General features: G+C 32.7%; 3 non-coding genes across 3 annotated transcripts; all 3 read left to right on the top strand.

Annotated features, from left to right (window-relative positions):
• The first annotated feature begins 49,176 nt into the window (after nucleotides 1-49,176).
• Nucleotides 49,177-49,248, top strand: TRNAD-GUC (transfer RNA aspartic acid (anticodon GUC)). The gene has a single exon. It is a non-coding gene; the product is annotated as a tRNA-Asp (tRNA).
• A 10,563-nt stretch (nucleotides 49,249-59,811) lies between these two features.
• On the top strand, nucleotides 59,812-59,885 carry TRNAN-GUU (transfer RNA asparagine (anticodon GUU)). Its single transcript has one exon. It is a non-coding gene; the product is annotated as a tRNA-Asn (tRNA).
• Nucleotides 59,886-60,178: 293 nt separating this feature from the next.
• TRNAY-GUA (transfer RNA tyrosine (anticodon GUA)) lies at nucleotides 60,179-60,268 on the top strand. The gene is given in 2 exon segments: nucleotides 60,179-60,215; nucleotides 60,233-60,268. It is a non-coding gene; the product is annotated as a tRNA-Tyr (tRNA).
• Nucleotides 60,269-65,434: the final 5,166 nt, after the last annotated feature.

Genomic DNA, 65,434 nt, shown 5'->3' with positions numbered 1-65,434 from the left:
TACTACAATCAAAAATGTCTGTGTATGAATCTGTAACTTGTACAATCTAAGAAAATTACTAGAAAAACCTTAACCAAATTATAGAAGCACTTCTATATTGGCATACTAAAAAATATATCTACGAGAGCTCTTAGCGTGTTTAAAATATCTCTTATTTTAAATAATTAATCATGTAGTAAGTCTATTCATTTCAGATAATATTAGTGCATCTTGTATATGAAATAAAGAACAGTGTAGCTTCTCAATTTGAATTGCTATTGAACCGTCTTATAGAAACACGTATTTATTTTATTGACAATTTTATTTTTGTCATGGTCAAGCTGTATTTGTCCGTTTACATTAACATGATTATTGACTTTAAGGTCCTTAGAGATCTCGACTTCCAAACATTGTGTTGAGTTCAATATGCCTATCATGCTTTAGTATTTTAAAAATCGTCGAGTATAGCGAACAGTATTTTTAGCATTTAAATTCTCAGACTGAATACGCAAAAAAATATTTTGTGGTACTGTGGCACAATTTTAGAGTATATAGATATCACAATATCGATTTCTAATATAATTTTCGCAGTTCCCGTTCTTCTTTATCTGTATAAAATTGTATGTATTATTACATTTAAGTAAAAAATGTAATAGCAGATATATATTTTATATCACAATAGACACAAACATAAGTATTATTACTTACATAATCTAACGAACGACAAACTTAAATTCATGTATTTACATTCCTGGTGTCTGCAAACAAAGACTTGATCATTTTTATTCATTGCAATAGTTTATGGTTAAGTTTGATTGTTTTATTTTGGTTATTATAATCACTTTCAACTTTATAAGCACAAAGATGTGTCTTTCTTGCTGTCTTTCTTCAAAAATACGTGTTATTTTTAATTTATAAAAAAAGGAAAAAATTTAAAGTGATACGTAAAGTTTATTATTTTTATACATGCTTTAAAACTTCATATTGCGACAATTTCATTTTATTGTCTATAGTAATATAAATAAAAAACATTATTCCATCGGAAATAATATTTAAGTATTTATAAAAAACTGAGTCTGAAATTCAATTTCAATAAAAAATCTTATATTCGACGTCGCTGCCCATTTTCGGGCGCAGGTGCGTTTGCAAATTTCATTTGACACAAAAAAGTAAACGTAAATTTCGCCTGTTAAAACTGCGATGTTTTCATAAACTGTGCGGTGCGGTGGAAACGGGACAAAAGGGCATTATGCGAGCACGTGGTCCCGCGACCTGCTGACCCGGCTCGATCCCGCGTCCCGGGCTGCCCCGCTTTAGTATCGGGGTTGCCACATAATCGTTTATGCAGAATCCGGTAGTTTTACCAATAACATTGTGTTATACTTTTGAAAGTTAAATATTTATATTTTTCATCTCTATGATTTCTTCCTTTTAACGTTATTTGAATATGTGTGGGGACATTGGCGACAATCGACGTCTACGGGGGCTGAAAGATTCTCGTCGCAACCACGAGCCGGTAAACACGGAGTGGGGAATCCCATCACTAGGTGCACCGATGCTATATAGTCAAGCTCGCGGTAAGTCACCCCAGGTGCACAGCGCGAGACCGGTCGTAGTGGCGAATTTTTGGAGAGGCCTTCGTCTTGCAATGCGCGTCTATCAGCTGACATGATGATAATGATGGGACAATAGCATCCGGTTTGGTGAATGTCTTTGTGAATGTTAAGATCTTTTGTAATTAAATTATATAATTTAAAGTGCACACGACAGCAAGATTTCGCAAGTCATAAACCATAAAAAAACAATATCCTTGCTTTAAATATGTGGTCATAAAACACATTTTTTTTGTTTATTTTACCACTAATTAGAATATTTTTAATGTAGCAGCCGCACTAGAACCTTTGTATTTTACGCGAGCAGACCGAATTCAGACTTCAAGCAAAGAAAAAGTAATGTCTTGTTGACAGACGACTGACATCGAGTAACGACTTCAGTGTAGAAATATAACTTAAACCTATACGATATTATTCCTGCTGGTAACTTTGACAGTAAAATAATTACGTAATAGCGTTCAACAGTCTTTTATTTCATTTAGGATAGATAGCCTGCATCTACTCCTTTAGGTTTTCTATTCCTAAAATAACAATGAATATTTCTGTGAACACAGTAAGCAGTAAATAAATAGCAATCCTATTTGCTTTCAGCACCTAAAGGCATAAATTCTGCGTTGCGCAAACGTGACTACACGTCTTCCCGGCTGTTAAAATTACGCCCGCCACTTTGCCCCGTAATGTGGATCTGCATTGAAATTCTCCGAAGGTTTCCGAACGCTTACCCTGCAATTGTAATCGATTTTATTGCTGTTTTGGAGTTATTACTTTTCTTTCCTTGTTTTTCTATTGTAATGTTTTTTTCGGAACAGTGATAGGTGGGCCGTTCCTAGAGGTTGGGGATAGAGACTTGCGATCGTAGGTCGCGCATTCGATTCCCGGTATACAAACAAATATAACTCATACATTGTGCATTAATTATGAAGGATCTCTGATCTCTCAGTACACTGCGATGGCCAACCCGCCTGCAAAGCGTGGCGATTACGGTAGGGGTATATAACATAATCGCCACGCATAGTTATTTTCAGGGAAGGCCTACGCCTTGCATTGGGCGTCTTTGAAATGGAACTACGACAGCAATGTTTTTTAGTTTATACATACATTGAATAATAATGAAAATATACGATGCTCGTTAAAAATTACGTCTACTGGCATTACCACAGTCCTTTAAAAGCTGTGGCCAGATATCAAAAGACTCACGCACGTCGTTACCATAAAAATTCCAAATTTAAATGCATTATATTGTTTTTTATTGTCAAAGTATTTATGGCCAGATTAAATATACTTATGACGTTATGAATAAAAAGAAACATTAGCTCAGTATAAATGTTTAAGAAAACTCTATTTTATTAAAAAGGTTTTAAGTGATATTTATTACTAGCAAAAATAAAATTGAAATTAGAATATCTTTGTTAATATGTAGTTAGTTATATTGATCACAAAAAGACTACGATTATCCGTTTGGAAGCATGCGGAAGTTAGTGGTAATAGTTATTTCAGAAAATATTTACTTCACAATTTTCGACTAGTAACTATCTAAGATCGATTAATGTCCTACGCAGTTATTTCGTTCTTTATTGTCATGTTCGTAATAAAACAAGGCTATCTATCCTTCGGCGAGGAAAATCATTGTACCCAACGTAAAAATCGTATAAAGAGCAAGGCGTGTGGGTTGACGCTGCGTGGGCACAAACATTTTATTAACAAAGTTCGGCTGAATCTGAACATACGAAATGTATTGTAAATTGTACTATTTCTTGCGGCCATTGACATAGAACTTAACAAGAAATTATTAAGGATTAATTACAGGTGTAAAATCTTTGAAAGAGATGAATATGTGACGCATTTGCTATCAACAAATGTAGAAAGAAAGAAATAATTAATTATCTAAAAATAATAAAGCTAGAAAATAAGTTTTCAAATGAGAATTAATACATGTTAAAATCAATAATTAATTCTATCTGTCTCAAGTTAAACAGTCAAATGCACAGATCTAATAGTCGCAGTGTTTTATGAATTTTTACAAATTTCTACGCATCTTTTTACAACGTATTAGGAAAGTTATAAAAAAGATGAATGAAAACGACGAAGTCGTTTTCGAGTTATACCGCGACTAATGGATAGAATAGAGATTATTATTATAGTGTTGGACGCTTAAAAAATTTTTAGAATTGATAATTCATGGCTTTAGTGCATAAAAATCGAATGAAATATTATATATTACATTGGCTGGTTATAACCGTCTGGTGTTCTTTTTATTTTGCGACAGATTATCCTGAGTTCCCCTCTTGCAACCCATAACTCTATGGAACATCAGTCTAAGAGATTAATATGAGTCTTATTTTAAATAAAAACATCGCCAATGAGCTCGGAATCTTCCAAATTCGGCCAAATAAACAATGAAATGCCAGTGGCAAGCTTCTGGAGCTTTGTTACTGTGAATGGCCAGCCTAAGCATCTAAAATACTTCACCAACTCAAACTGCAACTGCTATCATTGTTTGATAATCTAAAAAAATCAGTTCTCGACCTTTTTTTGTGAAAAAACTTTTTATAGTTTTTGGAATGAAGCGATTTAAATAGCTGTGATGTTATTACTTTAGTACAAATTGACGACGCAATAAATTCGTTCAATATGTGTTATATGAGTAAAGCGAACGAGTCACCTAGCCCTCAAAGGACTAATTGCCCTACCGTAATACGGTTACATAGTAATCGGACGGTATGGTAGGTCGTCGAGGGGGGAGGATTTGGGGGGCGCACGCGTACCGTTGCCTCGGCAACGCATCTAGGACGAAACCAGGTCATCGGGAAACCTTCACCCCTTTTCCCTGGGGCTTGCTGGATGTCACTTTATACTGATAGAAGTTGCTCGCTGTAAATTTATAATTGTTCCGTAGTTTATCGGTTGAGTTAAAGTTAATTTAAACTGTAAGCTTATTTTCACTTGTTTTATCGTATAAATGTTTCATAAATTATATTTTATATGTTATTATTACATCGAAAGATAATTAAGCTGATGGGATAATATTCCTTACATGTTATTTTTCAAACAATAATACAATTAATAAATAACTCAAAAAAGAAACAAAACAATTCACGATTCTCTTGATTCGTGTGTCAAATTATGTCACTTCAAGGAGTTATTATTGAAATAAAATATCTACGAAAGGTATTTATATACTAAATATAAAAATAAACGGACAAAATTATCAAAGAATCGATTTATTTAAACTTACAAATTAAAGAAATTTAGATATTTAGTAAAATATTTCGGAAATAAGGCATCAGAGAGTCCATATATCAAACGTCTTTTCACGAAAACGTCTATCTAGTAAAGCAAAAAGCTTCCGATGCACTTTATTGAATGTCGCATTTACGGAGCGAATATTGCCTCTTTTGCCCCGCAGCGACGATTTGTTGCTTCCACGACTAGCTGCAGACGTAGACATTATATTGGATATTAAGTCTAAATTAACTTCACTCTACTTGTTGTAAAAAAAGAAATATGAGATTGCATAAATAAATGTCTGTCTATCTCTTACTATATTATAATATGAACTGATTACATATGAAATGAATGAGTCACTTACTTAGTACTTGATTTGCTTAATAAATTATTACTTAATTATAGCAAGTGACGATATCATTGAAATTAATATTGCTTACTTATACGAAAGTATTAGATCAGTGTTTCTTCTGCGGAACCCTGGGGTTCCGTGAAAATAGCTTAGAGGTTCCGAGAAAGATACGTGCTTTTTTATAACATTTAAAGAAATAACATAAAAAAGGAATAAAAATTTAACAGCACAACTAAATTCCACTTAGTGATCTGGATAGTCGGTGCAAAGTCCAACATCGCAAAATGTAACGGCGCCGTCGAAATAATTTTAGGCATTTAAATTCAGCAGCCCTGATATAATCACGAAAAATTACCACCCGTAATTCCTTGGCTAAATTCCTGACTATAACACTGCGAATATCGGGAAATAATCGTCACTTGTCGATGTAACTTGAAGCCGAACTTGACATAATAATTAAATTTTCAGCAATTAAGCCTAATATTAAATATTATCTGTAATAATAAAAAAGTATCGATATCACTCATCCAATTCTATATATAATGTATTATTTTGAAATTGATCTTTTTTGTTGCATTTACAGATTGTTACATTGAAAAAGGATTCCAATTATTAAACAGATTGAGAAAAACGAAACGCTGTATTCGGTGATATAATAATATTTGTAGAAATATAAATCATATATGCCCAAATTAAAAATAAACATTATGGCCAGTGATGATATTATTAAAATCAATAATAATATTGTTTATGAATATAACAGAAATGGATGATGTTATAATATTTACATAAGTAAAAATCTAAGGCGTCAAATTATCGTTCATAATGGGTACATATTACTTGAGGTGTGTAGCTTATTCACTTAAGAGGTTTAAGTTAAGCGCCTTTCGTGCTTATTTACCTCAAATCCGTTTAAATTGTTAATGCCCATGGACATCGAGTAACTATTACTTTATCTACATTGTTTTATTTTGTTCTGTTATAATATAATTTATAAACTTAAAATTAAAACTATCTTTACTCAAGAAGGTATTTCCGGGAATTTTTAATCGTCTATTATTTTATCATTAGAAATAGTATCATCGACTTGATATGCTGATCTGTTCAGAAGAGCCTGCAAGAAACTCAAAAGTTTCTCTTTTTAAAATAAATAAATTTTAAAAATGTTTTATGTAAACTCTATAATATCAATCTTGCAAATAAGTCAATAAACAAGTTCCACACATATGACCAAATAAAAAAAAAATTAATGCTATAAGATTTATTTCATAACACACTAAATTTTAGATTCTAAAAAATGGAAAGTGTACGATTTTTTGGAATTTATTTTTACGCGTACACTCAGACCAATAAAAGATTTATTAACCTTTTGAGGAGGAAATTTAGGCGTAACCATCTTATTTTCCTTATTGTGTTTATCATTTATCAGTAAGTAGAATAAAAGAAAAACAAATATAATCAAGAAGTATTTCCTCAGTTTGTCATAAATATTGTCCCATGTATTCAACAGGCGTCGTGTGTAAGACTGCGATATTTCCTTTCTGACTTAGATGAAGATTGCGCATGCCGTGCAAGGCTAGACAATAAGACGACTGCAGTCAGGTGAAAACTGGCGACAAACCGTCTACTTATGCACGTATTATCTACTCTCTCTCGTGAAACATAAAGGTACTTTCACACTAAGTTACTATAAATGCTTCCTTTTAAAATTACATATATGGATATCGTAAAAAAATTATTGGAAAATTCTCTAGAACTTAAAACGCATGTTTTGTATGAAAAGAGGATTTGTTTTTAAATTCGACTTTACGATTTTTATAACTTCAAGGAACACGTGGCCAAGGTCCGTAGACTAAAGATTACGGTTGTGATGATTTTTCATGTTGATCACTTTGACGTAAACCACAAAAAATCAGTATTGCACGGGATTTTGTATTTCATTATCTTTGTTTATTATGTGAATATTATAAGTTTTTATTCAAATCACTGACTGATTTGTATGGCACCGGATATTCTGTTCATTTGATATAATTAACATTTGTCTATCTCTATAAATATTTTTTTTATTAACTGATCCTATGCTTACATAATAAAATATTTTAAACTGCTAATCGTTTCTATAGACTACATGTAAACAAACAATGAGTGGGGTAAGTTATCTTACAGATAACGCTATCATTTCATACAGGAAAAAAGTGCTATTTCATGTTCTGATAACGATGTAAACACAATTATTTGGACGGATGTATTCGACTATTCTATGAAATAAAATATGTTGGTGTAAGAACTATTTTGATTATTTGTGGTCAAGCAAATAATTATATTGAGAATGAATATGTCTATAAGTCTGCGGGGCCGCATTGTAAAATAGCATAATTCTTGAAAATTGTCTGTTATGTAAACATGTGTCATATTTTGTCAACATAGGTAGGCGAATAAGTTGTAAGATTTGTTAGAGACTATAAATAAAGACGCGATATTGCAATAAAAGATCTTCCGAAACTGTATATATTTTATTTAGAATTTATAAATAATACGATATGTTATCAAACAAATGAAATAACATACTGATACATTCAAATTGATTTTTAATTGTCTCCGCGATAGTAATTAAGTACCTCAGAAACATCACCGTAGCGTATATTTAAACTTTATTTTGGAAACAGCGTACCTCGTTTTGTCTTCAACGCCTCTTAATTTTAACTTGTTATGATTTTAAATAAAATAATACCATCGTCTATTACCAAGCAAGTACGAGGGTGGATTGAAAAGTACTCGGCCTAACCAAGAAAATAAACACATACTAAATCAGATAAATTTTTATTTTTCTACATAATCACCATCAAGTTCAATACACTTTTGCCACCTTCCCTTCCAAGCATTTAGACCGTTGAAAACAATGATTCTTCCTTAGAGTCAAAATACGCGTCTACAGCTGCTTTGACCTCGTCGTTTGTCGAAAATCTTTGACCTCTCAAGTGCTTTTTTAGGTTAGGGAACAGAAAGAAGTCTGATGGTGCCAGATCAGGTGAATACGGCGGATGCGGTAACAGTTCAAAGCCACAGTTGTGAATTTCAGCCATTGACTGTACTGACCGTGAACACGGGCGTTATCTTGATGAAACAGGACTTTTCTTCTGAGCATTCCTCGACGTTTTTCTTTTATTTCCTCTCGTAAACGACGTAGTAAGGTACAGTAGTAATCAGAGTTTATAGTCTGACCCCTTTCAAGATAATCAATTATAATCACACCTTTCCAGTCCCAGAATACTGAAGCCATCACCTTATTTGCCGACAAAATCGACTTAGCCTTTTTAGGAGGTGGTGAACCAGGTCTTCTCCATTGTTTTGATTGTTGTTTTGTTTCCGGTGTACAGAAATGAACCCATGTTTCGTCCATAGTAACAAAACTATTCAAAAAATCATCTGCATCGGCTTCAAATAACTCCAAACAGTCGCGTGAAATAGTCAATCGCGTCCTTTTTTTTTCAACTGAAAGCAGTCGCGGAACCCACCTCGCAGACACCTTGTGGAAACCCAACTCGTTGACAATGATGTTTTGAGTTCGTTCATAAGAGATGCCTATAGTCTCGGCTATCTCTCTAATTTTTAATCTGCGGTCTCCCATTATTAAATCAAGTACTTTTTTAATATTTTCGTCAGTAGTTGAGGTCGAAGGCCTTCCAGAACGGGGTTCATCTTTCACACTCTCTCTACCACACTTAAATTCTGCTATCCATTTTTTGACGGATGAATATGACAGAGCACAATCGCCTAATGTACTGACCATGTCATCATGGATGGCTTTTGATGATAGCCCCTTCTTATGGAGGTACTTAATGACGGCACGCTGCTTGATTTGCTCCATTCGCGGAAATTATGTCCGATTACTTTGTTAATAAATTTATAAAATCACAACTAATTATCGCACAGGTTTCGAACTTCACACAATGAACTAGTCTGAACTGAACTAAATAATGGGGGAAGATTTGATTTTTAGAATTGAATGGATCTGTGTTAGGCCGAGTACTTTTCAATCCACCCTCGTAGATAGTGTCGGTCAGCAGTTACACTTGACCGTAGGAGCCTTAACGTTCTAGAGTGGTGACGGACTAGCCAGCGCGGTGTAGGACGCTCGTCTAAAAAATGGTTAGTCTTTATCGCCAGAAGACGCATGAATGCAGGCCGTTTTCAACTCGTTGGATTAAAAATCTGTAGGAAAGGCCTATGTTCGACAGCTAACGTTCTAGAGTAATGATGATGACGAAGTAGGCAGGCTTCGGTGTTACCAAAATATTGTCCCTGAAGGTTTTTGTAATTGGAAATAATTAACCACAAGGTAACGGAGACATTTCAGGGACAGTAAAGAGGATGACTAAGACAAAGAAAAATTTAATCATCGGACAGTACACACACGGACAAACATTGGTAAATGCTTCATCTTGAACATCATTAAGATCGAAACGGATTTGCGTGTTCTAAGGGCCTCTTTTTCAGATCCTTTTGGACCGTCGATAACCAAGTGGTGGAAAGTTTTGTACGGTATCGAGGTGTCGTCGGCGTCTTGAACCATATTGTTAGCGGCGTCATAACGTGACTAAACCAACGCATGTTATAATTACCTCGAATGATGGTGTTACCATATATATCCCGTAGTATAATGCTCTATATCTAAATGCAGTCACGGTAAGTGTTATTAGATAGACATCCAACATTATCTGCCCTAAAAATTTCAAGCTTTTACAGAAGTTTGTAACATACCATTAAGTTAGATGGGCATCTTTTGGTTGTAATTTGTCTCCACTTCATTCATCCCGCTGTTGTTCTATGAGTTACATTTTGATCTATATAAATATTTGAAATAGTCAACAGCCGCTCGCAGTTTGTATTTATTGGGCAATCGAATATATGATAAATGCTGCCTTTTCATCATCATTATCATCATATTAGCCGGTAGACGTCACTGCAAGCAACTTGACACGACCGTGACTATGTCGTCAGTCCATCTTCTCAAGAAACTTTCGGCTCCAACGGCCATCGTTTGTACGTGCGGGCTGACGTTTGTTGACTACCAAACATGTTTTCAAAGATTTGAAATTTTTTGTGTTATAAAAGTAGACTGAGACGATGTTAACGCTGTTGAATAATGAGACGTTCCTAATGAAGCAATGAATGGAAACTAATATAAGACATAATGCCGCTATTTCCACAAAGTAAACATGCCCGTGAAGGGGCGAAATGTGATCTTTTATGTATGGGAGGTGTCTCGGCAATACGCTTCACATACAAAAGGCTCGTAAAAGCTCTCATCGTGCGGGTAAATAGTGACAGCGCAAGCCGCCTGCTGTATTCAAACAGCTAGAGAAACTTTTGTCATTTTGAATGGCACATAATTTTTTAAAATGATTTTTATACGTATTATTATATCATACTAGGCGCACGGACTTTTTACAAACTTACATCTGTCACAGTCGAATAAAAAAATATTAAAAATACTATATTTCAAATTTATCATGTTACTATTGGTTATATATTGGCTCAATATTTCGTATATTATTGCATTTCTCTGTTGTTAAAATGAGATAAGAAAAATATGCTCTGACACTGATTATCAGACAGATTCTTATATATACTTATCATTCTGGCTAAAAAGGCTGTTATAATTTTTAACAGAAATTTTCATTTATATGTGAACATTTTCTCTGTTTTTACATTTTCGCGTCAATCGGTGTGTAAATATTTTTCTAATATTAAATGGAATGGGGTTATTAGCTGTTACATTATATAAAGTAGGTATGGAGTTAAATACAAATTGAATTTTTGAATGAGTTAGTTTTTGAGTTGGTCATTATCTACTTCGGATATTAAACAGCTGGTTTATCATTTACATGCCTATAAGTTTTAGGGAGCAAAGCATGCTTTAAGTATCAAGATAATTTAAGTACTTGAAACGATTCATAATATTGGCAGTGAAGAATTTTTCATGAAGAAAATGCGAGAATCTATTGATAACTGAATTCAACGTTTAAAGGACTGTATTAAACCCAATGAAAATTATTTAAAATGGGTCCGATGTATTTTTTAATGTTATTAAATTATTTAACTACTATATTACTATATCCTATACTACGAGTATATTATTATTACATACTTAACTACTATATTACTATATCCTACATATAACAGTAATATATATTGTAAGCAATAGAAAAAAGGAGGATTTTCCTTTGTAATAATGTTAATGGCCAGATAAAGTGCATATTCGCAAAGAATGTCACTTTCTGATAAAGGGCCTAACTTAAATACATATGCAAATTAATTTAAGATTCTTTTATAGAAGCATTAACCAACGTTGAGCAGTCCACTCACCTCCTAATGTAACAGCATTAAGACGAGACGTCGTGCATCGCGCGACAGATGAAATTATCTTACTCGAGTGCTCCCTAAGAGTAGGCCCTTTTACTTTGCGGTTAACATATTCTACATCTTGCTAACATAACTCTAAATCTTTGCAACATACCCGTATATATATGCTCAATTTTCTTATTCATTATCACCGGAGCGTATTTATACGCGGCTATATTCGAAATTCAAATATATTTTTTTTAATTACAATATATCTAAGATCGATTCAGAAATGAAAAAATCCGCAGAAGAGCCAAAATCATCGTAGCTTGAATAAATGCTTGTGTAAATTAGGGGGCGGGGTACATTGCTCATGCAACTGATGGTCGTTGGAGTCGAAAGGTTCTCGAATGGCGATCGACCACGAGCCTGTAGTCGCAGTGTGTAGGCCCCCCCTTTTGGTAGACCTACAACATTGTTAAGTTCGTGGGAAGTAGTTACTTCCATCCAGTTGGATACAGGCAGCGCGAGATCGGTCATCGTGGCGATGTTTGGAGGATTCCTTCGCCTTGCAAGAAAACCACTTTCCATTTCGGTATAAGATCACACATACAAGTATTAATACTAATAACTATTACATTGCTTCAATTTGGTGATTTGCTATTTAGCCTCTGTAAACTATCCGTGTAAGCTGAATTTATTAGTAGTCTAAGGCATAGGGGAGGCATTGCAAGGCCTCCCCTATGATCTACCATATCGCCACGCTATCCGGTCTTGACTATGACTTTGACTATGTCGTCGGAACAGACCTTTCTCATATAACAATAAATTAAGCTATTAAAATATTTAGTGACTTTTTCTTACATTTACTTGAACATTTCTTCAGAAATAAAATAATTGTACACATCGCAGGTTGTTTTTATTTTTTTTGTTTCTTTGTTTTAAGAGCTTTGTAACAATAAAGGACTAGGCGTGGGCAGAGATGTTGAACATCATCATCATTTCATCAAAAAAACGTCCACTGCTGTACATAAGCTTCCGGCAAAGATTTCCAATGAGACTGATTAAAGCGGTTTGCATCCAGCGGTTTCTTACGACTTTTACTGGGTCATCTTTCTACCTTCAGGGGGAGGTCCCCCACTGCACTTAACCATCCGTGATACCCAAACCAGAACCTTAAGTCTTCAATGATGTAACTGGATTTAATGGTTACTTTGATTCGTCTATGATTACCTTATTACAGATTTGATCTCGTAGAAAAATCCCGAACATGCTTTGTTCGCCCTACATGGCTCGTTGACCGACTATGACTTGCCAATAAGGCCCGGAGTCAAAGGCCATGACCTCAAAATGTCAGTTATTCCGAGGTACACCGCCATAAAATCCATTAAAACTTTGTTTTATTTCACGAAGGAAAAGATGACGTGCAAGTGTAAAGATAACTTACGTTTAGAAGTGACATGTATAACATGCACTAGTGATTCACGTAGCGTACATGTCTGAATAGGTGCTTCAAAGGGCCTGGTAACTAGCCGGCGGACGTACGGAACACTTACGACCGTAGTGGAAGCGTCTGGACTGTTGTAAGACGAGATTTTTAGAGTCTTTGTTTGTGACACCTCTATCTTACCTTATATAACAGCCTATTGACGTTCTAAGATTATTTACTTGTTCAGAATTTATATGCACGTACCTCACCACAATATCTCTGAATCTATAAAGTTTGGAGACTTGAAATTTGGAAAGAATATTTAGTTTTCTGAGAAGAGATCACCTATGAAAGCATTTTATAAAATTCTACTCTCGCGGTTGCTCAACGAGCCATGAAGATCCGTACACGGACAAAATTAACAGACAAAGCCATGCGGATTGTCAAGTTGAAATGGCTGTGGATAAACCACATATTGCTCAGAAGAAAAATCTGCTGACCAGCAAGCACAGCCTCGGTCACCCACAAGGTGGACAGACTTCCCTATTAAGGTTGTTAGGAGACGTTGGATACAGACCGCTGATGGCCGATGATGAAACTGTGATTTAGGAGTAAGATAGTTGAAAATTATTTAGTAATGAAAAATGTTCTTAGATTCACGAAAAATGGAATAGTGTGGCGGTGAAAATAATTTAAAAACCTCATACCAGTAGCTATAAAAGTCTAAAACGATATTGGCTCTATTCAGTACTCCGTCTTAATCATATAATTCAATAGATTACAGCATAAGAAGCTTGCAGGCTCAAGAGAGCCGAGAGCAAACGAAATTAGATCGAAGATTAAAAATCATTGAGAAGAATACGGGCGGGTCGACGTCCGGGCGGCCTACTAGCGTTCTGCGGGCAACGGCAGATGTGCACGGTCGTCCATCGATTTTACACCAGGCCTGCTTCTGTTTAAATTATGTAAATACCGCTGTGGTTTATGCAAACAATTCTCTTGTACTTCGCAGGCCTCAAATGCTCACTACGGAGATGCTAACTTAACTTGTTTATAGTTTTATTACATGTAATAACGAATGGAATAAATGAAATTTATAACGTATATAACTATAATTGCATTTATTTTATTTTAACAAGTGTTTTATATGTAGTTTTGTTTTAAATATTAATCTAATGGAAGTTAGATGTACAAATTAATTATCATCAAAATTTCAGCTGTAATATATTCACTTATGGACATAGGTTACGGACTTTTCGGAAATGGTCTTCACCCAGAGTTTATTGACTACCCCAACAAGATCATCTGTGGGTAGATATTTCACGCAGCGCTTACCAGTCCGCGTTCACTACTCTTTTTTTATTCGTTTCCTCTATATGGTGTGGGACAGGGTTTTTTATTACATAAATAATTTTTTTACATTTTTTATATATGTTCTTTCTCTTCTCGCATTCTTCACAATATCTTTCAACCGTCAACTATTTTCCGTCACATTATCTATCATTCCCGTTCGTACTTGTCTCCTTGCTTACTTCGATTTCGCTCCCAAAATCCAACAGTAGGTTCTCCCTATTTATTTTACAGATTTTGTTTTTTCTTTGGTATATCTCATACATTACTGTTATTTTTGTTTATTATTCAAATTTTATTATTTTCTTCTAGTTTTAGGTTCTTGAACACTGTTAACATTTATTTAAACATATTTTATTTTTCGGTATTACCCGACCTCATCTTCATTTATTTTTATTTACAACCTTTTTTTATTATCCTACTGGCGAATTTTAGGAATGGAAGCGGTCACTACTTCAGGATCTTATGGCCCCAGTGGCCAATAGTTCTGTGTGTTATGTGGTCTGCTACTTTAACCTGCCAATCTGCTGTGTTTAGACGGTTACTTTCGGTCATCTACGGATCTCTTCATCCCAGATTCGATCTCGTAAAAAAATCCCGTGCACAACCCTCTCCATCGCTCTTAGAAGTTGCCAATGTGACCCGCAGAGACTATGTTTCTGTGACGTATTATGCCACGCACATTACGCTTCCTACAGTAATTTGATTGATTAGGTTATTATTAAGTCCAGAATATTGGTACAAGCGCTTCTAATTTGAATTAAAAATAAAGGCAATATTACATGTTGGCACAGATAAAATCTATTAGTGTAATTGTAATTATTTACAAGTAAATAAAAAGCATTGTATACCTATATTTATATGCAGAGTAAATTGCTTTTATGTTCTACGTTATGAAGATGTTATAGACAGGCATATGCTTTTTTTTTCGTTCCTTATAATTTTAAGCCTATTGAAATGTAATGAATTGATTTTTTATAAACATATCTTTGTATGTAAATATTAAGTATTTTAATATACGTTACTATATAAATAGAATACTATTGAAATGTTAATATAAAACAAGCAGTTCAAGATTAACCTTGATGATTTTATAGTGCGTACAATACGAAGAGGACGCTGCTGCTTATCTTTTGAAAACTTGATTGTAAGCATTGGCAATCCTGTATTATTAATGCACAAAGTGTATGTATATAGGGTATTATCCCGGGCATCAAATCCGCGACTTTAGCTGATTTGACAGGATTAGCAATGCTAATTTATACGTATACTATTTTTAAAGACAGTAATTGTGTGCACAAAATTATATCTCTATAATGTTATTTATTTAGAAATGTACTATTTGTATCTCCTTTTAATTTGCTTTCATATGAATAAAATAGGCTGGCATAGATATAGTACGCGCTGCTATGTTTAATAAAAAAATTTTAATCTTATTTTTTTAAATATTTTAATAGAGAACCTTTTAAAGAACATTGTGTGTGAAAATATTTTTAATAACAGTATCAAACGTAAAATGAAAAAGTTGTTGTGCAATAACGCGGACAAAAAATGTTTTAGTGAGGCCTTTCGGCGGAGTTATACAAAAACAAAACAAAGCAAAACATGTCATTTCTTTGACAGAGGATTACGGCGCAAACTGCACCAAAGCTTTCTGTTAAAACAGGCATTATAACAGTTTTTTGCTATGTTTTAGATGAAATGACATATTGCTTTGTATTCCAACTGAAGATTATTTTTTAATCTGTGGACCGACTGAACAATTTATTCACAGACAATGTTTATAAGTCCTTAATGTAACTATTTATTATTCTCTTTGTATAAGATTTAAATTAATTTATAAAACAGGAAACGACTTTCTTTGACCTGGCTTACACTGTGGTCCAAATGGCATTGTTTTTTTTTCTACTTAATCTTTTAAGTTGACGCTCCATTGAGTGACTAGATTCTGGGACCCTCGAGTGGACCTCAGCTCAAGCAGTCCTTTATCGATTTTTTTTAACTTTTTTCAATTGCCCTTTGGGAAACCGTTAACGTTGAAGTGACAGATGAAGCTCCAGTAACCCTTTAGAATGGCCGGGAAGTGGCTGAGATAAGAAGTGGCAGAAGAGACTCCAGCAACCTTCTATCTAGAATGGTCGGGGTTGAGTGACCTCTGTGACACACGAGCGTACGTCGATTCCGAGTAGACCTTTTCATTTTAGAATGGGTGTGAACGGGAACGATATTAACAAACATATTGTCAAACAAGTCTGTTTATATCTATGATAGCCTCTATATGTTTTTATGTTTCATTTATCGGTTTTATTTACCTACAATATATTATGATGACCAATGATTCTGTCATTATAAATGTTTGTTTTGTCTTTACATTATGACACACAGTAAATACTTGTGATCATTTCTCAAAAATCAATAAATCTTACTAATTTAATTTAACTCAAGGTGGTTATTAATTTTCAAGTCTAGTTTTTTATATCAATTATTCTATTAAGGAATAAATAATAGAAAGAACAATTAAACCTACAATATAAGACCTTTGGCATCAGTGGAAATATACTAATAATTTAAGAACGCGGTAAAAAATATAAACCACGACATTTCCAGTCTTAGCGAAGTCAGGAATATTGGGTGCAACATCAAGAAATATGATAGGAATACATGGACCCGGAAGAGGAAGCAGAACGTCGTTAAATTCGTCAAACAAAGCTGGATGCGGGCTGCTTTCAACCGGTCGTATTGTAAATCTATAGAGGCCCATATCCAGCTTACGTAAAAGGTTTTTAAACCATTGAAGAAGATTATTATTATAATCCGACCGGAAGTACGGCGCATTTGGTGATTTGGAAATACTTAATAATACTACTACATGTAAATTATTAAGAGTTGTAAGTAATTGGGTTATAAATACCGAGAAAATCACCAACAGTAATCGTCGATTAAAATCTGAATGGAACTTGATAGGCCAAGTGCTATGAAGAGATCCCTTAACTAAAATCCCCAAAGAAAGCGCCAGCGTGGCTATCCTTAGCAGTCCTGGCGGCAATAATTCCATAGGCGTAACAAATAGGAAAGACTTGGTTAAAACGTAACGTTCAAAATCGACTGGGGTGACGATGCATTGTGGTTACCTTGTGCCCCATACGAGAGATATACGAACCTATATTAACAACTAAATGTAAGTCAATCTAAGGATAACAAGTTATATGAAAGGTGGATGAAGTTACAAGTGGTATCTATGGTATAAAATTAAGTCATGTTCTTATATACTAACAGATTCGCCAGAATATGTTGGAATCTACACTAGTGTTTCGAGAAAATCTGCAATACAATATTAATCATACTGATTTAAATTTTGACAAAATGTAGTATACTGGGTGATTAGTTATAGGCGCAATAGCTTTTAAGAGGTTAATATACAGCTTATTTGTCTTGTGTTAAATCTCTGAAAGACATTAATTTAAAAAAAAAACTTTAATTTATTTTTTATTAGAATGCGACAGGCCAATAAATTTTATCAGTACAAAGTCCATAGGAACAGACAGTCAATGGTAATTAATTTTAATATGTAGTATTCGAATTTTCTTATTATGTTGTTATTGCGTAATTTATTATTACTGGAAGTATTGATTTTTTGTATAGGGTGAGCCATACATTAATAACAGCAAATGAGGCAAATGAGTAGACATTTACCCCTGTAAAGCCTTGATACCTACAACTAATGTTTCTGTAAATCGCCCAATTATAATCTAATTAAACTAGTTTTAAAACATCTTTGACACGGATAAGAACTGGTTTTAAAAAAATATTTGGTATTAAGCAAACCATGGACAATTATGGTCTTTAATTTAAACTAAATTAATATTTAAAAAAAATGAATGTGATGCTATATAAAGAATACTTGAGTTTAAAGTAAGATTTCATAGAATATGTAAGTATTTCAGCCGAAAACTGGCCACAAATATAAATTTTATGCAATCGCAAAAAGAGAATATGACTGCCGGGCTAAGAAGTTTTCATATCTATGATATGTATTACACGCTTGGCCTAGAAACTATATCTTGGCCGAGTATGGCTGCCAAGTAGATAATTTAAAAGTTGCAAGCGAGCGTACCGCAAAAGGTTGAACGAACTCGGCCGCTTCCGACCAGCACGCGCAATGCGACGGCCCCGTTGCGATCCGGTGCAATGGTGGATGCAGACTTGCTTTAGTATAATCACAAGCCTTAATACTCTGCTCGCTTTGAGAGGAAACTTTAATGAATAGCTTGTTTTTAGTTAGGAACGCATGATTTTCTTCTATCTCTTTCTAGACTTTATGAACTAATGTACTTATAAATGCTGTGCACATTAATGCATATAGCTTGTATACGCTATCAGTCTTTCCATCCAAAGATACTTTAAACATTTTTAGCAAGGTTTGAGCAAAAAATTTGCTTTTTTGTTATTTTATTCGTACAACGGTTGGCTGCGAAGGCCGAAATGTTTTCGGCAAGCATGAGCCAGTAGCCGTGCGTGAATAGGCTTCGCAGCAGGTGAACCAATGGTATAGTTAAGGTTGCGAGAAGTCGCGTTGGATGCCGGCAGCGCGAGACCGACCACCGAAGCGACCTTTGGGGCAAGCCTAAGCCTTGCAGTGGGCGTTTATCGGTTGAAGAAGAAAGCTTTGTAAAAAACTTATAACATATCTGTTTACAGACACTAAAAACATTATTATATGAGTACTTTTAGGGTATTATGCTATATCATATACAAAATGACGTGAATACTAACAATACGAATATATTACATTCATGTAATTATAATTTTTTTAAAACAAAAATGAGTAATCTGTTTTTTGAAACAGTAATTTTATAGTCTATCTTTTGTTTAAGCGGTATTAGACTAATTTCATGATATTAGCCATTTTATAATTTTATAATGAAATTCAAAATTTGGATGCAGTTTACTTCCAAGAGGTCGTATTGAAAATCTACGAAGGACCGGTGTCCAACAGTGGGCGTTTTGGTGCCTGAATTAATTATATTATCGATTTTTTTAACTATTTACGATAACTACGCGTCTATGTGGCACATGTGTAAATTTTATAAAAATGTGGTAAATACCTCAGATTAAGAAGCAACGTATAATTAGTTCTCTTCTCTTAGTCTCTATTTTACGCTTTATTCATGTTGTGTTCACTTTTAGAAAGTCGTACACCAAAGTTTTTTTTTGTATACTTTATTTATAGTTTTTAGTATATGTAATGAACTAGTTGTGTGAACTTAATAAATAATAAGTTGATTATAAGTGTGCCTGAATAAATAAGTTTGAACAAAATAACTAGATACCACTTTCTGAAAACTTTTTGTGATGTAATTATTGTTTTAATATTACCACGTTACTTATTGTTCAATGTAACCTTAGATCAATTAAAATAAATATTTCGTATTTCCAAAAAACTCGTAGAATTAGAATTAACTCATGTCGGTGTGGTTATAATTGTTAACCTCAAGGAAAATTACTAATTATCAGGTCAAAGGAGAAGAAAAATATTATCGGACGAACATACTGTAGAAAAACTTTATTATTACTAAACTTTGTACAAAAGACATCTGTTTTACTTATATTTATCGTGATATTGACTGACATTGTATGAGAGTTTTGAAGAGGCCGTTAGCTCTCTCCAACTCGCCTTAACGACCGTCGCCATCAGGCAGCGGACATCAAGGGCTTATTGTGTTCTTCTAGACAAATAGAGTCTTAAAATATACGAAAAAATTTCAATCTGATACTGATATCCATCAAGAAATTATATCGCTATTATCATTTTAATTACATCTATAGTAGAGGCTTACGTTTATCATTAAATATAACATACATCTAATTAGTTATTAACCTTTTTTTAATATTATTTTTTCATTCTATTATTTACGGTCAAATATCAGATTGTCAGTCTATTATATATACGTTTCGAGTAAATAGAGGAAATGAATATTACTAGTGGTTTTCCAAAAAAAAATTCAAATTTTGTCTTCTCATATTAAGTTCAACGTGCCGTCAAAATATTCTTTTGGGGAAGAAAACATTTATTTAAACATCTGTTATAATATAATATTCTGCCCGGACTATAGAAGAAAAGAATAAAGTGGTTCTTTATAAGGGCAAATTAGTGGCAAGTGCGTTATGACTCGATGCTGGTGGCAGGTTCTTGTTGAGGAATTTAATATTAAAAAAATATTTAGTTGACGCACGATGGATTAAAACTTTTACCGTAGTCGAGTTGAGTCTACCATCCATTCAAATCCAAATTGGCGGAAAAAAAATTCGGACGACTCTATTTATTGTTAAAGGGTATAATATAAACATTTAAATAGCATGTAAGTGAAATTACTATTTTCAAAGCGAGTTATCGTCCATGAAGTGCACAGACGTTTTTTGACATTATTTTTTAATTTAGCAATAGAAGCTTGTCTGAACATTATCTGTACAGCGGTAGCACAGAAATAAAGGACTGAGATTCACGATTGTACGTCACAATCGATTTCCGAGGTAAAATCTTTTATAATTTACACTTTGTGTATTAATTATATAGGGTTGCCACTGCTCACGCATTAATATTCACAGGATAGGAAGCAGTATGTTTTGCGTACTATAATATCACGATACGATCGGAAACTTACCTGCTAGCGTGGCGATTATGGTATATACCCTAATATAAATATTTTTGGAGGAGACGAAATTTAATGTTACGTATTTCAGAGCAATCACTTTTAAGAGGGTGTTTGGCAATGGGATAAAAGCTATAAAGATCGTAGCTGACAAATGACCTTTAGGTACATGATTATTCATCATTTTAAAGCTATTCCACCCTCGACAGGTTATAGGTGTAAAAGTGTAGCTTTAAATGCTTTACAAAATTCTGTTAAAGTTTTAATCAGTATGATTAACATATACAATATTTTAATTTCCTTTTACACCTTTGATCAATCACTATGTGTGAAAACTAAAGATTTAGTAGGGCACGAATTACTCGGTGAACTAGAATAAATAATAGAATTATCTGATCATATGGTTTAGGGCGATGTGCAACCACACGCAATGTTTATTAGATCATGGTCCAAGTTCAATTATGTTCGGACATAGTAGCGAAGCCTTTACAAGTTATATGTAATTTCAAATAAGCTTCTAAGCATAAAAAATTCACAGTTATCTTGTTTGTTCATGATAAGAAATCATAATCCAGTTGTTTCATAATCTTATTTTTAAGCAACGTTTAAGATTAAGATACTTTGTTGCAGATAAAACCACATTGTTATTTCACTCTTAAAATGTCCACTGAAATAGTCGTTCCCTACACATTTCCTATAGGACTGTTTGGAAGCGTCCTGTATCTGGTTTTCCATCCACTTTTTAGTATATTTCTTGTTGTCATATTTGTAAAATGTAACAACAAGAAATATATTTCATCACATATTTAAAATCATTTGAGAATAGTAAGTTAATTAATTATACTTATTCAGTACTTATCAAAGTAGTTTCTAGTTGAAAAATAAAACATGGTGCAGTGAGCGAGTGTACTGTGTTGTCAGTATCTACAAAGAAAATCTGAGATAAAAGAGTGTAGGCGCTTTGACGCCACAACTCCGCCTTCGACACAGAACTTAAATTTCGACAAGATATATAGCGTGGAATTTAAAAGCGTATCTCTTTATATAACATGTTCGTTTACATTCCAATGAATTAGTCGTAGTTTCTGGCCATAGACTTATACTGCAAAGCTTTGGCCTTCCCAAAATATATCTATGGGGGGATATACCGTAATCAACACGCTTGGCAGGCGGGTTGCCGATCGCAATATGATATAATGGTACGCAGAAGACGCTGCTATCCATCCTCTGGAAACTTGTTTGTGAGAAATGGTAATATTATGTAATTAACACACAAAGGTTTATATAAAATAAGACTATACTGGGAAACGAACCCATGACTTTCGATTGCAAGTCTTAGTCCTCTACTGGTGAGCTTTCACTTGTCAATGTATGAAGGAAAAAAGTAAGAAAAGATGTTTGTAAATGTTAAATTGCGTAAGACAAAAACTATTTTAGCGATCAGCATGAAACTTTAATAGTGTATATACTTTTTTACACGGAAGGTATATATTAAATTCCTATTGTTATAATTCGCCAACAGATGGCGCTGGAAATATTCAACTGCCAAATAAAATGTTCACTGGAAGGTCGAATCAGCACTAAGCAGATCCTTAGAAGAAGGAAGATCAATGACGTGCCTAAAAGAATTGCTCGTCTGAAATGGCAGTAAGCGGGGCACATAGCTCAAGCAACTGACGGCCGTAAGGGCTAAAAGATTTTCGTACAAAGATTCCGAGACAGACGTGGCATGAGTAGGCCCCTCAATAAGGGGACAGAAGACATAGTGAAGCAAATGCGTACAACGGAAGACCGGACATCATAGCGATGTTTGGAAGAGACCTATGCCATGTAATGTGTGTTATCAGCAGACATAATGATCATGATGTTACATACTACGAGTGATGGTTCTTTATAGATTTTAATTTTAAATAAGCCACACAAAATAGTCCAGTACTGTTAAAATTATAAAAGGTAAATTATGTTATAAAAGCGGTCAGTTAAGTTCGGAAAATTTGGTTCGAAATGAATTAATTATTTAGTTATATGTACGTACGATATGTATAGGTATGTAGTTAAATATGTAACATAATTGTTTATATGCAGGTGTAAACTTTAAAAGGTTGAATGTATAACTTAGTTGTCTATTAATGTAGTGTGCACACTATCCTATACATGTCTACTATCTGTCCCTGCACATTTTTTTCTGCCAGAAGTTAAGGTTCTGTCGTATTCCAAAAGAGTTTCAGAGTGATCACTATATACACAATGATTGGAAATAAAATTGGTAAAGCTTTTACCGATAAATGAGGTTTACACCCACACTTTTAAAGCTTTTATATCTATAATCAATCACCCTGTATAAACGTGAGTTGTCAATTACTAAGTGTGTTGTTAATTAATAAAGAGAAATATATATTTAGTCATAAAGATGTCATTAATGATAGTATTAAAATGTTAAGACAATATTAATCCATGACCGCTACGTTCTCTACTCATAAGATATAAAAAGGGAGGTTATATATAGTGTTTTCTATTTTTCTAAGAACAAACAAAGCTATTAAAGCGAGGAGAAAATATTTATTTATAGTTTCAACCCTGAAATAGATCGACACGTCGCAACCTTGCTTGAAACAATAGCAGCGGTCGTGTAAATTTTTTTAATATTAACTTACACAATGCATTTACAAGCATCTATTATTAATACTTGTTACACAAATACTATCTGGAGTTAATTCCAAGGTTGTCTATTTTACTTAAGTAAAAATTGAGAAATATTTTCTTGCAATTTGTGAAATATTATTATATTAGGGGAACTGGAAAGTAATGTCGCTTTCTTAAGTTAAATTCACACGACTATATTTTTAATAAGTTTTTATTTATAATCAACCATATATTCATCTATGTTATCATCGACCTTTAGCCATTTAGTATACAAATTTTCAATGCCGGAGCAGAAAAAAATCAATCGGTTTTTCTGTAAAATGTGTCGACAGAAACGACATTACTATCCGGTTCCATATTTTATTTATTTGATTTATTAAACTAGTTGAATACATAAAAATAAAAATTCTAAATTATGAGAGAACACACTAGAAACGTAAGTAGGTCTTCGACATTTTAGAACCCAAAACTACACACAATAAAGAAACTAATTTACCATGTAACTATTTATAAAAGAAACATTATAGATAAAGTAATAATTTCGAGCTATTTAATTTTAGGTATTTTAAAATTAGATATTTCTTGAAGCGTATTAATGCAATAGGCAGTGTACAATGCGCGCGGTAGAGCCGAGACCACGAATCGGCAAGCGCAGTGACGGACGTCCAACCACAAGGTGAACAGATTTGACAGACGTTGTTCCGTGACCTCAACTCCAGAACTACCAACTTTATGATTTTTCAATTTGTGTATAAGAATATTACAAAGTATTCATTTTCGTAATAATATTATAATTGATTGTTAGAATGTGATTTCGATGTTTTCTATTTATACATGAAACGTCATTGGTAACGTAAAACGACCTCTGTTTGCAGATAAAACAGTCTATAGTATTTCTCTACGTATGTATCGTCACAGTATAGGGCACTGGTGGATAATCCACGGTTAATCCGAACGATAGCGTATGCAAACTGCATTACTGATTTATTTGATGTGTTGGCTATTCTTATGTAAATTGTTAAATTATATATACGTATAAGCTTTTACATCTGTTTTCTATCACTCTTTATGAAGTGATCACGCTATGTATATTAAATATCACATAATTTTTTGTATTGGATTGTACCATGCTGATAATTTCTACATGAACTTCAACAAGGACTTATTATGTAAAAAACAATAACTTTAACATGAAATAATTCGTATTATCAAAATGCTTTAGTATACTATATTACCATTACGTTATTTATAATATATATTAAGTTGCTGAGAAGTTTGCACATATTTTTTCATTTTTCTAGAAAAATCATTCACATTCATTTTTTTATCTTCATTTTCATTTTTTCTTTAAATAGAATTCTTATAAAAGTACTTAATTTTATAAAACACAGCACAGTATGGAGATTTACACGAAGTTAATATTGAACTGTACAAATCTCTATAAATTTGACAGTATAGCATAACAAAGTGGTAAAATCTGGTTATTTCGAGTGCATATAAAACACATTACAGAAATGTAATCTGGGAAATCCCCGCATTCGATAGAAAACATTTAAACGTGAGAGGTAAAATCGCGACATATGGAAACGCGTTTTAATGGTGCCGTCTTATAGAGGACATTATTTAATAATTTCCTACACCGAGATAACTTTACCTAGATTTCTTTAAATTCCGAGATTTTGTATATTTTCTAGAAGGGCTTTGATTTTTTTTATCATTGTAGTTATGAGCCAACGTCAAATTTACCTTTCAACATCGACAGGACGTGTTTAAGAAACAACTGAATAGACTCTTAGTTAGGTATAAGGACTTTCACCACATTACACTGAGATTGAAGTCAACTTTTAATTTTTAGAAGTAAAAACCACAAATAAAGACACAGCAAATTAAAATCTGAGAAGAAAAAAACTGTGGAATTTTCTATTTTAATTCTTCTGAATGTCTCATGAGAGAAGCAAAAAGGAACGACGAAGAAATTGTATGTCCCAAATATGGTCTCTTCGGAGCATTACTATGGGGTCGTATTCCATCGATGGATTTTAGTACAGAATAAAGTTCTATTATTATTGTTTTAATATAAAAATATTACTGAGCTGTAGTACAATAAGTAACACAAGCAGGCTTAATACACTTCGAGTAGAATATCCTGATAGCTTTACTGCAGAGTCGAATTCAACAGAGGCCTTTAGGACAGAAGAACAAATTCCTGTGATTATTGTTTTAATATTAAAATGCAAGTAAGTCACGTGTACAAGTATCACCGTATTTAAATAAAAGTGTTAAGAAAAAATATTGTGACATTTTCTATTTATGGCCCGTGATATAGGTCTGAGTAAGTTTCAAGTTGCGAATGCGCTAATAACTTTGGCAAACATGCATAAAGCAAACTCGACGGTAACTCGCGAAGTTTTCGCAAGAAGGTGCTCGAGCCAGCGCTCGGCGGCAGCCGGTGTTGGCAGCATGGCTTGGCGACGGGCCTAACGACGATGACCCAATTGCTGTGTTACAACTTATAGTCGATACTTAGCTGGTGCGCGTGCTGTGCGTGGGACTAGCGCCAGCAACACCAGTCAACTCTCAACATTAAGGTGTTAAAAGTTTAAATACGACCAAAGCTGATTTTTATATTATTTCAGTCACATAGTCACTCCATTTTTTTTTTCGAGTATGAAGGTCTATCACTTCTGTTTTCATTATCTGTGTCACATCGTAGTCAGTTGGCTCGCGTACTTCAACAATGAATTGCTATGGTTGGAGTGCCCGGGTCAAGGTATTTTAATTATGTTCTATAGCCTGCTCGTAGAACAAACACATTAATATTAGATCAACTTTGAGTCTTCACTTTTTACTAAGATATTTAAGTTTTCCGGTTATATAGGAAAAGCGGCGATAACTTGGAAAATCTTTTGATCACCGGAAAAGCGTACGAACAGCGGGCAACTACATATGATGGTATAATCGGGTCTTAAACACACTATACCACAGTAGCACACAATACACACCGCCGAAGACCACGCGGTACGGATCCCGTAACATTGTGCGTCATATTTTTCAAAAAATGTCACGATCCTCGATAGTGTTGATGAATACGACGCAAGAGATAGAAGTATTACTATAATTTATTTTATAAAAAGCATTGCACAGGAAGTCTAGAGGCCTATGCCTTGTCGAAGTCTATCTAATGAGATAATGAACAGCTTCGCATACATTTGTTATAATTAACAAGAATACACTAATTTAGAACAAATTACAAGCATGCACGTGAAGTCAACTGTATAAATACGAATTAGAAATAAGATAAAAAATTAGAAAAAAGATATGAAAGTAATTTATTCAAATCAAATTATTTATTTCGTGAAACACATGTTAAATATGGTGACAACAAAAGAGGATATAAATAGTCCGAATGTGTTCTGTCTAGTGGCGAACAAATTTTATGTAGGTATAAAAAAGTATGTAAAAAAGAAAAAGCTAGTTAGGTACTTGTTCAAATTTAAATTTACATTCACAATAGTCATTATAATAAAATTTAAATGACAAAATGGAATTCTTGTCGTCATGATGTCAGTTTTATATGTGCTATTGCAATAAAATATTATGCAATTTCGGAATGTGGATTATACGAGCCCTTGATAGGCCGTTAAAAGTGTTAAGAAGTTTACTGACTTTGTATTAAAAATTTTTCAGTGAAATACTAGAGATTAGGATGAAATTCAGCCCGGTAAAGTTCTTAGAGTATTGCAACGAAAACGATGAGCAAAATCAGTAAATATGTCATCATAATTAATATTAATTCGTTCGCAAATATGAACATTCGAGGTATTGAAGAATGATATTTGGGTGGCACGATACCTAGTTGTCACTCTAATATTAATGCCTAAGTTCAGAAACATACTTCGCATTAAAAATTTACAAGGAAATTGAGCAATACGTAATAACGTATTTCGTGTAACTTCCTTTAATAAGTTTTAATTTATGTTACCTAAATAAGAATAAAAATGTTTTTAAGGATTTTGACTTAATAGTAAGTTATTTCTATAAGAATAAAATTCTTTAAATATGAATAAATACCTGTTTTTATTTAGTTTTGGTAACAAAATAGTTACGATCTTCACCTACCCGCACCTTTACCTACGCTCCATGAAGCTAGTACTTCTTTCATAAGAAACTCTGAACGCATACATACAATAAACTCCAACTAATCGAAAGACATTAAGTAAAAACTCTGAAAGAGCCTGTTACATTGTAGAGTATTTTTTAGTAATAATAACTATGTACAGTATTAAGAATATATGTGATCACAAAACTTTATTTATTTTGAGCTCTTATATCAGGACGCGTATAGAACTTCCGCAGACATGTATTTTAAGTTGACTTCTATTCACTCGTGTCTTCATTTTGAAAGTCGTTTACCTTGTCAAAATCGTCAAATACCATATATATAGAAATATAGCCTTAGCTTTCCTCAAGACAGTAGTAATGTAAAGTTATTGATTATTTGATTTGATCACATCGGTGGGTAAGTGATGTTCCACGTGTTATTTTGCCGCTTACTTTTCCTACAACTAGTAATTTGTGAAAGTTATATAGTTGTCTGCAGCCGATGACTTAAAATAACTGAATAATTTAAGTAGAATGATGCTTTTACATACAAGTTTCTAATTTCCAATAAAAAAGAATTCATCTCCTGATTATTTAATCGCTATAAATAATATACAATGGATAATGAAATGAATTGATTAAATAGTATAAAAAAATCATTTCGAAAAAATTAAAAACGACTTATCGTTTTTAATATACATTGTATTTATACAAATAAACGGGAATATAATCTTTGTTATATACAAAACCGTAATCATTTTTAAATTACCGAAGTACTTAGTGGGTCAAAACTCAGCGCTCCGTTGACCCATTTCTCCGAGCTTCGTAGAGGAAAATTACCTGTTATATTTAAATTTATATAAATGCTGCGACATAGTGGAAATTGTTTACCGTTCCGGATAGAAGCCGAATGAAAGGAAACCTTATATAAACTTCCTAAAATTACCAATCTACTGATTATGTAATCTTTAATTTGATTCCAGTTTTCTTTCATTATCTAGCTTCTACGATAGACAATATTTATGTATTGTCAGTAGAGACACGCAGTTCACAATTAATAGAAAACATAAATAAATACAGCGTATTTCAGAGTGATCACTTAGTTTATTGTATTCATGCCTTAATAATGTGTAAGTATTACATAACGGAGATCAAAAATATGTTTTATTTGGCATACTACAAGACTTTAAAAATAATGTTTAAGTATTCATTATAATGATTCATAATTAGTGGACTTGGGCCTCCCCCAGCGGCCTGCATCCATCATCTTCCAATAACTTTAACAAAGTTACCTATTCACCTCGTGGCCTTTGCTGTGCTTGCCAGTTCATTGTCTTCTTCAAAATCTTAAGGCCCTAAACCGTCTATTCTCCGCGATATGTGGTCAGCCTTCTCCGGCTTTAAGCTTCAATTTATAAATTTAGAACTAATCACACCAAATATAACATGCGGGCAGCGCAATACCGGTCTAATTTTGTTTTTTTTTTTTTTGGGTCATTGTGGAGATCTCGGGTTAGACCTAAGCCTTGCACAGGGCGTTCATTGGCTGATGTAAATTGATGATCATGTTAAATCTTTGACAGTTAGGGACAGCTTGTTTTGACTTACTGTTTTGGTATTTCAAAACAAACTATTTATAGCTATCAAAAACCATATTTTTATTACAAAATAAAAGTGTGGTTTTGGCTATATTCATGCCAGTAAGTGCCATTTTTTCATTTTTTTTATGGACAACAGTCGACTGATCCTATATATTTATATCATTTTCGAATTACCTACAATTTAATATGGAGAGGAGTTAAAAAATCTCCTCGGTTTGGATTTATTATGATTTAGTGTCTTTCTATAAATTAACGCTTACATATCAATTCTGTCCCGAAGGACACGACGGCAAAGAAGTACCGGCAAAGAAACGCGATTTCGCGATGTCGCGTAGGCCATGAATAACAGCAGAAGCTATCCAAGGTTGTCTAAAAAAAGCTTTTACGTAATTATACGACCATACTTGGATTCGCGAATAAGCGAACACAATTCTATGTGTATCTACAAATGTTAATATAAATAACAAAAATATTGAATTAGATTAATAAAATTATTAAAATTATTGTTTTCAACTAGAAAAGCAATTATGTTTACATGTATAGGTGAAATAGCTTTAGATGTTGAATGTATAGTTGTCATTTACTTACAATTAATTTATGGTACACCCTATCCAAAAACCAATGGTTTCAAAAACAATAAATAAAGTAATATTAAAGTAGAAAAACTTTTTTCAAAATTCTACATTCTAGGCATTGAAGTTAATTATTGTTTACTCATTTTGCAGACTTTGTACTGTCCGAAGTAACTAATGTGTGGTGAAAAAATATGTAATACATGTCATTACTTGAAATAAGCTTCTTACTGACAAATGATCTATACACTGAACCCTTTAAAGCATTTACACTAACTTAATGTTAATATAAGCTAATAACTTGTTGTTTGTCATTAAATAAAACAAAAAATAATAAAAAAAAATTTTTACAAATTTCCTTACACATTACTTATTCTTACTCAGTGCAATCATTTTGACTGCTTTTGGGTGGTATAGGTATACGAGTATACCAGGTTCGTTCCAGTGGTAATAAATAATTTATTTTGAATACAGTTTTTTTTTTAATCTAAAATCATGAAAAGAAAAAATTAAACAATAATTAAAGTTCGAAATGTAAACGTTGTCTTGTTTAAATATTGTACCTTTTAATAACAATCGGTTTAAATTTTTTCACAGTAATACTGACGTGAAAAATTTTTAAAAATTGTTTAAATAAGTCAACTAGTCATAGATAAAAATCGAAGGACATGTTAATACTTAAATATTTTAAAGTGTAATATATCTGAGAAACAGCATCTGTATTATTTTAAAAGCAGAGCACAATTTTTATAAAATGCTATAGACGATTAAGAAATCAATTTGGCATAGTTTCCATAAATACGAAATTACTTTTGTTAGTGAACCCAATAATTTATCAAAGCATAATCAAGATATAAAGGAGGAGAACCATTGAAACCTCTTCGAGTTGGCAAAACTCCCAGACTGGTTGTCGACAACTTTGTAAGCCTGTGTCGTTGCCAATAGAAAGTGTAAAAATGCAATTAAAAAAATTTACAAATTTTCAAGCGAAGTAAATATAGATAATGGGATTGACCTTTTCCTCTTTGAATTTGGGGTGCAAAGATTCGCCTATTCTTTTAATCAATATTTTAAAAGCATAGAAAAATATTTCCATAACAAAAAGTAAATACTACTTTTATATTATATTTTTATGAACATGGTACAATTGTTACTGTGTAACTTTGTACCATGTTGTTGTTGTTGTTGACTATTTTTTAGTAAAAATTTTTTAGGTATATTTCCAATTACCTTGTATAAAGTGATCACTCTGATGATACTTCTTTCTAGTTGAATGAGACGGGACAAAAACTTTTGGTAGTACAAAGTAAGAAAACGTTAATTAATTTTAATATGTAGTAATCCGAATTATAAAATTGCCTTTATGGTGTTTATTATTTCTGAAACCATTCATTTTTGATAGATTGTACCTTTTGTTTCTTCTTTAAAGGTATCTATGGGGCGATAGACTTTAATCGCCACGTTTGGCAGGCGAGTTGGCAATCGCAGTGTGGTATTATGGGACACAGAGAAGACTGCTGCCCATCTTCTGGAAACTTGTTTATGAGCACTGGCATAAATAATTAACACTACAACTAAGAGCGGTCTTAATTTATATGAAATGAGTAAAATAGTATAGTACATTACATTCACTCCTTTAGAAGGTTTTACACCTGTAAACAATAACCCTGCACAAAGAAATTATCACATTTATTTGCTTTAGAATATTACGGATATACGTGTAGTACGAAGAGTAATTTTATTTAGATATTTTTTGATAACTGATGACAAATTTCAATAATTGAATATTTTGAATTCGGAAGTAAGAAAAAACATCGTACACCAAATTTTATAATAAACTGATAACATGTAACAAAGGGTTTAAAATAAACAACTGATTAAAATACCTACTATAGTATAAAAGGATTTTACGTTATTAAAAAAAGTATAATATGAATATCTTTAATTACTGTATTATCGACCTTAGTGAATGAAGAACATTATCACTAAAAAATCGACTAAGTTAGTAGTATGCTCTTTAGAATATCATGGCTTCGTTATTTAAGTTAAAGGATGCCATTATGTGGAAAGTCGTTTTAATTTCAGTATCAGTCAAATTGAACTCCTATGGGATTTTAATAACGACATACAAGTGGTCACTAGAAATAGAATCTATAATGATACGAATAAACTAAATTTTATTTAATTGTAATTTTTTATATTTGCAACGTTTCTATAATTGACTGGACTTCTTTAAATGTACATCGATACAAAGTAGATTTGAAATATGAAGTACGTATTACGAAGGCGGTAGTGGAACACCACCTGTGCACGTATTTCTTTTTCTTTTAAATAAAAGCCAAAAATTATAAACATTTCTCGTCCATTGCAGAAAAAGTATTTGCAAGAAAATATATGTGATACGACAATGATAGCGACAATCTATCTGCCATCGCTTGAAACGGATGTTTGAATTTTAATATAAAACAAAGACGTTTTTAAAAATCTTCCCGCCTACATTGTTAACTATTCATTATTTATATATATTTATTTAATTATTATTACATGTTATAGATAATTATTTAATGTGATACAACCGTGTGAACTAAACACTACAAGCTTGTGGAAGACCAGCGCGTTGCAGCTTGTCCGTGGTGCTATGCTGAATGGCTTACACATTACATTATTACAAATCAATTCATAAGCCGCTACACCGAAAGTCAATTGACTGTCCGTATGCGTCATTTCACTTTAGTCAATCTACTATCGGTACGAGTCGATGCACCTACACGTGTTACAATAAAAATGTGTTAACAGGATATGTGGTGAACAGGCTAGTAAATAATTATAAAGAGTGTTTTAACCATAACTTCACAGTGTTCAAGTAAAATGCACTCCTAAGCCTTATTATGTAAATATGTCCATTTCATTAAGCATACGAAATAATATACAACGCGCCTAATCTTTCTTTAAAACATAACTTTAGCGTGTAAGCAAGTCTCGCCATAGGCAATGAATTAGTTTCTATAATAGGATTTAGATAATGTTAAGAAATCTTCAATCGCTAGATTTATAAAATAGTCAATAAATGTAGGTGAGCTACGACGCTGTAAATGTCTTTATAGAAGATAACAATTTTTTGGAATTATATGTTCCGGGCTATTTCAATGTTTATGTTTATATTTATAAATAATGTATTGTCTACTGATGTCATATTCAGTCTAAATTACAATTTATCGTATGTTGATTTATGAATACGAATTTTAAATATATTTGGATCTGAACAATCATATACAATTAATATAAAAATAATGATAAAAATATTTTAATTAACCTACAAAATAAAGATGTCCTTACCTTTATCATATTTCACGGTCAGTTTCTCTCTCTGGCTCTGTAGTCATAGTGAGTTGTTTGTTCGAACACGTGACATTTTCGTGATCTTCGTAATTTTTTTTCTTATAACGGAACCACTATATACACTTCGAAAGTTAACACGGAAAGTACCTACATCGCACGAGCAGCTCAATTTACTATAGTTCAACACTGTTCTTAAGTCTGTTTTAGTAGCTTACTTCTTTATAAAGTCTTTTCCCCGCCACAGTACATGCACCTAAAATGAAAAACAATAATTTTAATTTATTTGTGCATACTACTATACACTTAGCATTTACAGAGGTTTCATGTGTTCGTTATATAAACATGTCGAAAGATAACAATTTGACAGAAACCATAATCAATTTGAGCTACCCTATATTGTTATTGTTTTTCAATGTACTTCTAAATGTTCAACTTTCTCGATTAAATAGAACAAACTAATAAAAAACTAAACCTTTTGAACGTAAAGTTTAATGTAAATTTAACTTTTACTGTTAATTAAAAACATTGGTAACTTAATAGTTGAAAACTTTGACACGATTATTGACCGTGTATTCGATTACCACGTAGATACTTTGAATTTGAAATTACCTATGCGTATGGTGAAAAAGAAAAGCGGTACATCTACCTAAAATACGTATAAATATGTCATCAAAAATCGCATTGCTCTCTCGTGATTAGCTACGATCTGCATCTTCTATCAAGAAGGAGACTCATATCATTGTAACAGTATCAAATTATTAAAAGAAGGTCGTTATCATTAACATTATACGACAAATATATATTTTTTTCTTGTAAATAATATTACTAAGGTTCTTTTGCAAGAAACTTTAAAGCTTAAAGTAGTGCACTGGAGGTGAGCATGCGATCGCAAGTATAAGTGCGCCCACCGGTTGATCTGGCGTAGGAAGTTGCTGAATATAGGCGTTCGATATAGTTTTCCAATAAGTGGTAGCAGGCAGACAACAGAACGCTCAGAAAAGATGGCCGCTGGAGCCTTCCGGTTCTGACGCGGTGACTACAGGTCCGTAGTCACCTAGCACAGCTTACGTTGTCCATCTATGAGGTGACGACATCAGACTATTTTGTAATGATCGTCGAAAGACGGATGCATGCTGCTTCCAACCGGTCCTTTTGGAAAATTATAGGAGACCTAAGTTTTAGAAGTGGACGTTCTTGGGATAATAATCATGACTGTTTAGCTGTAATTTATCAATTGCGATTGTACCAATAAAGCCTCTAGAAAAAGAGACTATAATAGAAAAATGTCCAACTACGATCTTATTAAAGATAAATCAACCCTGTTAAAAAGAAGACAAGTCATGACCTAATTTACCTCTGATATTTTTTTACTTTTATTACAGTATGAAGGCACTCTCTGTAGAGTTCTTTTCGTATAAAAATGTTGTCGCATTAAAAACTATCTTTCATCATTAAATCAGCCGATAGTCGCCCACTCAAGTCTTCTTAAGTCCCTGCTTAAGAGGATATAGACTTCCCCCATAGATCGCCAAGATGAGCAATCTAATGCTACGCGCATCTAACAAAAATGTCTTTCTGTATATAATATAAACAATATTATATAATTGTACTTAATTTCAGTTGAACTGTATTGTTTAATTATTTACCATATAATAGGTTTGTCATCAACCATTTAATTTTAAGTTCAAATATATTTATATGTATATGTATATACATATGTGTATATATATATATGTATATATATATCTTTATATATATATATATATATATATATATATATATGTATATATATATCTTTATATATATATATACATATATATATATAAAGAGTAGAGATTAGCAATTATGAAAATTGTCGGACAGATGTCCGTCACGACTGCGGATACAAACGTCAATCTACAATCACACTGTAGACTGTATTTTCAACAACATCCCCGTTAACAATAAACCAATAATGTCGATTCGCATTATCATGGCGGTCAATTAACGGCTGAAAATAGTTATTTAATTGTATCAAATAATTTGGTTTGCAATATATTTATTGCTTCGGTGGCTGAATAGCGTCATGCTATTACAACCACATGTCAAAATTATTTATATTTGTTTCCAAACAAATTTTTCGTTGGAAACACAATGTTTTAATAAACAATGTATTTTATTTGTCACAGCTTTTGCTCTTTTAAATAAGTTATGGGATTAATAAGTTGGTTGAGAGGTTTAAATGTAAATGTTTATTGTTTACTTTATTTACTTACTATTTTTTAGCGAATGTAATATCATGTATTTTTTTGGTTTTCATAAAGTTTTACATTCTTTAATCAGTCCTAAATACATTTACACCATTCAATCATTCACTTCTGCTAGCGCTGTGAATCGAATAATAGCAAAGTTTATTACCATTTGTAATATTTTGTCAAAGTCATATAAACATTAATTACTTGTAAGATTTAATTAGAAAATAAATGTTAATTACATATAAATTTATCTCTAAGTCTTATCATAACTATGTCAAATCTTTACTGTGAATTTATTACAAATTAATATAGTAGATAATAAAATATAATCAAAGTTTCTATAAAATATCAAATTAATAATCATAATATGAAACAAAGCAGGTAATAATAATAAATTTGTTTGAAATGTCCGGAAATACTGTCATGACCTTTAATAGATATTTGGATATACGTTGCTTCTTTCACACAAGGTTGCAATATTGATCAAGTATGAGGTACATCGCATTACAGCTATATTTTAAAATTATACCTAAAAGCTATAAACGCTTCGTGGTAAAATACCAGATAACTATGTGTGTAAACCAAAATTACTTCAAGGTTATTATAGAATAATTATAGATATAGGCAAATATTTTGTCAAGTAACATTTGTTGTGTACACAGTGATAAATCTCGTCTAAAATGATTACTCGTTTTGAAAGATCGATCATAAAAATTGAAGCAAAATTACTTCAACCGAATCTAAAAATAATAGACGATTAGCCGACGGTCGTATAGCTATTAAGGATATACAGTCGTGCGGTAGAGCGTTATCAAATACACATTAGCCGCGAACTACCCACGTCATCCTCATTCATCCAATTCGATCGCACGCACACACGCGCAACTCGGACGCGGGGACACACCGCACCCGCCCCACCAACGCCACTCAACCACCGCATAACAAGCCTCAAAGTCCAAACCCAACCAGCCACCATAAACGGACATAAAACTCCAATACGAAGACGCCTTCACACCCGCGCATAGCCGTCCACCATCTTAAATTCATTCACAAAAATCGCTACAGCACATCGCTTATTTGTTTACCGTTTCACGCTGCCTCCGACGTCTCTGAACAGGGATTGATCTTTGAATTAACAGTCGTAACTATTATTTAGAGCAATACACTAGTTTAATCGTTAAAAACCAGTTAAAAATTATATTTTTGTGGATAGAACGGTACGAAACTCGCACTTGGGTTGACACGTCCACGAAGAGAGAACAACTGTGTGCAACTAAAGAATGGTGGCAGGACTGCGGACAGCCGTGGGACACGCATGCGCTCTGACTACCCGCCAAAATACACCTACGCGCATGTATGGAAGATGCTATTTTAATTTTTTAACCCGAATTTATTTCTTAGACTCATACATAAATATCCAAGGAAATTAATCTAAAATACTCTTAATTAACAAAAATATCTATAGAACCTGTAATTTATTTCCGAATCGATCGAGATACGGGTGGGGAAGTGCAATGTCAGTAGCGCCAGTAAATTCTATAAAGAGCGAGCACATCAACCAAGACGATTGTCTATTTATACTCCACGTAGTGACATAGGACCGTAGAGCGATACGGTCCGCTACGGCGTAGAACCACTACGCAAGTAGTACTTAGGAGCTTATAAAAGTAATTAATTTTAGTCTTTTCTTCAATATTTGAATTGACACACAAAGAATTGAATAATGTAAGAAAAAAATAATAGAAGATTCACCACGCAGATCTTATGTATTAATATTTATTTGAAGAAAGCAAGGTTACAGTAGTAAAATCTTTAAAGGCGTGAATGTATACCTAATTTCTCGTGAATTAAGATATTGTTTTTGTAAATGTAATAATGTAAATCCTATGTTATAAGAAAAACCGTTTCCAAAATTCGTGATAATACATATTATAATTAATCATTGTTTACTACTATCTGTCCTTGCAAACATATATAACAAGAGATTATTGACCTGTTGTCATTACAATAGAAAAACTAAATTAATGTAACATATTTTTAAGTAATCACTTTATACTACTTAAAAACTTTCACACCTGTAACTAATCATTCTGTATAAATATTATAAAAGCGTTGATTCTGTTTAACTATTTCAAATGTTATATTACCTCGTAGGCTCTCGAATATTATAACGATATAATTTTACTGTTACTTTTATAATTAAAGACAGTTTTGCTATAAAAGAGTTTTTTTATTAAAATGCAAGTTTAAATTGGCTTTCCTCTTTATACTTACATTTGTTTATTTCATTTCTACGTCATTACATTAATAATGTAAAGAAGCACAAATGATGACAGACTTTGTAGAATTTTCATTAATTTTTTTACGGAAAGTTTGAAGTATATGCATTATTCATGTTCATATGTGGTCTACATACAGGACCTTAAGTAAAAACACAAGCACATGTGGTCGTGTTTGGGCATAAAAAGAATGGGCAAGAAAATAAAGGCTATCTATTACACAGTAGCATTACATAATATACACCTTTACTAACAACATTACATGTACTTACACATTGTTGTTAATAAATGCAAAGGAAAGGTTTGTTGATAAATAATATCCGGAACATTTATTTACTTAAAGATTCCCTCTACTGTTATTCGTGCCGCGGCCCGTTTAAAACAAAATTTTTTCGGGCGAACCAGAAATATTTTATATTTCTAGACGTCATCGATATTGATAGAACTGACTATACAGGATGAATGAATAATTCATTTGTCATCAAAAAGCTTTAAAACTTTTACACCTATTTCCACTCATTCTGTATAAAGTGATCATCCTGAAATATATTACATTTTTTTCTATTAAAATGAGTTAGATCAGTAACTTCTGCCGGTACAAAGTCTACGGACATATAATAAACAATAATTAACCTCAATATGTTCCATTTTTAATTTCGAAAGCGCTTTTTCTTACTATATTATCATTATTATTTATTGTTGCTGATAATCCTTTAAACTAAAAATTATTGGATGGGTGTCCCATACATTAATTGTCAGCAAAATTCAATACATTCACCCCTTTAAATTTGTTATACACAGAACCAATTACTCTGAACACGGTATTACTAACACCATTACACACATTATACACTCTACTGCTATTCGTGCAACGGACTACTTAAGACAAAATTCCATCCGGCGAGCTTTATACTAAAAATAACCGCAATCTTAAATTTTTAACCAATATTGATGTAAATAACAATGTATTTACACAAAGTAACATTGTTTATAATAAAAAAATTGTAGTATTTAAAAGTAATTTTAAAAGGATATCTTTAAACATCCTTTTAAGGAAATTATATTCCTTATGTAGTATATTAATATATATAATATGATTTCTTATATAATTATTCGATCACAAAATGTCTTCCGACCACCTTAACAAGTAAAGTCGTGGTTCTATTGGTAATCTATGGTGGAGGCCTATGTCCTGTAGTGGACGATGTACGGCGGTGATGATGTTATCATTATGCTATTTTTAGCAGTGAGCAATAAAGCATTACATATCGGATTGTAACGAATTCCTTCCTACTCTAATTTGACCCTCTTTGTCATCCATAGACACATATCGATTTGTTTATGTATATATTTAGTTTTAAATATGTACAGAGATATTTAGTTTTTCATACTTGTTTGACTAAATATAAATCTACACGTATACCGTCAGCTTTTAATAACATTAACTTAAATCTGACTATAAATTTCAGTGTAACAAAACAAATTTATATTAACACTCTCCACGTACAAAATTAACACAAGCCAGCAACTCTTTATTCAACAAAATAGATGAATTGGCCGCGAATACTTGAATGTGACTCTGTCGCATTGCCACAGTGTAGTAATCACAGAGGGATGATTTCTAGGTCAAATTAATAGTTATTAGTTATTTTGTATTAAAATAAAAGATACTCTTTTTACTGTAATCAATAGTAATTATAAGATCACTGGAAAGCTCCTTCCATGGATTTCGAATAGGAATGGTTGGAAGCGTCAAACATTCGGCTTCTTTCGATGATTTTAACAAGTTCGTCTGTCCTCCTTGAGGGCATACGTTCTATGATCTATACTCTAGAACGTTACGGCCACAATGGCCCTAACATATCCACTGCCAATTTAACAGAATAAAAATAAAATTTAGCAGTGCTAATGGGCTCACGCTTTGTTATTTTCCTTATTACCAAGATAACTGTCCGAATATATATACTATACTGATAGAATATACTCAAAGTATGATGATGGTAATAAGGTAAAGTATGCACGGCACATGCAGTGGAGGAGTCCAAAGACAGGATCCTGGTCAAGGAAATCGAGCAAGAGTCGTGCATTAGCAGCAATGCCGGAACTGGCGGAGGAATCCGCATGATAAACGCTTCTTCTTCTGTAAAAGCGTCGAAGCATAGAAAAAGGCTTCCAAGCGGAATCAGGAGAGACTCTGGGATATGCTGTAGCCTCTACTAAGAGACAAAGATGCTTTGGAACATTCGGGTGCTTCTCCAACTGTACTGAGCGACCACCGAGGCGATTTATGTAGGGATATTTAGTATTCTTCATAACCTGGTCCTTCCCCCAGAGGAAATAGTATCTTGGCCGTATCCGGAAGACTTCGTCCCTAAAACAGAGGAATAAGTTAAGAATAGTTATCTTTAATATAACAGTATTATAGATAACTATTCTAAACATAATATAACAGTAATTACCTTCTCATTATCTATAAGAAGAAGGTAATTACTGTAAGAAAGATAGATAATGTATTGCTTGATAAGATTCTCGAATGGCGGCTCGGTAGACGCCTGTGTAGGCCCCCCAGGTAGACCGATGACATAGTAAAGTTCGCGAAAAATCGCTGGTTGTATGCCGAGTAAGATCGGTCATCGTGGCGATTGTTGGGAAAAATCTATGTCTTGTAGCGGGCTCCTGGCAGATGACGTGATAATAATGATGATAAAGCATTTAAAAACTAGCAACCGTATATAGAGTTATAGGACTTATGGCAAAATTACATTTAAAGCTTGCAAAATTAAACCATTCGATAAGTGTTTTAATAAATAACCTATGGGCATCTATTGGCTGATATCATGATGAAAAATGTGACATATAATTGTTTAAATACTGTAAAAGCCAACTGGAGATTAGTTTAATTATTTAAAAAGTTCGGGATCACAAGCAAAGTAATATTTGTACTCTATTGTTTAGTGGTAAAAATAGGTATCGTGACGAATCCCAATTAAGTGGTCATTTACAAATTAGGATTGCCTTTATGACGTCTCTATAACATCCATCACGTTTTAGTAACTTAAATAAGAATAAGAATAATAAATTATTCAATTACTCTAAAATTTTCAAGATTTATTAAGAAATCTAAATTTGCAAAGAACACCAATAAATCATAATTATACAGCAATGAAATACACATATTGACATCACAAATATTAAAGTGGCCGTCCAAGTGTCCTCTTGAGGTATAAAAGCGGCGGTAAGGGATGGACAAACATTAAGTCGTCTGTTCTTAAACATCTCATGTGCGTCTTGTCATCTTCCACACATATTATAATAGGAAAAATGAAATTAAAATTTTTGTTAGGTGTAAACTTTAACTTTTAACATAACTTTCAAGGAATCATAATTAAAAAAGGCGGTATAAAATGGGGGCCTTATTATTGTAGATAAATATTAATCAAATAGCTTTGAAATTTATTGTTCCTCTGGTTTTTTGGTTCTATATACAATAGCTTTACCAATGATTTTTGTTGCTCATTGAAACACAGCACAAAGAAATACGTAAATAAAGAAAATAAATTGGATTATAATAAAATGTAAATAATAGGTATTCGGAGCATACGACTATTGTATCCGACAGGAATTAAGAGTGACTAATATATGTAGATATAATTTTGAGTTAGAAAAATCAAATTAAAAAGATTTAAAATTAAGAAACTTTTATAAAATTTCACGGTCGTTTTTTCAAAGTTATTTATTCCTATATTATCTTGTATTCCTCGGATTTGAAGTTAAAGATAGATGCTATGATATTATATAAAGACAGTCAAAGTTATTCCTCTGTAATATAACTGTTCTACGTCTACGTGAGGACGCATTCATAGAGAGCGAGCTTGGTAAAGACGCTTAGGCGCCGTGATGGCTAGACCGAGGTCGGACGAAACCTGCGTCTCGGCCAAAAAATAAGAACATTTGCCGTTGTAAATTTATCATTCGAAATGAATAGGACGGTCAAATCAGATTGCGTGGGTGCAGTATTCGATATCTACGTCACTGTAGGCCACTTTGCAGAATAGTTAGTCATCATGAAACTCACGTACTTTGGCCTTCATTTAAAAGTTCTCGGTAATATTGCACAATTTTAGATGTAGACCTTTATATATACCAGAGGTGAACCGTCCAACTATGTAAGTACAACTTCGAGAAAGAGATCATTCGCTGATTCCAACTTAGATGGGCAGTGTTCGTGAAGCCACGAAACATCTCCAAAATACTGCGATGTCTAAATAGTCTAATAGGTCAGACCATTGTGTGTTGCTGGTGATGATAAGGGAGTTTAAGACGTGGTCGGTTCCGTTGGGCGCTATACAAAGGTAGGTCACCCAAAGACCAAATGCTTCGCTGCGAGATCAGACCAGAAAAAAGGATATTTGTAAAAGAAGGAGAGTCACCTATGTAGTTCGAAGAATTGCTTGTCTAAAGAGCAAGCCCTGGGCATATCTCTCGGGCAATGAACCGACAGGCAAAAGGTTCCCGAGTAGCGACCACGGGCCGATAAATGCGGCGTGGGTTGACCTCCCACAGGGTAGACTGACAGTATAGTCAGGGTCGCGGAAAATCCCGGGTCGCGGGAAGCGTAAGGCAATCTTTGGGGTCTGCTTACATGATGATAATTACACGCCATTTTAAAATTAGTAACCATATCAAATATTATGATAAAATGACATTTATACCTCACGAAACTGTAACGTTACATAAAAATGTATTATACTTAATTCTATACGTATGTAATAAATAGCCTGAATGATTTTAAAAATAAAATACTTATTTTTTATACGATAAATGTTGTAACGCTTGTAACAATGATAATCATAAGAATTTTAAAATGTTGAATGCATTTAAAATATACATAAAATCATTTTAAGCCATAGTGATTTGCGTCACGATTATATTGTATTGTAAGTCAACAATATTGTTTCTATTTATAACATATACATTGAAATTTCGCGTAGGTACCACAATGAATACTATTTGAATTTTAAATTTAAACTTCTACAAACAGTGCAAGACATCTTTCTAACGTAACTGTCTAGTCTAAGAATATTGGTATGTTTGTAATATGTTTAAAGATCAGGTACAGAACCTTTTGCACTAGAAATAAGTGTTTATTGTATAAAAGGTGCTAAAAATGTTTCACCATTATCATTTTAGCCTTCTACTGTATAAGATTTCCACTGCGTGGCCTAGATATTCCCCAAATGTTCCCAATATAACCGAAAAAAATATATCTATATATATTATAAAAAAAATATCACTAATAAAGAAACCATGAACATAATTGGAACTAACATTTTAATATTTTATTGGAACGCTTATATCATTCTTAATTACATAGTGCAAACTATTTATTTAACGAGTAACCTGCAAAAAATTTACTGGTAATTTAAATGATTATCCTATAATTTTAATATCCCGAATTTTGGAATAAACATCTATAGTAATAAAGCACAGTGTACATACATATTAAGAAAAGGATTTCGTACAATATTTGGTAAAATAAAATATTTTATGTAGAAGAAAAAGTAAACAAGACTTATTTACAAAACAAAGGCGTTATAAATAAACTAATATCGGAGATATCCCAGGCACGATGGCTCTACATTGACATCGCAGTCGGGTCTACGCACAAGACGCCTACGGATTTAAATTTCGAAGCATTCATGTTAGAATGAGTAGCAATGGGACAAAATATACAGGTTGGAAAGAGATAAATATATGTATCGATCGGCTTGCGTCACACGAAACGCGTGGGCGCGATGACGTCACGCCGCTCCTGCCAATAAGCGCACAGGGAAAAGGCGCCACAAATTAATGAAAAATGGCGGAAAACACTCGATGGTAATATTTCCTTGCTGTTACGTCAATTGTTCTAAGCTTGGCTGAATGTTTAGCTTATGATACATTTCTTTTACCAATATTTTATTTCATGATAATTAATAGTTATGAATATTTAATATTTAAAGTTTTCCTTTCATATAACATTGCTCGGAAAACCGGCCTGTTCTAATAGTGCGCATGTTACAAGGCATTAATATATACCTCAAAGATCTCTTTAAAAATTATTATAAAAAAAGTGTTTTTGTAATATATACAAAATATATTGAATATGAAATATGAATGTGATACATGTAAATATTTTTACGCATGTTTTATTATCTGCATAAACTATTAGCACATAATTAGTAATTATTACTACTAAATTAAATAATAGATTTAATAATAAAAATAAAGTCGTATGAAACATATATTTTACCAATTTTTTGATTTCTCTATTTCGTGTTTTAACTCGTATTATTAAAAATATCTTTGAAAATACAAGTACTTTTTGAGATACTTTACAGGCACTTAGTTGGGTAAAATATACAACATTTCTTCAAAAGTCTTTCTTATGTCTAATTTACGTTACTCTTTTTATATTTAAATAAAAAAATATTTTATACAATATGGCGACATCTGTAATGGAGATCAAAATAAACCATTAATGTGTGTATAACTAACCTTTAGTAATTTTATTAGATCTTACATAGATGGCGCTATAGTAAAATTAATGTTAAGATAATTTATATTCAAATACACCTATCCCCCGATTTACACGGTAAATACGATCCTGAGAAAAACGTGTAAATCGAAAATTAAAAAATTTCAAGTCAAAACCGTGTAAATCGAAAAACTTGCAAAAAATGCATAATTTTGCTATTTGACAGTTGTGATTTTTTTCAAAATTTTTAGTGTACACAGAAATAAAAATAAAATGTATTGACAAGTTAAAATATTTAATATTTTACGGAAACGCTGTTTTTTATTTAATTACAATACAATAAACAGAAGAATAAAAAATAAAACCAAAGGTTTTTTATTATCCTTTATCACTGTCAGAAATCGCTCTCATTCTTTTTTTAGGAATTGAAGGTTCGAATTCACTTTCATCACTCGAAGTTATTTGTGCCGATTCGATGTTTGAAGCAGAAATATTTACATTATGAGAGGTGGTAAAAAATCGATCATTAAAACAAAAAAAAACTTATTTGGATAACCGTGTAAAAGCGAAAACGTGTAAAACGAGTACCGTGTAAATCGGGGGAGGGTGTATATAAGATTATAAAGAGATATAAGATTATAAAAATATTTTGGTTTACTAAATAATATTTATATGTATCTTAAATAACATTATGATTCACTGAAGACTAGATTTAGTCAATATTGTTCGCTACACTATGTAGCTTACATCTACAATAAAAGATGTAGTGTGCCTCTTTATAAAAATACAATTACAAAGAATGGTTACAATATTTGTACTTTTGACTTCACAGATTGTGGCAAAATTCAGGTTGATTCGCAATAGGGTGTTGCTGTGTTTATGTCTGGGATGGAAAGGGCATTGTTTATTATGAGTTTTTACGGCTGGGCAGAACCATTCAGTTTTATACTGCTAACAAATGATGGTAAAAAGTTGAGAAAAAACAACCAGAATTGATCAATACAGGGGCATAGTCTTTCACCATGATAACGTAAATAACACACAACTTTAGACGCTAGAAAAAAAATAAGAGTTTGGCACGGGGGTGATAATACTTCCGCCATATAGCCCTGACCTTGCATCTTCAGGTTTTCGCTTGTTTGTCTCTTTAGTATAATTTAGGCAGTGGCAGGTTAACATGAGGAGATTATTGCCAAAACTGTAAGTCCCATTTCCAGGAGTTTCGAAATATTTACAACCACCGCATCGTGTCATTACCTCCAAGATCCCAAAAAGTCATCAAACAAAATGGCATCTATGTTGTTAAATATTAACAAAAACTAGAAATAGGTCTTAAATTGTCATAGAATGCAAACTGACTAATGTTAAGTAATAACTGTAAATTCTGGTATTAATTTTAAGCACCAGATTATAATAAAACTCGTTAATTATTTGCGTAAAACAATAAATAAATTTTGTTATAATTTGATGCTATAAAATATAAACAGAAAATTCTAAAAGATCAATGATTTACATTTTGAGGTTGATAGACAAGTCCGTAAATGATATACCAGTTTTTTTTTTAATAAATAAACACTTTATAGAAATATATTTTACAAAAAATTTATATTGATTTAAGAGGTCAAAAACCTTAACTTTTTAAGGTTAGTAAATAGTTTCTTTTTATACACGAACTATCATAGTTTTTAAGCGTTATTAATTTGCGAGAGAGTAGTTTTTTTTTTAATTAGCTTGAATATGTTTTATTCTATGTGATTCTCTGCAATATGAAATATAAATTAACAGAATACAGATTATATTGAAAAAAACAATGCTATTTTTGCAAATTCTGTTATCGCAGTATTTTTGTTAAGTCAAATGAAATCAATTGAATTGTTAAGTCAATTGAATATCATGTCATCAAATTAAATATTATTAACATAATAAAGTGTTATTAAAACACTATGAATTTTTATAATGATTTCATTGAGGTAATTTGACCGTATTATATATATCACAAACGGAGATATGTTCATAGTTAATAAATATTTTATATAAGAGGAAGATTGCAATTGATAAGGCAAACAGCATTTAGTATTTATAAAATCTTTCACCAATGAATTATATCAAAATTATTATTTTTTCTTGCGTAACTGCCAGAATTATGCGATTTTTACATTAATTCTGTAGTCAGTTAAAATGAGGTTATGTTTTACTTTGCTTTTAAGAAAATATCTTGTGAAGCACCATATTTCGGTCGTCACTTCAAATAAACACGAGGCGTTTACCTCTATTCAAACAAAAATAAAAAATATGATACTCTCAAACCAGCAATCAGTATTGCTTACAATTAAGTAAGTTCAGATCCCTCTCGGAGATGACACCATCAACGCAAGGACACGCCTCATGACGGCGTAATAGCACCACGTGGGTTTCAGAGGTAGCGTAAACAACGCATATTCCAGGACTGCGGATGGTTCTTAATGGGGAGATACCGCGGTCTCTCGCAAAACGCAAAGACCGTCCACTGGCGGGGTTTTAGTGGGTAGGATTTCCACATATTCCTGTCCTCCCCCAGAAGTGGAGTATCTTGTAGATGTCACCAAAAATTTTAAAAAACGTCGGTTTAAATATCCATGTAAGAGAGAGAGATATATATAAATAATAACTAGGTAACATTTTAAAGTACAAAAAAAGACAAAAAAATATGCTTTAAAAGCAGTAATGGCACGATTTTGTGAAAGGAGACCACAGGAAAAAGTCAAAAATTATCATCAGCCAAAAAACCAAAACGCAAAGTACAAATCCCCCGTCATCTTGTATTAAGTGATTAATTTGAAACTCAAAATATTAATTAACATGTCAATAACTTATGGTGGTAAAAAGTCTGTTAGGACAGATAATAAACATTGTTTATTTTGAATATGTACAAATACGAATTTTGAAAACGCTTCTTTTTACTACGTTACATATTACGCTGTGTGTTATTTCTGAAACTATTGGTTTTTTTAACTTTGATGTAAAACATGGTAGGTCTGAAATATAATAAAATAAATAGAAATAGGATGTCTCTTCATTATATAGATATTGCCAATGCCTTTATTGTCATAAGTTAAAATATCTATTAAGTCTTTGACAAGTCACTAAGTTGTAAAATATACCAGTTCATCAAGTTGCTAATTAATTGTCATTTCCCGTAATTTTTAAGTAGATTATAAACTTATTAATTTATTCTTAAGGAGTGCCATGACCTCCTCGGAATGTAAAAGTATATAAACCAAAGAATCAACTATCGACGTAATTTAATAATTAACATAAATTATAGAAAATAGATGAACTCATATTTTAAAATTGTTTATAACCGTCTCGCTTGGTCAATGAACTCATCGATAGATTTGGAGATAAGAAAAAAACTTACTATGTAATTTGTTAAATATTTATTAATTATTGAACAATTTTGCCAACGCAGTTAATAAGATTTTTGTACCTTTAGATGAATAAACGAGATTTATAATTAAAAATAACCTCTGTTGAAATTTTATAAACTGTTCAGTATAATAACAGTACAGACAATTTATCTCAAGTAAGTTTTTTCTTACACACGCACACGCACGCGCACGCACACGCGCACGCATACATAAATATATATGTGTGATAATCTTCTTGTGCCTTCTTAAGTTTTGCCTTAGTTTCGTTTTGTATTCGACAGATGGGATATCTACCTACTTAAGGCATCTGCATGCTTCATTTTCGTTCCTGTGTTTGATCAAATAATCGTATTTTTTCTATTCTGCATTACACCATTACGACAGGTCAAGCTCGTCAAGCAACTGGCCAACTGTCACGCTTTCAAAGGACTCCGATGCGATTCCGAGCTCCTGTTAGGAAAACAGATTATTGAAGACAGTATCGCCTCACTAATAAGTAACGATAAAGATAGGTCTGCGTTTCTCAAATACTTCAGGACTATAATTCAGGACGTGATCAAAAGAACAGTACCGAATAATAACAACCTATGAAGATAGTAACAAAATATATAAAAAACTAGAAATAATATCATAAAATTAAAATGTTGCTGTGAAAAAATTGAAAAAGATTACAAAACAATGAAATAAAAAGCATATTAAAAAAATGTAAGCTCTTTACAAAACTAGATAGGGTTTATGAGAAAAAAAATGATGCCGGAAAGTCTCAAACGTTCAACGTTGCATAAACTATGCTTACCAAAAAATTGTTGGAATGACTCCATTCGAGTTCTTGTTAGGTGTTAAAATGAAAAAAAAAACAGAACGATGGGATTATGAAGTTAATATAAGAGATACTTTACGTTCCAAACTCAAAGAATCAATACGAAAGATTACAAAAAGAAAATTTGAAGGATTATAACAGGAAAAGAAAGGAGTCTACACTAACACACTAAAATAATCCGATTTGCGCAGAGCTGTAAGCTTTACTCAAAATTTGTAAGACGCTGAGAAGTAACAAAGAAGAATTGTCACGGTAGATACACTGTGAAGAAAATTGGTAACGGCGAGGGTCCCCCTTACATTTCTAGTTCGGCAGATTTGATGAAACCCTGGGCCAGCTCTGAACATGATTCATTTGGGTCATATGTATAACAGGATGGCCTTGTGGATTAAATATTAAGTCTTTATTTACTTATTATTTATAACTAAAAAATTTAGATTTATTTTTTTATTTTTGTTGACTTTGATTACTTGACGTTTAATTACTATGTCGCGAGAAAAATAGAGTGAAATGATTGTTACGCTACTAAAAATACAAATTGCGGGTCCTCGACCCGCGAGCTCTGAAACCGACGAAGTTGTAAAAGCTCCACAAGGCTAATAAAGAAAACATTAACCAGAATACAGAGAAAAATACAATAAAGACTTGTGTTCATGATTGTCGCTTTAATTGTTTGACAATTCCAAATATATATTTATATTTTTACAATTTCAATACGTATCCTCGGTAGTATAGTGGTAAGTATCCCCGCCTGTCACGCGGGAGACCGGGGTTCGATTCCCCGCCGGGGAGAACTTTTTATTTATTTATATACTTTATAAAGTACAGTTTACGTATCATAATAAATATATTCACAACGAAATTTGCAAAATTAATTCATTTTAACTATATCTACGAGTTAAAATCGGTAGAGTTGAAAGATTATAAGAAAAACAAAAATGAACTATAGTGATTGTCATTTGTTTGTACAAATTATTGTTCCATATCATTAGATATTTTGTTACATAACTCGTAAATATTATGGTTGCAAAAGAGATAAATGAGAAGTAATAACGTGTTGTGGCGAATCTCTCGTCCACTTAATATTCAACGTTCCCAAACACAAAACTAATCGTCCCAGACGTCACTCCTTCACGCGCGCTACCTGAAGACACGCAACCCGCATTCGAAATATCCAGCTGCTTGATCTTATTGTGGATTTATGTGCAACATTATACGGGTGAACATCAACGATCCTAGTTTCTTTACACAAAAGCAGACAATATTCCATAGTGTCATACACTTATATGTACTCATAACAAGCTATCAAATTTGTAAAAAAGGTCTTACTTACTTACGTATTATCAAACGTGTAACATACTATGATAATACCAAAACCGCAGTACCTGCTCCTTATGTAGGCGTAAGGTGAGGGCTGAGGAAGAAAAGGATATGAACATGACCGTCGCCAGTATTAACAGATTGACGGAATTGAACGGCCGATACTCCGTTTCATCGCGAGCTATAAGGCGCGGTATAGCAGTTTCGGTATCATTATAGAACTTGTGAGCTCTACCCGTAATAGATTTTATTTAATGCTAATGTTAAGTTTTTTTTTTCGGGATATTACTTACACTGATAATGGAATAAAATTTTAATCTACACAGACACACCTGTCTAAAGATAACAAGAAAAATGATAATAATGATTGATTAACAATGCAAACAACTCAATTAATGGTAAAAACTATATTTATGATTCAATGTAATTACATTTTAATTGTGTATACAATGAGTAATAAATAACGCTATTACCTTTATTGCCATGATTTATTTAAATTATTACTTTATCTATAATACAAAGTCATATCGTATTTGTTTCAGAAAACGGACCCTAAAGTCCAATACAGTTTAATAACGAAAGCAAAGCTCCTAAGGGACCCCACGAGATTTTTATATACCTGCGAGGCAGGGGTGTCGAACTCGCAGCCGGCGGACCCGATGCAGCTCGAGATGATCATTTTTGCAGTCAATATATTTGAAAATGAAACGTCTCACGAAATAAGAAATACAGTATCAGAAAATAGATCTCAACTTTATACATGTTTATTATAATACACTAGTGATAATAAAAAATATTTGTTTCTGTGAACATTGTTTTTTTTTGTGTCCCACCTAAATTTTAAACATTGTTTATATGGTACAAGTAAGCTTTGGTTGCTTGTACCATTTAAACAGTAAGTTTTTTTGTGGTTTCTTACCCCAGCTGTAAAAGTTAGGTCTAGTATCCTAGACGCTTCGCCAAGTAAATCAGTTTGCGTTGTAAATGATCGTCATACTCACTATTTCAATGATATGACGTCTAATGCTAGTCATATGCCTCCCCTTTTGCAACGAGGTTGTGAGCAGCGTTTTCCGACGACCCCAAAAAGATCGTTAGTCTACCTTACAGGTGGACGTCTCTCACGGCGCTTGCGGTTCCGAAGTCTTTACTCAAAACTCTTAAGACACCAGCCATCTGTTTTACACAATATGTGGTCTTCCTATATCCACCTTAAGTTGCCGATTCGCTGGACTTTATCGATCGCTCTCCTTCCTGATTCGATGTCGTATAGAAATCCCGAATGTAGCCGTCTTCTCGGCTTGTTGATCAACTGTGAGCTAGCCAATAAGGTGCAGAGTTAGAGACCAAGTGTCAGTGCCAGCGAGCAACTGTTAGTTGTGTTCGAAGTTCGAATGTTTTTGAAGGACGAATATGTTTTGAGTTTTCCGAATGTATTTTCATGCTAAAAGACACATATTTTAACATAGAAGCATGGACTTAATTGTTGGATACCTTCTATTTTCAAGATGAAGATCAGGTCATTTCTAGAACGAACTCCGAAAGCAGTAATACTAAATTGAAATTTGGTTACATGGAGGAGATATCTGATCGGTGAAGGTGAATACCAATATATAGCAAAAATGCCTCCTTAAAGCGGTTACGCAGCTTGTCAGCCCCAGACACCGTACCCAACACTTGTCCACTCAGCACAATAGACCCGGCATCCGCATGGTGAATTCATATAATAAATATATTTGAAGTGTATTTCATAATTCTTTGACTCTTATGATCCGTGCAATACGGTATTTTTGTTATGTACCCCAGCTTGTTATTGTACTCCAGGCGTTTGATTTTTCTGTCCTTAGATGTTCATCTAATTCAAAACTCAAGTTTCTGAAGCAAGTGAGCGTAAATCAACATTCAGTACATCAGACTAGTTAACTGTAAAAGCCTTTTAAGTTCAGGGACCCTTCTGCTCCGTGAACTCAGTTCCGATGAGCCTGTCAAAGCCTTCGGGCTAACAGCACTAACATAAACAGATAATAAGTGTAAAAGCCGCACAGCGCTTGTTTTAATGTAAAACGATAATTCATTTATTTTTGATATAACCGCCTTAACTTTGACCTGTTACTGAAATGCCAAATGCGTGGAACCATTTGCACGCCCTTTTAATGACAATCAAAGCATTTTACGTCGGTTTCGCTTACTACAGTCGTTAGTTGTGCTATTGTAATGTTACCATATATTATTACATTATATTAATTTGCATATATTTTTTTATGATATAAGGTTTCAAATTCAGTACAGGGTGACTGGTTATTGCAAAAGCTTCTTTGCTGTTAATAAATGTGTTTTTTTTAACCGTTTGCAAACATCAACGATTTCAATTAGTTCAATATTAGATAACAAAGAAAAGGAGTAAAAAAAAACAGTTTTCAAAATTCGAATTTTTATATATTAAATTTAATCATTGATCACTATCTATGAGTACACTTACAAATTCTGTACTGCCAGAAGCTATAGACCTGTCGCATTTCGATAGACAAGGATATTATAGATTTTTCTAACATATTTCCGTAGAGGAATTCTGCATATATAACTTTATACACAATTGTAATTAGGTACAAAAGATTTAATGCTTTTTGCTGATAAATGTACTATATATTCAATGTACTATATGTTCAATATAAATTATCTATTTGTCTATTTAGACATTTATATTTATACATTTAGACTATTTAGACACTTATTGTATTTTCAGACTTAAGGCAGTGATGCCACACAAGAAGCTATTTACAATCGCACAATTGTTAAACCACGTGTCTTGACAACAACCGTCTTGTTAGGCATAAAACTCGCCTTCTAGAACACTAAGAATAAAATTGCTGCAACAGTATACCGCTTTGAAAAACGTCGCCATAGTGTACCATTTATACGCCACGCGACTGGCTGAACCCTTTATGATATAATAAATATAGAAATATCGCTGCCGGACGGGGTAGTCAAGCAGATGTGGAACTCTATTGTTATTTATATTAAGGAACGTCGGCGTTGCTAGGGGCGTTAGGAGAGGCAGCCATGTACCTGGTTGCACACGATTGCAAATCTGATTTAACTCTGCGTAACTCGAACATTACTAATGCCTTAATTGCATCACAGTTTTGTGAATATTGTAAATTATATAACAATATACACAATTGTGTGTATTATTAATCCGTGAACATCGCTTGTGTAAGATTATTTCGGTAAAATCACTTTTGAAATGTCCGTACGATGCAATCTTGTCAATACTAGAATTCCGTAAAAGCATTTTGTATGTAACCAAGGTCAGTTAAGACATAGGACTCTTAAAATTCTAGACTCTAATAACACCTCACAGCATTCTCTACCACTCTATCTCGAGTATTGCAGAGATAACAAGTAAGCAGGAAAATAAAACTAATAGAAAAAGAATGTACATGATATAAAATATAACACACTATATGCATAATTAATGCTAGACCTGTTATCTAATTATTAACACACATACTTATGTAGTTAGTAGGATGATATAATACATACATAAATTACGTTTACATATGCTATATAATATATAAGTAGAGTAAAGTTAATTGCGACAATCCTTACGCTAATAGTTCTTGAAGCTTATTTTTAAACAAATGTCGTACAGCTAACCCTCTTTTTTGAGGGTAAGTTTATTCTAAAATAGAAAACTTTGGCCAGAAAGAAAAGAGCAATAATAACGTCAAACCATCCGCTAATAGTTCTCGTTCTATTTGAAAAAATATAGATTTGTTAACTGTCATTTCGAGGCTGACTTGAATCAAAACTTTCGACAGGATAGAAAGAGAATGAGCAACGTAGGGTTTTTCAGAAGAAAAAAGTAATAAAAGATCATTTGATTATCGTAAATTTCACTCTTGATATTTGTCATACGAGGAACTGATAATCTTTTGATTATTTGAAAAAAATACGATAATTCTTTGTTTACTCTACAAATTTAGTAATTACGCTGTCAAACTATATGTAAAAAATAAGTGATAAAATTCTATTACACCTATGCAGAATGCCATTTTTAACGGAGAGTCGAGTACGGGTTATTTAGCAGTCGTTCAGAAAGGCAGCCTTATTTTTAATGCCAGGAATCACTGTCTAGTTTATGAATTGTAAACCCGCTATATTAACATACACATTTCCTTTACTGTGCCGTCTTATTTATTTACTAAATTCAACCATGAGAGACTTATTCATTTATATTTCCACAAAGTTTTTCATAGAGAATAAATACAATGTTTTATGAAAACGGTTTAATCCTAGAAAAAGTTCTATGATGGTTACAATAATAGGACCTTAAGCCTCGCCTTCACCTTTATGCGGGGCAATCGAATTTGGGGCAAATCACATTGCCGGTAGTGTTTATGTTGTTATTGTCCATTCACTTCCTTTAACATTAAATTTATCTCGATCATACGGATACATAAACGTCGGGATATAATGCATATAAAATTAACTACTTAATATAAATAGCATGTACATAATTTTTAATTATTATTCGAGGTTTCAATCATGATTTCGGTTTTGGTATAGGCTCAAGATCACAAACAGAGCAATAGCATATAAAATGACGGCTACAAAATAACTTATCATAAAATTAAATATTTATCGTTACTTTAAAAAAAATATTATGAAACTTGAACTTTTTTGAACATCTTGGAAAAGGTTGATTAAAACTGTCTTTTTTTTAATTTTGTTGTATTTTTAATGGCAGTTGGTATTGTGCTATTTAATATAAGAACGTGAGACATTTTTTAATTTTTGTGAGGTGAAAAGATTAGAAGATTAATAAAACACGGACTGTGCGTTGGCGTTCCATTCTGTAACCATAATACATCGCGTCGAGGTGAAAAAACGCCAAGTCATTATTGGACAAAACAATGGACGCCATTTTAATAGTTATTTTCCCATTGCCTGAGGCGATTATTGAAAGAAATAGTTTAGCAATCTATTGTTTGTACGAAATGCAGTTGCAAAATACTAATCTCCAGCTGTTTATGCAGTGTTCGAAGGACAATATCAATAAAATTACATTAATTAGAATAATTTCCTATGATCATTTGCTTTATGTTTTCATTAACACAAAACAATGTAGTTGCTTTAAATATAAGTAACGTGACCTACGTTATTGCTACATATAGACCTCATGATTACTTACATTTATATATAAATATGTATTACGAATGACAATTCATTTTAATTAATAAGTGAGGATAAATATCTTAAAATATTTTATTTGTAAGTTAATTAACCAAACTCCCGCCGAGTTTGGTTATTACAGACCTAAGTATGACATATGACATGGACATTGCTGTGATTCGGTTTGACAGGGCCATAGCTTTATTGTATTCACTAGACAGTGTTGGTATTCAAATTAAAAAATCCTCTTTCATCCGTAGAAAGAATTACATCTGTTATTGACGCCTCAGACTTGAGAAGAACAAGCGCAAAATAGTCAGCGAGACTATATAGTTTTTCTTCGTTATTTAACATTGTTTAACAGTTTTTAAATCTAACAAGTGCCTCATACATTATCTGAGATCTTCATATTAAAGCGTACACATTGCTCATTGAGAGTTTTACTAATTCGGTTGAAGTCGTGGTTTATGTTATTTATATTGTCAATAACTTCCCTGAAAAAATAGCAATAATTTAGTAAACAGTATTTATTTTCACATTCAGAGAGACAGAGAACAATCAATATTTAGATTTCTAATTCTTTTTCTGAAAAGTAGACACGAAAGTTGCAATACTTTACAGTGTAATACCAACGTGTTGAACAACATAGTTTATAAATGTTTTTCAAAACGCAGAACACGAATGCAGCTCTTGTTGAAATATTGCGAAAATTTGACCTCGTCAATTACCTTGCTGTTAAATTTTATTAACCATTTATCAATGAAACAACATTCACAGGCATTAAATTTATTTACATACTTTGTACTAGTCGATAAAAGTTTATTACTTCAACCGGCAACTGTTTTATGTAATTAATGATATAGTTACTAATTACGTTCAAATCATTACCGTCAATTTTATCTGTTGTATGTTCGCAGCTAGACCAAGGCCTCCCCTATAGCTTTCAAATAGGACCGATGGGAAGCGATCGGCATGACCTTATTATTACCTGTTCACCTAGTGAGTGGATGTTCTACTCTACGCTTGCCGGTTTGTGGTCTCCACTCTAGAACCTCAAGGTCCTAGAGGTCATTTATTTCGCGCTACGTGGCCTGCTCACAGCTACACGAACTTGCCAAACCGCTGTGCCATGTCGTACTTTGGTTTAACTAACCTCCTTAGTCCTCATTCGATCTCATAAGGTTATCCCAGGCATTGCCCTCTTCACAGTATCTCCGTATTCTATAATAGTAGTCGTAGTGGGTGTTGCTATTAACTTTAAAAAGAAGTGTAATTGTGTGCGCCCAATATAATGCAATCATAAATAATAATTCAATACGACATGTATAAATGCTTTTTGCTGTAGTTTACAATCGATAGAGCTGCGGCTGTCGAGTTTTGTATGGAAAAGATAAATGTGTAAATGCAAGTTATAAAATGTTATTTGTTTCCATTCAATGTACAGTCTCCCACAATTCAATACTTAACTCTAGACAAACACTATCATACATACATAGGTATCACGGTGCCTAGTTTTGTTGCAAGCAACAAAGTCTGACGATGCTGTATTTATGGAAGTTATTATAATAAAAAATAAATAACAATATATTTATTGCATACAATATAAAGTAGACATACAAAAAAACTGCACTAATCATAAATAGACTCACATTTGTTTCAATATCAGAAAACGTAATTGTGTGCGTGTGGGTGTGTGTTATGTTTTTCTATGCATGCAAACGGACCTTGTCGGCATATTATTCAGCAAATATTGCAATAAAAACAAAGTAAGAGGCGTTTTCAAAATTCGAATACTACATATTAAAATGAAAAATTGTTTAACAACTGTCAAAACAAATTAATGTGATGTATTTTATAGTGAGCACTTTAAACAGGGTTGAAAATAGGTGTAAAAGATTGAATTTTTTTGTCTCAATGAACAGCAATCATCCTGTAGGCCATAGAAGTTATAACTTGCAAATTTTCGTTGTCACACGCTTCCCTTAATGTACAGCATATAAATGAAACCGACGTAGTTAGCGTAAATAACCTCAGTTGCTAGATAACCAGTTCTGTTCCCACGGCCTTTAATCTATATGCGTAACGTCGCCCACGTATTATGAAATGAGCTCTATTTAACTAGATATATTATAGCACACGCCCCTCATTGGCATCCTTATTTAAAGGTCACATACTGGACTTATAATTTAGTTGCTATTCTTGTTAGCTTATTTTAAATTTATTTTATTTTTGTACCAAAGATTTTTTCTCTCCTGATAGCTAGCTAGCTTCATACATTGCCTTGGATCGAACTATTACTGATGCCTAAATGGCATTTTCTTGGCAAAGTTTAAGGTCGATAGCGCAGAGGGCGTCTACTCTCAGAACGCTTATAAGGTTGTGAAGAAGAAGCTCGAAGGCTTCTTGAAAAGTTTTATCTGGGGCCACAACATACTGCTATTTTACTGAATTGTAACATCGCCGAGCTCTCAGATTGTTTCGGAGGACACTTCCTGGAGTGTCTAGGCTTCAGAGTCAATACTTCAGAAAGCGTTACCGCTGGGAGAAGAAATGTCGAAAGAAACTGTACCAACGCTTCTTTCGTCTTCTATCTATTCTATGACCGGAGCTCCTTGAGTTATGTACAAAGACATCGCGTTTTGACATGAGCTTTTTTCTAACAGGCTTCAACAGCAAGGCTTTAATTATCTTTAATAATTCTAAAATACTTCAGGCTTTCAAAGATTCTCCATTAATACTATCGTCGCTTAAAACAACAAAACGCGACATATTGAATAGTATTATAAACGCGATTATATTTGGAGCGACCAAGGAACAGTCGCGAGTAAGAAATTAAAGGAATGGGAAAAAAATTCTATGGTGAAATAAATAAAGCTAATACACCAATACCTCGCTTTGCATCGTTACGTTTTGCGTTTTTTTCGAAGTTGCATCGCTGCTTAATTAGTACTAATTTTCACTGTGCGTCATTTTTTTGGGTTCGAGTCTTTAATTTTTTTAAAGATAATAATAAATTTATATAAATTTTAACGTGTTGTTTCTGGTTACAAAAAAGTATATATTTTTTCCAATTTATTTATTAGCAGAGTTATATTATTTTTGTTTTTAAATGTTTACTTTGTTCAATTTTCTTTTTAAAAAAGTTGTATTTTCGTAACCCTGGAACCTATCTTCGATCTTTACATGGTTTGCTATAGAAAATCTTAATTCATTTTGCGGCGTTTCAATTTGCGTCGTGTTTTTTGGAACGTAACCACGACGCAATGTGAGGTATTGGTGTATATATTATAAACAAAACAAAAACAAAAAATTGTGAAAGTCCAAAAGTGTTTTAATCAAGAATGTTATATGTTATTATATAATTATGTTGTAATGCTCTGTTCCATAAATATGATAGGAGTGAGCGAGAAGCCCCCAAAGCGTGCACCATTCAAAAAAGGAACAGTGGCATACGTATGACATTCACGGTTATTTTGTAATTCTGTTAGTCAAAAAATAATATTAAATTATTATATTTAGCCACACTCTAAAATTTCGTTGTCCCGGTTGTTCCATACAGAGTGCGAATTAACAAAATTATATGGCTTTTACAAGCGAGCACAACATCATAGATACCGATAGTTGCATTGCGGTGGCGTTTTCAAGACGCGTCGCCCAATGAGGCAGCATTCTTGAAGAAGAGTCGCATGTAAAACGGCTCCGCTTAAAGCGTGCTGTCGGTTGGTATTCATTGGTTAACAGTTTTGCAATAGATATGTACCATCAAGTGATGTAGATACGTCATCAAACAACACTATTCTGTGTTCACCCGTCAAAGTTAATACTAGAAAACGCATAACTATTCATTGGTTGCTAATGAAGAGATGGTGAGTTGACAAGAAAATTTTGTTTGTCCATTGCATCAGCGTTTTTCTTTATTCTTGAGTTGCCTTTTTACCTATTTGCTGCCTATTTTCATTTCATTTTGTATTCAACATTTGATTTGACTTGTTTAATACGGTCAGTGATCCCCGTTCAATCTATGGCTAATTATTTTAATGGACAACACTGCAAAGAACGGAATGGAATCGGAAAAGCCGGCGGCAGCAAAGTGATTGTTACGCTATTTTTTACTAACCGAAAAAACGATAATGAATAAGTATTTGAAGATATAAATAAATAAATAGCCACAAGTAACGCCATCTTTATAAATTTTACAATTGTCGACGCACTACACACACACTAATGAAAGCGACAAATGATGATGAATATCACCATAGAAGAACTATACTAGCGAAACATCACCCTTTCACTAGATAAAAAAGCACTTTTTAAAACATTACAGTCTGTCCAACAGAGAAAGCATAAAATTTATAATTATTCCTTATAAATTAAATAGTGAATGTTATTTTATGAAACGTAGCATGTTTATAATGTAAAAGTATACATTTTTAAATAATGGCGATGAGTTTATTTTTAACAAAAAAATCCGCACAGTTTCTTGTTAACTGTCACAAACAGATGGCGGTGTCAATAGCATTCTGTAGATAAGTTATTATAATTAAATAATTACAACTGACAATTCAGTTATTTAAAGTTATCTGTCAGAAGAAGGCAACATAAGAAATAAATAAAAATGAATTTATGTATAAACTACAAAAAATGAAAAATAACAAATTCATACACATCAATTCATGTTAAAACGTGATGTTGGCTATTTTATTTTTGTCAGACTATAAGTAAAATAAAATTTTTAACCTTTATAGTATTTCCATGTTTCAGCTAAGCTACAGGTTTATTGTAAAATATTTAAAAAATATATATTACTTAATTTGGTTATCATTAATGGTTTGACATCTAATTTCAACTGATTAAGCAAGAGCCTCCGTGGCGCAATCGGCTAGCGCGTTCGGCTGTTAACCGAAAGGTTGGTGGTTCGAGCCCACCCGGGGGCGGTTTATTTTTGGCTTTTTTAACGAATACAATAGATTAATTAATTAAATTAAATATTTTAATATTATTTGATAATAAACAATTTCAATTTTTTTTTCAAAATGTATTTTTAGAAAAAATATTTTTTATAATTTTACCACAAACTGCAACAGAGATAATTAACTTTAAAAGAAATATACTGTAATAAACACAAATTGTTAGTTGCTAAATGTGTTGTATATGAACAAATTAATATTTAAAAGTTATTTATTGGTAATGAGTTAACCTAATAATTATTTAAACACGTCTGATACAACCTTCGATAGCTCAGTTGGTAGAGCGGTGGACTGTAGAAGTAATCAATATTGACATCCATAGGTCGCTGGTTCAAATCCGGCTCGAAGGAGTACTATTTTTATCGTAATTTTAGAAATGTAAAAAATTAACAATACAGATACAACCTTTTTTATTTAAAAATTCATAAGGTTATCTTTGTATTTTTTTATCTTATGAAAAATTTTCGGTACTAAAACTTGAGACGAATTTTAAATCTTTTATTAATATTTTAACGTAGAATCTAATTAGGAAAAAAATTCAAAATTTATTTATTAAGTGGTTAATCATAAATAGCATTACATAGTCTTAAAACTGGTGCTTACGCTGCTTTATGGTGGACCACATTTTGAAATCAACGAAGGAAACGACGAAAAAAAAATAAAAATAGTAATTACCTTTTTTATTTTACATTTTTTAAATAAATTTACACCTTTAAAAAGAAAGCAGTTTTAAAATCCATCTTTTAATTTCTTTACAATTTTTAATATAATTATCAAAATACAACAATTTCTCCCTTTTAATTGCTTAAAAAGGTGTTGAATGAGCGTTATATTAATCTGTTGAATAAAATTTAGGATCTTTCATTATGTAAATTGCGTAGAAACATTCTAAAACATTCAATGTATTCAATAATATATTTCATTATTTCAATCTATATTTGTTTTAAATAACATTATATATTTTTTGTAACGTTGCCACAATTTTACTTATGTATATATAAGGCTTAATTTTAAACTCGCGAGATAATCGTCTTGTTCACAGACGACGGACATCGAGTAACCTAAAATGTAACAGGGCACACGTCGCCATTACGTGCCATTCTTAGGCCGCGAGACTGTGGGAATCCTTCGTGATATTATACCACAGATGTATAAATAATACAAAACTATACAAGTATTTCGTATGGAACAGTATAAGGAATATCTATCTACTACTAAAGTTTTCTACATCGAAGAATCTCTTTTATTACGTACGCTATGAGAAGAATGCCGGCATAGCCCCTTTTAATATAAATAAGGATCAGATAATACGAGGAGTATTATAGGGATATCTTACAAGACATCCCTATCCATCACGGTAAAGTTACGAGAGTTCCAAAAGCGCCCTGATCTGTGAAAAGTCATTAAACTCAGACGGATTTTTTGTCAAACATCCAACATTTTTTTGATAAACTTCTTATTTATTACGAAAATAATTCAGAGATATATATTTCAATACATATATAAGTATTCCTAGTTACCAATATTGGCGGAAAAGTTAGAACTATGTTTAATTGCAAGCTGTTACACATTCCGAAAGTTTATGCAAACACACCCACTTATAAAAGTCAACAACTACCGTCTCCCGTTATAACTTATTAGCATATGTTAATAAATTTGTGGTTTATTAAAGTTTGCTAGATTTTTGGAACCGTTAAATGAGTTTGTAATAATTTATTAGATACATAATAACATATTCGTACCATTACGATTCTATTATTAAATATTTGATAAATAACAACGAAAGAACCAGACAAATAATATTTTTTCTCCCGTTAGATTGCAAATGGCGATTTGAATAAGAACATAAAAATTCTTTTTACTTTTCTTTGGCGTTTCTTTTTAATTTTTTTAATTTTTTTTGGCGTTTTTCATTATAGTAATCAATGATTGAATAATAAATAAATTGTATGTTTTCTGATATTAATTCTGTGAAGTGAATACATATTCGTATTGTTCAGTGATATATCTTTCACACAAGATGCTATAAACATATCTGAGAAGCTTCTACTACTTCGCCCAACTGTAAACTCATAGGGCCTTTAAGCTAAAATTTTTAGGAAAGAAAACAGATATATGCTGCGGAATAAGAACCAATGTAATTAGAAATAAGGAAAATAAAAAAGGCGACTTATGAAAGAAGATCAGGACGTGAAGAATGAAAGATTTTGTGAAGAATGTGTGGAAAGAGAGAAAGAATTTGCGTGGAAAAGAAAGGAAATAGAGTAGTAAAAAAATTGACGCATTGTAAAGTGCTGGCTTGACGCGGAACGATATTTAAAAAAAAAACCTTTACACCCTGACCAACGGCACACTTCAAGAGAAGTCGATTCCATTTGAACCCGTTAAACAACAATTCTGAATTCCGATGCTACAGACCGCGCTACCAAACGTGGTGCCATCTGATATGCTGTGCAACTTTCGAAATCCTTCATGATAATATTTTCGTGGGAGTAGGTACATATTAGCCATATAATTTTGTCAATACATAAAAACTTCTGTAACCAAATTCTAACTAAAAATGTTCGTAAACAACATAAAAAAGTATAATCTCTACAGATCCTTTAATCTGAAGTTATCATTATAAGATTAAATGCACAATATACTTTGGATATGAAACTTCAAAAATAAAACAAAGCGTTTTTTATTTTATATTACATGTCTACATAAAAGTACCTCTTTATATGTAGACACAAAGACATACCTACAATACCTTGAAACTATATTTGCGGAGATACCTATATGGGTTATTAAACCTATATAAATCACTGCGAAATGAAGCTTGCCGAGGTCAACACTCTTACGAATTATTCGACATTAATTTTTACTATATTAATTATTCTAAATTGCCAACATCCATAAATATATTGTGCAAATTAGGTATACAGATACATTAGTAATGTTAAGTGTATTTATTAAAATGATAATTGTTTTCGAGATAGTTATAAATGCAGCCGATCAGATTCTGCAAGGAATTAATGCGTCGACTAATTAATTTTTTTTTTAATTGGACTGCCACTGCTGCCCAAATGGCATTTGCAGATTCCGCAGGTTTAAGGGGGCAGGGTGCTGATTGCGCCTAGCCTAAAACCTCTTTTAAATTAGTGAAGCACATGGGCTTCTTACTGTTTCACTGAATTGGGAGACCGCCGAACTCTTAGATCGCTATGAAGTTCGCCATGACGTTCCATGAAGTGACTAGGCACAGCAATCCCTACAACGGGACCGACTCCCGAGGGGGCGTTTATTAGATAATGCGCAATTCTTGTACATTAACATATTAAGCAAGCATCATTACAAATTGTATCAATATCCGACGTCCTTGAAACCCATATCCGACAATAACAAGAAGATAATACGAAGAAAAGAAAGAATCGCCCCTAAAGCCTTTGTGCTCAAAGATAGACTCCCGGGAACCCAGTGTAATCAATAATCCCACTTCAGTTTACTTTAGTACCTTAATCCGTATAACACTTCGGTAGTAGTTATTAAAAACGAAGTCTAATGAACAACAAAAACTTGACTAGATTTCAATATTTTATTGTAATTATGTATTGTTTGCAGTGTGAGTAATAAAATAGGAAGAAAGTTCTATAAATCAACACGCGATGTGAAATTAACACTTTTTAGATCGTCTTGCCAATCATTATACTCGTGTCAGTTTTAACTAATTACACGGAAAAGTGATACAGAAGCATAATAGTAATCTTTTATGACATTTTTAGCCAGGTTATTGACCTTATATAAATACACAGCGCTTGCAGAGCAGGGCAGGGCAGGGTAGCACGGAAAGTCAGTCTACTTTGTTGGGGGCCTACCCACGATGCGTCTACCGGTTTATATTTATAAGAGGGAAGTTTTAATGTAATAGGGTACTGACGTACCGAGGGTTTGATTCCCGGGAAACAGATTATTTTACGAATCAAATAACATCGATAACGCATACAAGCAATAAAAAATCGGTAAATCGATGCAAAATCAGTATGCCTTATGTTCACGAATCAAAACACAATATCACATCCTTCAATTTGTATAGAGCTCCATGGTGCATTATGGTTTGTACCCTGTCTCTAAAATTACGCTCCGTGGTGGATAATGGCTTGTACTCTTTCCCTGAAATGAGATTCCGATATTGAGTTCGGGTTTAGTATTCGACAAAAGTAAAGATTTGCTTTAGCCAGCTGTATCTACATTTTGCTGTTATTGATTTATTCAATGGTATCAAAGAATTATCATTATAATCAAAGTATTACCTAGTGGCCAGTTTCTCCGTTAAGTGAACCGAAGACATTTTTACGGATGCGGGAAGTCGGAGGTGCGAACAGATCGATCGTCGTGGAGAATTTTGGATGATGTCTTTGCCTTGCAGAGAGCGCCTATAGGCTGATATTATATTGGAGACAATATATAATAATACGTATTCATAATGGATATCGATACATAACATTAATCAATGCACTATGATAATCGTGAATCGATTTGCTCTCCGCGCACGGCACTCCGGATGAGTGGCGATCGTGTGCGACCTTGATACAGATACAATCGCAAATCGCTTGCTGCAACTTACATTAATCTGTGCAATCTAGAGCATATGGCGACCACTTATATTACGTACTACCCAAGCCCGCATATGACTTATGTACAAACATTTATTTTGACAATACTTTCCAGTAACATTCTACATTTAAGGCCGACTAAATAACTTAAGTAGTGCATCGTTGGTCGTTCATCAACAAAGTGGACAGACAACCTCGTTTAGGTCGTTGGAAGATGCTGGATGCAGACCGATTACAATTGGTCCATTTAGATATTATTTGCTCATATAATAGGTTGTCAAACAATAGACGACCTATAACTTAAACGATGATAATGAATAATCCTATAAGTTTATCGGCCTCTCCACCCCCCAGAATATGTTATAGTTAACCGCCAAGAAGTCCTCGGACTTAATTGATGTAAAAAGAATCAGTTAGCTGTCACTTCAATTGGACAATGAAATATAGACAATAATATAACAGCGACAGTACCACAAATCAGAGTTCTTTGTAAAAATACAAATTAATGTATCCTGTAAGTAGTACATACATCGTAATATTTATTGTAAATTTCCATGAGGCTCGTAACTCGCTTGTTTCATGTTTAAATAAAGGAAAAGACAAATAAAAATATTAAAAATTATAAAAGGTTCTAGAGTAGCGATTTATAAATAGTCCACACGCAAAATCTCATCCTGTATTAAGCCGAATATATTCAGGGTAGAGCTTCAAGCTAAATAAATATTTTTGAACAGGCACACCATTGCGTTAAAAGAAGAAGAAGCCTATTAGTCAAGCATTATTACATGTGTGGCTGTGGCAATTCACAGACATCTGTTAGATACTTTGAGTAATGCGATCGGTACTGAAAAACAATTATAAGGCGATATTATATCAGTGTAATCGAAAAGTAACGTCGTTTCTGTCGACATATCGGAACTG

This window comes from Battus philenor, unplaced genomic scaffold (genome assembly GCF_028537555.1).
Source record: "Battus philenor isolate CCGP_79_NKW_IND1 unplaced genomic scaffold, ilBatPhil1.0.hap1 SCAF_22, whole genome shotgun sequence".
NCBI lineage: Eukaryota > Metazoa > Arthropoda > Insecta > Lepidoptera > Papilionidae > Battus > Battus philenor.
Note: the sequence above shows the minus strand (reverse complement) of the source record. Positions and strands in the feature narration are given on the sequence as shown.